This window comes from Canis lupus, chromosome 1 (genome assembly GCF_003254725.2).
Source record: "Canis lupus dingo isolate Sandy chromosome 1, ASM325472v2, whole genome shotgun sequence".
Taxonomy (NCBI): Eukaryota; Metazoa; Chordata; class Mammalia; order Carnivora; family Canidae; genus Canis; species Canis lupus.
The window spans coordinates 7,020,740-7,092,828 of NC_064243.1; the positions used below are offsets into that span (position 1 = coordinate 7,020,740).

The following is a 72,089-nucleotide window of genomic DNA, read 5'->3' on the forward strand; positions in this document are numbered from 1 at the left end:
ATACACTATACCAGTGTCATTGTTAATTCCAGTACTGCTCTGGGAATAGCTAGCAGCTGCCACTGCAAACAGCAGTGAAGACTGGTAGAGGCTAAAAGCTGTTTCCTAAAAATGAATTAAAAGTAGGTATTAAAAGTGTTGGATGGTGACAGATGGTAGCTACCCTTGTGGTGAGAACAACACAACACAGAGAGAAGTTGATTCACTGCTGTATACCTAAAACTAATGTAACATGGTGTGTCGACTAGACTCAAATTAAAAAATTAAAAAGCGAGGCCCCTCAGTTGTTTTGTAAGTTGTGTCCACCTCAGCCCAGGTCATAATCTCAGGGTCCTGGGGTGGAGCCCCGTTTCAGGATCCCTGCTCAGCAGGGAGTCTGCTTCTCCCTCTCCTTCTGCTCCTCCCCATATTTGTGATCTCTCTCTCTTTCTCTCTCAAATAAAATCTTAAAAAAAAACCCAACAATCAAATTTAAAAAAACAAAACAAAACAAAAAATAGGTATTAAAGACCAAATGATAATTTTCCATCATAGGAAAACCCTGATTCATTGTATTCCAATGAATTAAAATATTATATTTTGTATATATCAGTAAAGAAATTTCCTGTAAGTAAATAAAACCTGTTAAATGTTTAAATGCATGCACATCACTCTGACACATAATCTTGAGGTAAGAATTTTAACACAAAAGGAGAGCATACAGTTTGACTTTGTGTAACTTATCCTTAAAACACAAAAACATTGGGGCACCTGGGTGGCTCAATTGGTTAAGTGTCTGACTCTTGGTTTTGGCTCAGGTCATGATCTCAGGGTCAGGAGATTCAGTCCGGGGTGGGAGGTGGGGGTGGGCTCCATGCTCAAAGGGGAGTCTGTTTCAGAGTCTCTCTCTCTCTATCCCTCTTCCTCTGTCCCTCTCTCTGTTTGCTGTCTCTCAAAAATGGATAAAGTTTTAAAAAAATATGAAAACATTTTCTGTATTGCCAACAAAAGCTTGCATCTAATAGTATCCACTTTTAAATAATCCAGAAGAAAAGGAGAATTCTATAAGTGCTACTGCAAACATCGGTCTATTCTTTGCTGATTTATTTCCCCATTGCAAATGTCTTTTGTAAAACACTGACCACTTGCACCTTCCACTGGAAGCTGTATGTACACCATGTGTGTGTATGTGTGTGTACATTTTCTACCAAAGCTCTCTTGAGAAATTACTTTTATATCATTAGGGGAAAAATCAACATTCTAAACTCCAGTCACTATTTCATAGAAATCAACTTTATTCCCATTGGCCTAGACATATTTTCCAATAATCTTTTTTTTTAATTTTTGTTATATATCAGTGTCTGATAAGTTGCTGAACTTTCAAGAGCTGTAGCTTTTTTTTCCCTCAAAATCAATTCAGTTCAATTCCACTCGATATTTACTGAGTGCCTACATTAAAGCATAAGTCAGCTCATGTCATTCCTCTGTTCAAAACTTGTCGATATTTCTCATTTCACCCAGAGTGAAAAACAAAACTATGATATGAGCCTGTGAGACTCAGTGTCAATGCACTGCCTTCTTTCTCTTTGCCTGGCCCCTCACTAACCATATTCCAGGGTCCCTGGAATCCTTGTTGTCATTCTGACATATGTATCCCATACAAAGTCTGTGTTTTTTGGTTCTTATTATCTATCCTCAATATTTGCATGACTAACCTTCTTGTTTCTTTTTTTAAAAGGCAAATATAATTTTTTAAAATTTAAAGTCTATTAGCCAATATACAGTACATCATTAGTTTCAGATGTCAGATGTAGAGTTCAATTATTCATCTGTTGCATATAATACCCAGTGCTCATCACATCATGTGCCCTTTTTAATGCCCATCACCCAGTTACCCCATCCCTCTACCCACCTTCCCTTGAGTGACCTTCAGTTTGCTTCCTATGATTAAGAGTCTCTCACAGTTTGTCTTCCTCTCTGATTTCTTTCCATTCTGTCTTCCCTATCTTCCCCTATAATCCTCTGCACGGTTTCTTATATTCCACATATGAATGAAACTATATGATAATTGTCTTTCTCTGATTGACTTATTTTGCTCAGCATAATCCACCCATGTAGATGTAAATGGTAAGTATTCAATCCTTTCTGATGGCTGAGTAATATTCAGGTGTGCATATATACCACATCCCCTTTATCCATTCATCTATCAATGGACATCTTGGTTCTTTTTTATTATTTTATTTTATTTTATTTTTTTAAATAATAAATTTAATTTTAATGGTGTTCAATTTGCCAAAATACAGAATAACACCCAGTGCTCAGCCCGTCAGGTGCCCCCCACAGTGCCCGTCACCCATTCATACCCACCCCACCCCCCGCCCTCCTCCCCTTCCACCACCCCTAGTTCGTTTCCCAGAGTTAGGAGTCTTTATGTTCTGTCTCCATTTCTGATATTTCCTACCCATTTCTTCCCCCTTCCCTTATATTCCCTTTCACTATTATTTATATTCCCCAAATGAATGAGAACATATAATGTTTGTCCTTCTCCGATTGACTTACTTCACTCAGCATAATACCCTCCAATTCCACCCACGTTGAAGCAAATGGTGGGTATTTGTCATTTCTAATGGCTGAGTAATATTCCATTGTATACATAGACCACATCTTCTTTATCCATTCATCTTAGATGGACACCAAGGCTCCTTCCACAGTTTGGCTATTGTGGACATTGCTGCTAGAAACATCGGGGTGCAGGTGTCCCGGCGTTTCATTGCATCTGCATCTTTGGGGTAAATCCCCAGCAGTGCAATTGCTGGGTCGTAGGGCAGGTCTATTTTTAACTCTTTGAGGAACCTCCACATAGTTTTCCAGAGTGGCTGCACCATTTCACATTCCCACCAACAGTGCAAATGATGAATCAGATGACGTATCAGATAAAGGACTAGTTTCCAAGATCTATAAAGAACTTATTAAACTCAACACCAAAGAAACAAACAATCCAATCATGAAATGGGCAAAAGACATGAAGAGAAATCTCACAGGGGAATAGACATGGCCAACATGCACATGAGAAAATGCTCTGCATCACTTGCCATCAGGGAAATACAAATCAAAACCACAATGAGATACCACCTCACACCAGTGAGAATGGGGACAATTAACAAGGCAGGAAACCACAAATGTTGGAGAGGATGCAGAGAAAAGACATCTTGGTTCTTTTCATAGTTTGACTTTTGTGGACATTGCTGCTACATAATTTCCACAATGTTTATTTGAGTGCAGGTGCCCCTTTGGATCATTACATTTGTATATTTGGGGTAAATATGCAATAGTGTAATTGCTGGGTCACAGAGTAGCTCTCTTTTTAACTTCTTGAGGACTCTCCATATTATTTTCCAGAGTGTCTGTACCAGCTTGCATTCCCACCAACAGCAGAAGAAGGTTTCCCCTTCTCTGCATCCTCACCAGCATTTATTGTTTCTTTCAAGTAATTTCCAAATATCACCACAGTAAGGCTTGCCCTGAGCATGTTGTTTAAAAGTGTAGCTAAAACATTCTTTCCTAGACATCTGCAACCTGAATGAATAAAATAGTTTATGATTCCTGCTTTTTTTGGAAGTCAGAAGAGAGGTAGTGATCTGATAGACAATAAGAAATAAATACTGTATAAATAAATTGTAGGGAATGTTACTATGGGAAAAGGCAGTGTAGAGAAGATACAGTGAAACAGGAGGAGTATGTTGGGCCCTGGAAACACGGGGGAGAGAAGGACACAGGTTCCATTTTAAATAAGTGATATAATATTAAATGAGATAACTTCACCATTTCTTTCATATATATTTTAAAAATTGTTATTATAGTTGGATTGTAAATCCACAAGAACTGCTTCTATTTCAGTGAAACTATGTGTCACAATTAAATCATAACCCTGGAAACAAGATTTTGATGGAATCTTGTCTCACATTTAGATCTTTCATCCATTTTGAGTTTATCTTTGTGTATGGTGCAAGAGAGTGGTCTAGTTTCATTCTTCTGCATGTGGATGTCCAATTTTCCCAGCACCATTTATTGAAGAGACTGTCTTTCTTCCAATGGATAGTCTTTCCTCCTTTATCGAATATTAGTTGCCCATAAAGTTCAGGGTCCACTTCTGGATTCTCTATTCTGTTCCATTGATCTATGTGTCTGTTTTTGTGCCAGTACCATACTGTCTTGATGACCACAGCTTTGTAGTACAACCTGAAATCCTAGAGAAGAACACAGGCAACACCCTTTTTGAACTCGGCCATAGTAACTTCTTGCAGGATACATCCACGAAGGCAAAAGAAACAAAAGCAAAAATGAACTATTGGGACTTCATCAAGATAAGAAGCTTTTGCACAGCAAAGAATACAGTCAACAAAACTCAAAGACAACCTACAGAATGGGAGAAGATATTTGCAAATGACATATCAGATAAAGGGCTAGTTTCCAAGATCTATAAAGAACTTACTAAACTCAACACCAAAGAAACAAACAATCCAATCATGAAATGGGCAAAAGACATGAACAGAAATCTCACAGAGGAAGACATAGACATGGCCAACATGCATATGAGAAAATGCTCTGCATCACTTGCCATCAGGGAAATACAAATCAAAACCACAATGAGATACCACCTCACACCAGTGAGAATGGGGAAAATTAACAAGGCAGGAAACAACAAATGTTGGAGAGGATGCGGAGAAAAGGGAACCCTCATACACTGTTGGTGGGAATGTGAACTGGTGCAGCCACTCTGGAAAACTGTGTGGAGGTTCCTCAAACAGTTAAAAATAGACCTGCCCTATGACCCAGCAATTGCACTGTTGGGGATTTACCCCAAAGATACAAATGCAATGAAACGCCGGGACACCTGCACCCCGATGTTTCTAGCAGCAATGGCCACGATAGCCAAACTGTGGAAGGAGCCTCGGTGTCCAACGAAAGATGAATGGATAAAGAAGATGTGGTCTATGTATACAATGGAATATTACTCAGCTATTAGAAATGACAAATACCCACCATTTGCTTCAACGTGGATGGAACTGGAGGGTATTATGCTGAGTGAAGTAAGTCAGTCGGAGAAGGACAAACATTATATGTTCTCATTCATTTGGGGAATATAAATAATAGTGAAAGGGAATATAAGGGAAGGGAGAAGAAATGTGTGGGAAATATCAGAAAGGGAGACAGAACGTAAAGACTGCTAACTCTGGGAAACGAACTAGGGGTGGTGGAAGGGGAGGAGGGCGGGGGGTGGGAGTGAATGGGTGACGGGCACTGGGGGTTATTCTGTATGTTAGTAAATTGAACACCAATAAAAAATAAATTAAAAAAAATAACCCTGGAAACATTATTAAATTATGATCCTCTTTCTTTTTTTAAGATTTTATTTATTAATTTGAGAGAGAGCATGAGGGGGCAGGAAGAGGAGGGGCAGAGGGAGAGAGAGAAGCAGACTCCCTGCTGAGCATGACATGGTGCTTGATCCCCGGACCCAAGAATCATGACCTGAGCCATCCAGGCACCCCAACATGTTTCCTTTTTCTTAAACTTTTCTTAGTTTACCTATATTTTATTGTTTATTTCTTTGAGAAATTGAGTGGTTTTATTTATTACTCTATTAAGTAATTTAAGTTATTATTACTTATTTATTTATTTGTTGTATTTATTGTCTTAGTTATTATTTATTATTACTTAATATTATTCCACTGAATTATATTTTGAAGGGAAATATGGCATTGCCAAATGAATGAGTATAATGGGAAAGATGAAGAGGTTGTGTTAGTTATCAAGAAATGCACAAGAAATGTTTCATCTTATTCTTCCAGAAACCAGAGAACTACATCCATGCCCTTGACTTTCTACCCATATGGAATTACTCATGTGTTCGGTGAAGACCTCTATGCTTAAATAAATGTTGGAGTATTGTGGTATTTTCAGTGTAGTTTTAGATAAATAATATTCTCAATCTACTATAAATTGTTCTTATGTCTGTATCTTACAATGTTTTAACTAGAATAGCTTCCTTCTTCTATACTACAAATTGAAAATACTTTCCTCTCTTTTGAGTAAAACACCATTTATAAATTCTACCCTGCCACAAATCTGCCTGATAAATCAGAAAAAAAAAACAGTATTTGTGGCAATGCTATATATATTTCAGTAAAGTCTTAAACATTAATACATTTTATAATATCAAATAAAGATAATTACTATGCAAATATTTATAGAATCACAGCTGCAATCAGATGCAAGTTAGCACAAAGATTAACTGTTATGGATAAAAGTCCTGGTTGGACCAGCTACATAATCTGTCTAATTACTATCAGAAATTGTTCAGCCAGCTTCATAAAACAAGGGCCATGAAGAAATTTTAGCTTTAAACTCAGTGAAAGTATGCATATACCATTTTGATAAGGTTTAAAGAGTTTTAAAATGGCTAATTAGAGGCACACTGTAATCTCCCCCAAGAATCACCAACAATAACTAAAGCACTCATGAAAACAAAAAGATCTTGCTTTACCAAATGTCAACAGACCATCCAAAATGTACAATCATTAATACTGTGAGAAACTGGTTCCAGGATAGAAAGAGTCCAGTGGAGCAGGAGAGCCCAGAATGAGGCACACTATGCATAGCCATATGACATGACACAAAGGAGAGTCTTGTTCAACTGCGTGTTCAAGTTCAAAAGGAGGAGGAGGAATGAAGAAGAAACCAGAATACAACATCATACTCTACAAAAATTATTTCCAGGAATGACTTCAATTTATGAAAAGTATGACAATATGCCTCGTGTGGGTTTCACAGAGAATTTAAGAAATTAACTCAAGAGTTTCTTAAGCACTACTTAAGTCTCACACTGAAAATCTTTAACCATTAATGTAATATAGATAAATTGGACTCCATTAAATTAGAATTTTTGTCCATTATCATGTAAAAAGTGAAAAAGCAGGCCACACGTTGGAAGTCAGCATCTGTAACATATACAATCAATGAAGGGCTGAGCCTATCATATACACAGAACTACATACCCATCAGAAAAAGTCAGGTCCCCACCAAAAAATATGCAAGAAACTTGGATAGGGAGTTCAGAAAACATATTTCAGCAGGTAATGAACACCGTTCACTTGGCAACACGAGTTTTCATGTTGTGAAGTCGTTTCTCCTCACACTCACTGCAATGATGACACTAAAGCAAAAAAGCAACAAAACAGAGATAGATATAGAGAGATAGGTATGTTTATCTTTCTATATAAATCCACAGAGTCATCTATATCTAGAATAAGATATAGATGTGGAATAGACACAGTGTGTGCATGTGTGTTATGTTCAAGAGAAAATGATTGTATATTCCACCCAGGAGAAATACAGCATTGTGACCTCTTCAGAATTAAATAAAACTGGGAATAATTACAAGAATAGAAGCCAAGATAAAAGACTCACCATTGTTATTTTTAGACAACTTATCTCTAGACCTAAGAGGAAACAACAGAGAATATCTGGAGTATTTGGAATGTACACATCATAACTCATAATAGTATTATTGTATGTGTAGATATTGAAATATGAGAATCAAATTATTTTGGTACTAAAGTTTAATTAAACAAAACCATTATTAACCCTGTCATGTGTTATTATTCTTAGTATTTTTTTTCAATTAGATAGAAAAAATAAAATTAGAAATCAACTGAATTTCCCTTTTATGCATTTGATAGTCATTTAATAGTACTTTTAGTAACTGTTATTTGAATTGTAGGTTAATGATCATGATTACTGACCGCAAAAACTTACTAATGAACTACTGCATTTCAGGCAGGCAATCCAAAATAAACATTTTAAAAATGAAGATTGCCTTATTTAGCTTTCAAAATAATATAATGACTTAGATCATTTTATTATGGATCCGAATTTTTATTTATAGTAACTATAGTAAAATCTGCATTTTGAGTGATCAAAATTTAACATAGTGGGAATTCAGAGGCCAGAGACATTAATTACTGTATCACACTTCTTTCCATTGATTTTATTTCTATTGTTATCTGATTATTGATTACTTTTTTCTTTTTAACTTGAGGTCCTAGAGATTAGAAATCATGTCTTTGATTTCCTTATTAATTGTATATATTTTTCAAGTTGCTTTTTTTTCTGTCAATTTTGTATAAAGTGCTTGATTTTGAAAAAATGATGTCAATGTCTTCTCAGATTTTTCTTTTTAATCATTACTTCACATGAAAATAATGTTGGGAGCTCCTGCAATTCTGTTAAGCACATGACATGGCTTCACCCTTTCTGATTGAAGAAGTGGTGCACATAAAGCCTTTTATCTGAGCATTAGGGACGTTGTAAGAATTCAGTGACCAAACATGTGCATGAGGCCTTTTTAACAGTGCCTGGGCATAATCACTGCTTCACAAATGCTAAGTATGCCTCTGAGGCACTCACTGTATGAAGCCACATGGCCCATCTAAGGTGGGGCAGCTTCGTTCACTCCAGGAAAAATAGAGACTAGGCTTTTGATTTCTGTAACAGTTGTGTTCTTTGATATCATACAAACCATCTGTGCTTACTGAAAAAAGTTAATTTTCTGAAATTTATTATGAAGAAAATGAACATCGCTTGAAATTTAATGATACTGAATTAATAGATCTTTTTGCACATAAATTGTTTATGAACATATATAAGGGTACACATTGATAGGCATGTAAGATAAGAGATGATGATACATAGATAGATAGATAGATAGGCAGACAGGAAATGTAATTTCCAATTTTTTTTTTTTTTTTTTTTACCATTCTATGGATTTTTCCAGTAGAGATCTTCAGTGCAGCTGAAAAGTCAGTTACAATGTTTAAACTTTTAATCCTCAGTTCCCCCCACATTCAGTGCTCACTTGGTCCCTCTTTCAAGATCTCACATCTGACAATCAACCCACCACATGCCCCACGCAGCCCCCTGGGTCCTCAGGATCCCTCTGTTCAGAATGTGCCAAGCTCTCTTTTTGGGAGACAGCGAGTCTCATAGGCGTGCTGACACTAAAGTGGGCAACTGCCCAGGTATACTCCCCAAACAGCAGCACCTACTATGGGTCAGTGCTCCCCTCATGGATTTCTTAGCTGAAACTGCTTCTCAGAAAGCCCAAAGGGAATGGGAAAGCAAGTGAGTGAGTGCTGTAGGCCCTCCAGGCATGACAGGCACTCCTGTATTTGGAGGTTGCCATGAGAGCCAGAGACGACTCCTCCCTATTAAATTCCATTCTCCAACAAAGAGGTCTTTGGAGAGGTTACTTATTAAAATAAACCCATAGTCCTACCAGACACAAGCATTATTGTCAGGTTAACATGGACTGAGCCAGGTGCCATGGTGAAGTTAAACTATCTTAACCTGAAAACCATGAAAGCAGGCTGCCATCCTTATTGTATATGAAGAAATCGAAGCAGAGAGGTTACTCAAGGTTAGAGGGACAGGTGTGGCTTGGCCAGACAGTTTGCACTCTTCCATTTCACCGTCTGTGTGCTTTATTCAGGGAAATGGACATTCTCCTTAACTACTTGCAAATTGGTGATAGTGGACATACTAGATATGTAAGTCACATCATCAAAGGGTCAAATTACTTTAATACAATTATTAAGTTAACAAAATATGAGAGAATCTTCTTTGATTTTGAGAGAAATTTGATGTGACAAATGACAACTGATTTATTGTTACATCATTAAAAAAGTGGGTGCAGTTTCATATTATCAAATTGTAGCCTAATACAGAGAAGTATTTAATTAAGGACATTTACCTCAATTTATTTTTAAAAAATCTATAAATAGGGGCGCCTGGGTGATGCAATCACTTAAGCATCAGACTCTTGGTTTTGACTCAGGTTGTTATCTCAGGGTCCTGAGATCGAGCTTCAAGTCAGGCTCTGTACTCAGTGTGGCATCTGCTTGAGATTCTCTCTCCCTCTGCCTCTCCCTACCTGTGTGCGCATACTCTTTCTCTCAAATAAATACATCTTAAAAAATATTTTTAAACCTACGAATACTTTAGAGATATTAAAATGATTTGATGAATAATTTGTACTAATATGTCATTTGATAAGCAGTTTTGTCATATAGTTCTTAGTTAATAAAAATGCATATATTTAATTTTGACATATTTACATAAATTTACATTCCTTTACTTGTTGTTATATTTTGATATTATCACTAGATATATCATCATTTATTCAGCTATTCTCCCATGATGGATATTAATTTGATCCTATTTGCTACTATAAATAATATTTTGGTACACAGATCTTTAAGTACATGGACTAATATTTACACAGATAGATTCCCAGGGAGGAATTTTGGGTTGAAATAAATATATTTTTAGTTGTAAAGTGTATTATTGAAGAGCTATTTACAAAGTATAGCAATTTACATTTCCAAGATAATATATCATATCAGAGTGCCATGATGCTGACATCTCCCTTGGCAAAACATTCCTTTTTGAATTATTCTCAAAGAAGTGGGAAATGGTATTTCATTATTATTTTATTTTATCTTTTCTTGACTACTTGGGAATTTGTATATTATTCAAGTATTTATTTAAAGATAGAGCTCATAGGGATCCCTGGGTGGCGCAGCGGTTTGACGCCTGCCTTTGGCCTGGGGCACGATCCTGGAGACCCAGGATCGAATCCCACGTCGGGCTCCCGGTGCATGGAGCCTGCTTCTCCTTCTGCCTGTGTCTCTGCCTCTCTCTCTCTCTCTCTCTCTCTGTGACTATCATAAATAAATTAAAAAAAAATAAAATAAAAAAATAAAGATAGAGCTCATAGGATTCAGCTGTCCTGAATTTCAGTAACATCCTATCAGATTTCCTTTCTTTTCCTTAGTAAGAAACCACTTATGAATTCTCTTACCTATGGGAAACATTTCTAATCACTTAATCACTGCTGCAGCCACCAACCCTAGAGTTACTTTTTTTTGTTTTGTTTTGTTTTGTTTTGTTTGTTTGTTTGTTTGTTTGTTTTAAAGTTAGTTCTCTTATGTAGCTTAACCTTCGAGGAAAAAATCTAGGAAGAATATTTTGAAACTTCTGTGAATCTCTCCTTCTTCTCTTTCCTTCCTTCCTCCCTCTCTCTCTTCTCCTTTCTTCCTTCTTTCCTTCCTTCCTTCCTTCTCTTTTTTATCTGGTTATATTTTCTTCAGCCTCTCAGGGCTACAAATGTTAATGAGTCTTTGTGACAGGATAACCCACATTTCCAATACAGTCTTTCTTTATTCATCCTAGTTCCTGTAATTTAAAGAATAAGCCTCTTTCTCCTACAAACTTGGCACTGCTGTGAGTAGAGTGGGGTAAGAGGTCTTTAGAGGAATCAGATGATCAGCAATGTCAAACAAATTAGGGCCAGAATCTGCTTTATAGACATACCCCTGAAAAATTCCTTTGTGACTTTAATGACAATAGACTAGAACAGACTTGGGACAAGTGGCAAAGCAAAAGCTGCTGGTTGTAGAAACAGGTGATTTTAGACAGTTTTCAAGAAGTTTATCTTTGAAACTGTGGAAAAAGATTAAGAATGGTAGAGGGAAACATGGAAATGGGGTAGGGAAGTGAAAGCATCAAAGCAGATATATATAACAAGTGCTTCACTGCCTCCTGAATGATAGTAACCTAAAATACATTTTAATAAAAAAAACCTTAAAATAAAAAAAAGATTTTTGACAATAAAACGTTTGTAATGGGAGGAATCTATAAAAAAAAAGCATATAAGCAAGCACTGAAAGCATGGTCTGGGAGGAAATTCATTTTGGCTCAAGAAAACCCCTGTCCACTTAGAGATGGGTTCGTCAGACTATCTTTGTGTTAGTAAATAGGTACTTGGGACATATTTTATATACTCACATGCTCTCAAAGCAAATTCTGATTTTGCTTTGACTTAATGTGATTTCTTGCAGGGAGAGACACGAAGCAGGTACATGAATGAATATCCAAAACTGACATGCATGTGAATATTGACAAGAGTAATACTTCTCAAGTTAACACACATTTACACTTCAGCTTTTTCATTACTCCCATAAATATGTGTGTGATTAACATAAATCTACACCTGAGAGATATTGAGAAACGAAAGATACTGAAGACCTGCCATTAAGATGATCCCACTGAGTCGCAATCACAGACCTATTATATAACCCCTTCTACATTAGCATCACTCTTCCAGGAACAGACTGCAAAACTGTTCTTTGAACTATGATTTCACATATATTCCCTATAAAATTTAAAGCATCCCCACATTTGACTTGGCAAAACACTACTGCTCTTCAATACAGAGATTAATTTGTGTCTGTCTTTGAAACAACTCAGCTAATAAGGGTGTCGTGCTTGTTAAGAACTTCATGGAAAACTAAGTATGCTGCTTAAATCAATGCCATAGGATGTCCTGATTCTACTTAGCCACCTTCCACCTGCCTGTGCAACATCCTCCAATCACAGCAAATCTGAAGCCTCCTCTGTTTTCTATTATGAAGTTTTCCCATGCTTTGCCTGCCTTTGTGTCTCTGCCAAATGCAAGTGGTGGTGTCTGATTCTCTGCTATATCAGCTCTGAAATGATAGCTTCTGCTTGTTCTCATCTGTGTGGTTGTTATGAATTTTCATAAGTTTAAACAAAAAGTGGTAAAACACAATAGTTGACCTTCATAATCCTTCTCTCTTTATAAATATTTCTTTCCCTGGTAAACTCATTAGAAACTGTTTTTAGTAGAGCCAATTTATTCAACGATCAAAAAAAGTATAAGATGAAAACATTAGAGGATGGGTTGCCTTCACAAAATTCACACTCACACATGGCAAACTCATCTGATCCTTTCCCAAGATCTGGTACTGTTTGGAAGGAGTAAGAAGGTATAAGGAATTTATTAGAAGTCTACCGGAAGGGTAGACAGGGATGTCGATGGCATGCATCTATTTTAGAAGTGTTGTGTCCTTCCTCTGTGCTTCCACAGAAGTCTGCACTTCTGTTTCAATTGTAATTCCTGGTCTAGATTTCATGCTTTTCAAGAGCAAGGCTCTTGCCTTGTTCATCTTTATGTCCCTAAAACCTGTCTGTGAGCACTACCCTACACACTGGTGATATTTAATGAAAAGAGTGGATGTGAGCTGAATAGGTGAACTGGTATACACAGAAAAAAAGAGAGAGAGAGAGAGAGAGAGAGATCAGATGGAAGGAAATAATAAGTTTTGCTGAAAATTTAATGACAAATTCTAGTGGCTCAGTGGGTTTTTTTGGAGAAGATGAAGCTTCTAAGTCTTCCCCTCAGGTAAGAAGGTAAGAAATAAATCTGAATTTTGGGGAAAGTAAGTATTCAGTGAATTGGCAAGAGGAGACACTAAAAAAGGGGAGGAAGACTAAGAGAACGTCAATGATCCTCCTTGTAGGAAACAACAGAGTTTGGGTAGGAGAAAGGGAAATAAAAGGTTTCCAAGGAAGAGCCAACAGAAATGAAAAGGAATCACTTTGCAAAATGCAATGAGATTATCTGTTGAGAAGAAATCATATGGTTATTGTGTAACTACCATAACTTTATCTATGGATTCTCTAAGGAAATTTTAAAATTCCATTTACTTTATGGGATCAAGTTCCTATTTCCTCAAAGTTGTCTTTAAAAAATTGTTTTCTATTTTTTTTTAATTTGGAAGTTTAATGAAAAAACTGGGATTGAAGAAACCAAACAGGTATAATTTTCCCAAGTTGCAAGACCTTTTAATTTCCATACATTAGCTAAGCTAAAAGGAAATTTTTTGTATAAATGCCTAGAAAAGTCTCATGGCTATGATCTTTTATATACTATGGCAGAGGATTGATATTAGGGGTCTTCAAAATCCAGTCTTCTCTGCTTTGGAAATTCTCTAGAGTTTATTGTTATATTGACAAATATGGTAAGGAATAAAATGCTTGTATCTATATTGCCTAACAAAACCAGCCCCTCTATCTGATGTAGCTCAGAGGAAAATAATATTGGCCATTCTATTTTATAGGACATGATCTACATAGATATTTCTTATAACCTTTCTAAGTTCTTGGGTAAAGAAGCAGCTATGAATTCATTTTCAGTAATAAACCAGATGGGAGGTTTTTTAGCTACTTGTACAGAAAAATGCATCCAGGAAAGCAAACCATCAGGGTAACTTAGAAAAAGTTGCCTTTGATAAGATGGAGCTTGTAGCTCTAGTTTCTGTGAGCATAGAAAAAGGTTGATTACAAGTACTGTTACTGAAATGATTCTGTTGAAGAATTTATTATAGATTTGGCCTGAAGTAGCTGCTATTATTTTATTTTTTTGAATTAAAACAGTGCTTTCCCTGTCTGACTCAATAATTTTAATAAAAAATTTTTAGTATCCCTAATCATGTTTGTATACACATATATTTGAAAATTCACAGTTCTACCAAAAACAATAGACACAACCATATACTAGGAAAGTCCCTCTAGTCAGAATAACATATTGTTAAGTAAGAGGCATTAAATATTAATGATGAATTATATTAAATATATTTTAAAACAATTCATTTTATAACAAATGAGATGTTTTTCAAGTTAAATTAGATGATAAAATATTTTATTCTAAGAATCGTATAGAAATAACATCACAGCTCTATATTACAAAGAGAAAAGGAGAAACAGAATTGACTGGTGATTCTATATTCTACATTATCCATATTATGCTGTCAAAGCATCAAGAAATTTTAAAAAATGGAAAGTGGGATTTAAAGGCTTAAAATTTTATAAGTATCTGCAGGCAGTCCTAAATGATGGTAGTTTTTAGTTCAAAAGACCCTTTTATTGTTTGGAATTCGGATCATATTTTCTTCCATAAACATATAGGGGCACCTGGGTAGCTCAGCAGTTGAGCATCTGCCTTTGGCTCAGGTCCCAGGGTCCTGGGATGGAGTCCCACATCGGGATCCCTGCAGGGAGCCTGCTTCTCCCTCTGCCTATGTCTCTGCCTCTCTATGTCTCTCATGAATAAATAAAATCTTTAAAAAATTAAAATATACATACATATATTTTACAAATGGTGGATATATTCTTGCACTAATCCATTTAAGCTATAATGTAGTTTAAAAGTGTGAGTTTTATTCGTCTGACTGTGGACCCTGAAAGCATATGGAAGAGGAGGCATATGAAAGAGTATAGTACAGAGAGAAACAAAAGCTATAGAGTAGCTTCCTTTGTCTTTTACTTCATGATATTTTCCCTTTCTCTCTGTTCATGGTGTAGGCCTATGGTCACATTTTGATCCACCCTGTTTTGGCATTCTTTCTTTTCTAGATTCCTCAGCATATTTACTTTCAGTGTCATCCTCAACAGCACATTATGGCAACATGTTCTGGTCTGCCATACTTTTCAGCAGTGCCCATCTACACAGTTAATTACAGTACCTATTGTATCTTTAACACATCCAGAAGGAGGGAAAGGAGGCCCAAATAAAAGCAAGCATATACAACATCCCCTGGAGAGCTAATAGGTGTGTGTGCACACATGCAACTTCACAAAAATCCTCAAATAAGGTGATACTACTCTATGCTGGCTACAACTGTGTTAGAAAATTCAATAACTTCTCTGTGATGAGAGAATTCGATGGAAACTAGAAACAAAAGGATCTTATGCCTCCAGATTCAATGTTTCTTTGACAAATAGTTATAAATGCATATACACATAAATCAATTATTATATAGTATTATTTGTGCATTCATGTGTGTGCGTTGGGTGTGCACATGTGTGTACGTGACACGGGACCCCCTTTCAGTACTGGAGGAAGATAAGGAGAGTGGAAGCAGAGGTAATTATCTGTGCAGGGCAATTTTAGTCATATCCTGCCTTTCACGAGCATGAAGTCCCAGTTAGGTATCTCACATAATTCACAAAAGGAGAATTGTCAATCCAGGTTAGGAAGCTCATTATAAAAGCCAGAACGTGTGGCCATCCGTCTGAAAGTTCCCCTTAGCAGAGCTGCACTGAGTTAGGGCCTGAAAAAGTATCCCTCGGCTTGTTTCAAACAATAGACGCTGAAACCTGTCATTGTGCTGATGGCTTCTGTGCACTTGGAAACTTATTAGCAAATTTTATTCATGCACCATCAAAGTGCACCAAGTCCCACTAAAAACCCTGGGGCACCTTTAGCTAGAATTATGTGGTTTTTTTGTTGTTGTTGTTGAAAGCAGTTTTATGTCCAGAAAAGTCTACAGGGAACAGGGACCATGGCCATCACATCCAGCACATAGCTTTGTTTGCGTTCAGCGTGCTCTGAGTTGCCACATCCCTCCCCATTCTGTCCTCGTCCTATTCCAGGAAGTGAAACGTACCTTGTCCTATATATAGTGTAAAACAGAACTGATTTGACATCAGGAAACCAGCAGCTTAATTCCGTCGCTGCCACTACCCAGCGGTGCCATGTGTTAGACAATTTCCTTCATTTTTTTGCACTTGACATGACTACGAAGTATTCCAGTCCTTGGAGGGAAACAGAGGTGAGAGTCAGCTGGGAGCTGCAGCAGAAAAATCAGTGGAGAGAAGATTGTTCCATGAGGAACTAGTTGATTGGTGGAACTCTTCCAAACTAGCCTCTCAGCCTGCTGTCCTGTAGCTGCCACCTTCCACACGTCCTGCCGCCTCTCTTCTCAGAGAACACTGACAGCTTCAAGATGAGGAGAGTCTGCCTTTGAGCAAATGATTCACTGCAGGGGAACCTGTCACCTGTTCATCGTTCCTTTCTGCAAATGTACCTGTTACCACATGTACTTTATTTTCATCACAATACAGTTTGCTTATGTAAGAAACCCAAAAGCCAATGAAAAAGAATATAAAAATCAGTCTCCCTCTCATCCTAGATTCTAAGACCCTGAATTGCTATCTTAAATTCTTCTCTGTCTGGTATTTTTGTTGTTGTTGGCATGCATCTACCTATAAGCACATTACTTAAGCATTGTTTCACATCTTGACTTTGGACTTCAGTAATCTATCGTAGCAATCTCATCATATCTGAATTGATAAGGATGGCTGTGTTGGATTTCACCATACTGATTTATCATAATTATCTATGGCCAAACTACTGATAGAATTGTCTATCATCTCCAGTCTTTTACTAAGACCATGCCATAAGGACTTATGTACATAGACACACACACACGCAAACACATAAATATATGTTGGGAAAATGTCCACAGACAGAATTTCTGGATCAAAACACATGCATTTTCATTATCCTTTCCAAACCGTGTCAGTTAATGACCTACGGAAAATTTTCTCAGTGGGATAAAATGTGGCATCGTGCTGATAAATACAGTCGTACTAATATTGGATGAAGGTGGTAGAGTATTGTTTAGGAGCACTAGATCTCGCTTCAGAATAACTGTATTTAAATCCCACCTTTGCAATTCAATTGGCGGGTTGATGTGGAGTGTGACATTTAAAATGCCTTGCCTTAAGTCTCCTCACCTGTTAAATAGGTGCTCCTAAAAGTGCTGCTCTGGTATATCTTTTAAGTGTTTCATGAGATAATCTTTGCTGAAAATGTTAACACCGTGTAGTCACAATGAGTCCTCGGTTAACGTTAACAGGTACCTCCCTCCATCACCACCGTCATTATTTTCTTCACCATCATCACCACCACCCCGTGTTCATCTGCACCCGTATTTCAACTATCTGTCTCCCTAACAGCTTTGTCTGAGTGATGAGTGTACCCTTACCCGAAGTAATATTTTTCATTTACAGCCTGGATTTGAGCAGGTTTTATTTTAAGTTGTATATCCATGGAGTACAAACCATGGGAGCATATGGCTCCTAATTAGGCTTGATCATGATGAAGGATGACTGTTTAAGAGGTCAGTTAGCCCCCCTCCAGAGGTGATGCTGCTTCATAAAGACAGCAAAAGCCCAACTCCCTAAGATGTTGCAATAAGCCTGAGCTCTGTGGAGTCGGCCTATCACTACTGACAGTCTTTAACATGCTGGCAGTGCTACTTAGCTACAGTTGTAGAATTGCCACAAAGATTCCATCACTGACAACAAAGTGAAATATTGATATAGTAATTAGTTTTCTGCACCATATGTTCTGATTTTTGCATACAGTTATTATGCAGCACAGATTCCTGGGCAGATGATTAGGAGAGCAGGAGTAGCAGCAAGATATAACGGTTTTCTGGGAAGAACCATAGCCTACCCAATGTGACCCAAAGAGAAGCAACTTAATTCCCCATTACACCCGTCATCTTTGCTACACAGTACAATGAATTTTCAAAGAATGTGTAAACCTGGCAGGGAAGAAGCAAGTGAAACCACGTTTCTCTTCCTTTTGCTCTCTTCCTTTCATTTCTATTCTTCTGCGCCTCGTTGGTAGTTGTTTTTGTGATTGATAATGAACACCAGCAATTGACAGCCAGAGACTGTGTTTTTGTCCTCAGCAGTGACATGAAAACATAGTCATAAATCATCTCTGCACATGTTTTATAGCAATGAGTCTGGTCTTTATATACCTGAAGACATCATTATGCAATATGTTGTCAGATATCTTAAATTACCGAAGTTGTTGCTTTTAAAAATGTCCTTCCCTTTAAGGGTCCTAACTGACCTGCAGGCAGTCAGGAGGTGAAGAATCCCCTTCACACAACCTGATGCCATGGGCCTCACTCAGGAGGGATAACTAAACTGAACAAAGAAATTAAGTAGCACTTTATCACGGAAAGGGAAATGGCATTTCAGGAAAGAAGGGAAATGTACTTTTATTTTGCTCCTTTTAGAATCTCATATATTGTACACCTGAAACTAATATAGCACTGTATGTTAAAAAAAAGAACTTCATATATTAAAACTTGACATATAGATCGGTATTAGGGACCCTTCTGAAACAGCATAATTTTCTGTTGAAAAATAAATGAGCGATTATACTCTCTGCAGGTTGTCTCTTTTGTCTTTTTCTAAGAAATGTCAAATCACAAAAAACATCTTAAAACCATTTGTCATCATCATTTCATTTTTGACACAAAGCCACTCAGTGGCCTTCCTTTCATCACAGGAGGTCCAGTACAAAACACTCATCTTAAGTTTATTAAATATATGTGGTTGATCACATTTCCTAAATATATTTATCCTGCAGAACACTTAAAGACTGTTGTTATTACTGAGCTTTTGTCCCTAAGCATCTGTGTTTTCTCTTCAAGGAAGTTGCAAGGCTGGGGGAGGAGGTAGAGAAGGTGAGGCCAGCGTGAGGGAGGGAGGCAGCCAGGGCTCCCTGCAGCGGATACTGCAAGGGAGAGCGCCCTCAACTCTTGGGTGTTGCCTCTGCTATGCATTTCCCAGAATCTGCTGCAGATAGGACCCAACAATCGCCACCCACTGCAGTGAATTAAGGATTCCACCTGGAAAGAACCACTTTCTCTGTCACTTGGAGGCAGCTAGGGTTAAAGAGAAACAATGATTGTGACACACAATAAATGTTTTAGCCTGAGGTTAGATGAAGATTTTTATCTCTTTTTTAAAAAAATCAATTTACTCATCTTTTTCTTAGGACAGGCCATCTAGCTATTCGGTGATGGCTTCTTCTATTGAAAATGGGTAGAATGAAATGTGTATGTAATAGTTTCCTATTGCTGTTTAACCACTGCCATAAATTTAGCAGCTTAGAGCAATACACATTTCGTATCTAGCAGTTTCCATGGGTCAGGAATCCGGGCACGGCTTAACTGTGTTCTCGCTGAGCTGCAACCAGGTGGCAGCCGGGGTTTTGATTTGATGAGAGGCTCAACTGAGGATGGATTCACGTGGAAGTTCCTTCAGGCTGTTGACAGAAATGATTTCCTTGTGGTTGTAGGATTCATGGCTGCTTGCTTCTTCCAAATGAGCCGGGAAAAGAAAATCAGTCTGCTCACTAAAGAGTCCTGTATATGTCTCATCACCTTTACCCTATTCTGATGATTGGGAGCAAGTCTCAGGTTCCTTCCACACTTGAGTGTGAACCCCAGGACTCAGGCATAGTGAGGGCCATATTAAGGTCTGAGGGCCTATATGACATATGGTGATCTCCATGCCTACTGGGATTGAATGGAGATTTGATATTATATAGGAGATCAGTGTAAGTATGCATTATAAACAGAATGTGGGCATAGGTCAGAAAGATGACTTCAATTCTCCCTCTGAAGAGAGAATCCTTAAAAAACCAATGCTATCATTTCGTGATGTAAAGACATAATGAAGAAGACAAGGGAGAGATAGCCCTAGATATTTAAGAGCCTCATGTGGACTGAACATGTGTGACACCCCGCCCATCATATATTTTAGTCCTAATTGCTAATATGATGCTATTTGGAGTCTGGGCCTTTGAGAAGTAGTTACATGTTGATGAAGCCCTAAGGGTGAGCGCCCCAAGTTGCCAGAGTCCTCAGGAGAAAGACAGACCAGTGCTCTCTTGCTCTCTGCCGTGGGGGGTCCAGCAAAATTTCCTTGTACAAGCCAGGAGAGGACTCTCATGGACATTTTGATTTCTGTTCTGCGAACAGCCTCCAGAACAGTGAGAAATAAATGTCTATTTTTCAGGGCACCTAATCTATGGTGTTTTATTATAGCAGCACAAGCAGGTACATAGCCTATATTTTTCTTCTCTATTATCAAATTTTGGTTAAAAATCTCCTGTGTATATACAGATTGCTGAACTAAATTTTCGCTATGACATAATATAAATCAGTTGATTTAAACAATGAATCATTTTCCCTAAAACTTTTTAAAAATTAAAACTAGTTATGCTTTATAGAACAATTTATTTTCAGTGCATTTTTCCCCCTGCACATATAAAAAATGTGAAAGTGAATGAACAGACTTAATTTCTCTCCAGAAAGCTGTATGCAGTGCACTTTAAAAAGACACTTGTGCGCTGCATGTAAAAATCTCTCATCTGCATAGTCATGTCAGCTGCAGATTTAAATGACAAAAAACGTGGTAAACAGTGAATGAGTAATTGGAATCACAGGAAGAACTGAGGCAAGACTATTGAGCACGATTTTACACTGCTTCTCAGGCAAGCACATGTGGGACCACCTCAGAAAAAAAAATATTTTCAGAATATATAACTTGAGTGGAGTTCTATAATTATTTAGAAACACAACTAGCTATAAGTGATGGTTTATGTATTAAAATGTAAAATAACAAGTGATTTATATTGGCACTGAGTAGGCTTAAATCTGTGTATATACCCATTTATGTATTTGCATTAAATGAAGACCCACTGCATTTAAAATGGTTTGGAAGGGTACACAGAAATAAATGTGGCTTCATTTGTAGTATCACCATGCCAAGATCTGTGCAGACATTCATATAAATGTGTTCATTTGGTACTCTTTTCCTGATGGAAAGTGAAAGAGACTATCCATGACAGACAGAAGGTGGGCATTTTGGATATTTCTGTGCATAGACTCATTTTTTTATATTATTATTATTATTATTTTCAAGCCATCTGGGGATATTGGTAGGCAAGTGCTTTCCTTCATTCCCTTGGAAAATTGCCTGTCTGTAATGGGGAGTCTTGGGCAGCGTGAGGACTAAGTATCCCCAGGTATAGAGGAGTAGAGCAAAAGCCCGGCTCAAGAGAATACCAAGTGTGCTCAGCACTCTTTACATACAACACATGTTCTCGTGAGCACACGCACACACACTCAACATATGACTTCCATTTGTTTGGCTCTTCCTCTTTCAGAGATCTACTTTTCTCTTATTTTATGTAGCCCAAGCTTGCAAATGTGTCTAAGAACCACAGATATTCACTTGATCTCAGGAAATAAGGAGAATAACATTCTTTCACCAGAGAAAAATTATCTTCACTGCACCAGAAGCAGGATGGTTAATGGCAAATGTCCTGAAGAACAACTCAGAAGATCTACCTCTGAATCCCACCCTGCCTCTTACTGACCGAAGGAGTTTGCCTGGATCAGTCTTTTTTTTTTTTTTTTTTTTTTTTAATATATAGAGAGATAGAAAGTGCATGTGAAAGAGCATATATCCTTGTGCATGAGCTAGGGGTGGGGGTGGGGAGCAGGCACAGAGGGAGAGGGTGGGAGGTGAAAGAGTCTCAAGAGGAATTTGCACTGAGTGCAGAAGGAGCTGGACCTGGCACTGAATGAATCTCAGGGCCCTGAAATCATGACCTGAGCCAAATCAAGAGGTTTAACTAAATGAGCCACCCAGGTGCCCCTAAACCAGTCATATGTAATATTTATTTTTGAGAATTTGATTTAAAAATATAGAAATTTTACTCAAAGGAGTATAAATGTGAAGAATGGGTCATACTTGTCAGAATTTACAGATATCTTAAAAACCCATCCACAGAATCTTAGAGGAGCCCAAAGTTGAGTTTCAGAACTTTGATAACCTTGAATCTGCTTGAATCTGCTAGGCTCCCACTCTCTGATACAGCTCCAGCTGCGTATATCCCGTCCCTATACCAACACAGGGATTTGAAACAAATGAAACACAAAGACCCAGGCAGGTCCTGGTTTCAGCCACAGTTTGACCCTTACATGAAACTATTTCTGAAACTGGGGAGGCTTAGGTAGAATCACCCTCCACAAGAGAACTCTCAAGATAGGATCTGGCATTGAAGCATCCAGGTCAATGAGCAGCTAACAGAACCAATGAAATGCCACTATTAGATATTGATCCCTGGAAACTAAAAAGCATTTTAATGCAAAAATGTATCTATGAAAAAATGCTGGTCAAAAAAGAGCTTTGTGCTAAATAAAAACACTTTTTAATGAATAATCATTTGAATAATAAAGCCACTTAAATTTTATGCTTGATATATAAATTCTCAGAACCATTTTAGATCTCAATACCTACAGTCTTATGTTTGGTTCACACTTTGAAAATAAAAACAATGTCTTCTTGTTTTTTTCTGGAAAGTATTAGTGGCAGGAGCATCTTCAAATTTCATGGATCTAAGCCAAAATAATTATGGTCTAGAATATTTAATCCATCATCCACCAATGGGTGCAAATTAGAGTGAGATTATGAATGAGAAATAATGCATATTTTACAACGGTCACCACACTGCATAACTGATAGTTTTCTTGATCAAGTACATTTTCTCTGACATGCTTTCAATAAATTTATATCATTTCTCTAAGTATGAAATTATCTCTATATATAACTCCAAGCAAAATAAATGTATTCCTATAATTTTCATGGGCATTTTAGCAGGAATGAAATCTCTAGATGACAAATGACATCAGCTGATGCCCAAGCCATTTTTGAAAGTCTTCCACATCATTATTCCTCATGATTGCCAGACAGCTGTCACAGTTGCTTTAAATGTGAAAGGACATCTTAATACTTTCAGACATTGAGTCTTGGTGAATCATACTCTACTGATATTATATCATTGGAAGAAAGGAAAATAGGAGGATCAGAAAATTGGAATCCTCTCAAATGTCAAGCAATTATTAAGCCCCTTATTACATTAAATTTTTAAATCTCTTTAATAATAGACCCTCCTTTTGCAGTCATTCCAATCAATTACTATACATTTTAAGAATATAACTGCCTGGTATGTAAAACTAATTTTACCAATTTTATGTTACTGAATATAAAATATCAGTTAATGTTGAGATATTTTTTCTAATATAATAAGATTATATTTTACAATAATTATGTTGAAACATCATTTCTAATGTGGTTGAGACAATAAAAGGACGTTTTATTTCCCCAGAATAGAGTGGACAAGGGATACATTCAGATGCAAATTAATAGCATGTCAGTAGACTCGTCTCACTTCTGGCTAAAGAGAGGCCATCAGGTGTCCAGCCTCCTGATATGATCGGGACAGACACTGCTGATTGTCCACCAAACGTCCATTCCCTTTTCTTTCTTAGTAATAAAGTTCTACTTTTGTTTTAGGCAGCATTGTCCCTGCAATAAAATGTTTCTGGAATCACTTGCAACTAGAAATGGTGGAATGGCAGGTCTGCCTACTAAGGAGTTACTAGAAGTCAGTAAAGAGCTTCTAAAAAACTTACCAAGTTTTTATTTATTTCTCTGTGTGTGTGCCTGTGCGCATGTGTGTGTGAATTTTTGCCTCTCCTTCTGGAGGTGCAAAACCACCTTGTGATGAAGGATAAAAGTCACAAATTATAGAAAAGCAAAAATGGGATAGTGATGACATGTGAGACTGCTGAAGTTGACAAGGAGCTTAGTGGGAAAGATAAATCCTTTTTGGCTGAGCCATTGTGGATGGGTTTCTGTGATGGGCTGCAGCTTGAGCAAACATTGTGTTTCCCAGCAGATGCCATGGTGCCACTCACACCCTCAGTTGACATTTAGTTCATTATTTCCAATTTGAATGCTCTGTGCCTGTTACTTCTTCAGTGCAGGCAGCCTCAGTCTATCGCTGCTAATTGAGCATATGTAAGAACTTGAAAACACTAGCAGAATCTTGTATTGCCCAGTGACTCATTCTTTTCCTAGGAAGCCCACCTTATTGCTTAGATCTGAATCAAGCAATCAGATAGATTGTCATTTATTATTCCAATTAGGCAATTGCCAAAGGTCGGTATTGCCAAGGGCTTTGCCATTTCTGCTCTCTATCTTGCTGGGAAACAAAACAAAACAAAACAAACAAAAATAAAATACCAAACTCAAAAAGTAAGATCATAAGCTCCACCCTGTGACCTGTATTCTGAACTGAATCTGTGGCTTACAAATGTCCAACAACTTCGTAATACATATACATTTGGAACATTAATTCCTGCTGTGGTTTTAGAGGACAGCTAGAATTTTAATCATTTTACTGCACTCCACAATGAAGCAAATTTATGTCTGTGCTCCAGGAAAATCTTCCACCCAACATATAGAGATCAAAAAAACTTTTGGAGGGGGGACTTTACTATATTTGAGAAAATAGACAAATTCTATAATTCTATACTGGTGTGTTATCTTTTAACCTGATATATCGTGATATTTAAGATTCATCATATTCTAGGGAAAAGAAAAACATTTTTGTAATTTCCTAAGAGATGAATTCAACTTCAAGTAAACTTTTGCTTTCAATACAAACATTTAAGAATTATAAATGTTTTTGTTATTATTTTTTAAAAACTTATAAAGATATGATGAAAGATTATTTTTGAAAAAAATATAGAATATGTATAAACTGCATATCTGTTTAAATACTTCAAGATTGTAAAATATATAGATGGAAATGTGGAAATAAAATATGTATATTGAAATAATTTTGTATAAATAATTTTTTGTGATGAAACTATAACTGTTACAAAATATAAATATTGAGTAGAGATCCATTTTTTCAACAGAATTTTACTAATAGAATTCTTTTATACATTAGTGTTATCCATATATTTTTTTATCTAACAAAGAGAGGGCATACTTCCTACTTCAGGTACACCAGTACACTAAATTTTATTTTCTTAATTTCTATGATCCTTTGCTTTAAAAAAATTATTTCTAGCTAAAATGAATAAATTAAAGAAATAAATTTCCATTTTTCTTCATAATCATAGTTTTTCACATTGCATATTTTTGGGAAGATACATAATATATCAGTGGCATATTTCTTTTCTGTTTTTCTTAAAGTGTCAAGTCTTTAGAGTAATGCTTATCAAAATATCAATAATAGGTCACTGCATCTTATGACTTAGGGTTAATAATACTAAGAAAACTATAAAACCATGAAGTTAATTAGTAGAAATATGACTTCTTAGCTGTGAAAAACTCTGTATGCTCTAGGGAAGAAAAATTAGAAATACAAAGCTTAAATGCTAGCTAATGTGAAATACATTTTCTTAGGTGACTCTGAAGAATGTGACGCCAAGTAAATTACTGAATTTGCCTCTGTAGTTATATGAATCCAGAACTATGTGAGAACATCTTTTTATGTTAATAAGGAGGAAAAAGTACCAATAGGAAGATTTTCAAAATATGTACTGCTAATAAGATGGCTTAAAACAACTTTCCCACCCTTATAAGCTCCACTATTCTAATATCAGAAGTATTACCAATGCTTATTAGCAATGGAGTCTACTATAAAATTTATAAATGATTAAGTTATTGTCTCTCTAGCTTTATTTATCAATAACAAAGCAGAAATGTTTTATAGTTAAATCTATGAACTGGTTTACTTATTCTTTAGATAGCACACCAGAATGTTAATCTTCCCCAAAATGTGCATATTTAAAAATCAAGCTTACTCTGATTCTCTTATTTTTACCATAGTGAGTGACAGCTTTACAAGTTTTCATACATCACAAAAGTCATCATTTCCATGCAAAACAGGTAGCTTTTAAAGCAGCAAACAGAACCTTCAACAAATAATATTCTCATAATGGAAATTCAAGAACTGAAAAGCTTTATTCGTACAAAAATGTATCATCTCTTAAAGAACACACTACTATGTATTCTCTGAATAAATAAATGCTTATTAATATGGGACCTCCTTACCTAAAGCACAATTTTATACTTATTTTTTATTAAAGTAGGTGTTCATCCAGTTTTGTGTTTCAAAACTATCTGTACACATAGACATTGTAGTACCTATAATTATACGTGTCACAGACATTTGAGATGTAAATATATCAGGATGCTTTAATGGAAATAAATACAAGTATTATTCATACATGCTTTTTGATGTTACCATAAAACCCATAAAAAAGAAATACATCAATCTGGACACATTAAATTCTACTTTCTGAAATTGCCCAGGTACACATAAAACTAAAAACATCAAAACCACTTTAGAGCCAAAAAACAAAAATAAACAAACCCACTTAGAGCCTCCCTGTAGACTCAGTAAAATCCTTTATTAGTCAGGGCACTTAGGTGGCTCAGTTGGTTAAGCTTCCAACTCTTGATTTTAACTCAGGTCATGATCTCAGGGAGTCCTGGGTTGGGCTCCTCACTGGGCATGGATCCTGCTTAAGATTCTCTCTCTCCCTCCCTCAACTTCTCTCTCTAAAAAACAAACAAACAAAAACACCATAACAGCCCTATTTTTCCCAAAGGGAGACACACCAACACACATACACATATTGATTCTCAAATGCACACCATACCATATCCCCCACTCATGCTACAAATTCAATTGAGTGAATAAACATCCTCATAGTAGGACAGCTCAGTGCTTATGATGTTAAAATACAAGTTGACTCTCTATTTAAACCAAATATCACCAATAATAGTTTGATACAAAAAATAGTCTCTGTGAGAAATTCTAGCTAGGAAGGCCACTGATATAGTCTCTTCAATTTTTAAAGGTCATATAATTTATTCACTTACTTGTTTAACCAAATATGTGCTGGATGGTGGGCTATATGACTGGGAAAAAATATCAAAATGGCATGGATCCTGCTCTCAAGAAACTCAGACAAATGAGGGAGAAAGCACTAAAGAGAAATATTGCTAATAATCTCAAAGATGTGCTTCATACAAGATTCTTAGGGAATCTACAGAATGTAAAAGAGAATAAATTGTTCAACACATAGTAATAATACCACTTCTTATGAAAATTTTCTGAGAAATATAATGTAAAATAACATATTAGCACAATGCCTATTAAACATTTAGAAATTTAATGCTCAATTTTGTGAATTACTCCTTGAAATGTGCTCATTTTTTTCTCTGCATCTCCCTGCTAGACATCATTTTCTTGTTCAAGTTAAATTTCAACCTGAGCACCAGACCAGATATCTCTCCTGGACAACCATTCACAGAGCTGGCGCCTATTAAATTTAGAAGCCAAAGGTTTTAATGTCAAAATTAATTAACAAATAAAGAAAGAAATTAAGAATGAGTAGATTGTGCATTCTGAACACTAGCAATAAATTAAACCGGAGTTAATTTGAAATAAAATATGACCCCCTCTTTAAGTAATATGTATGGAAATGAATTCTTGTGTGGGCTCATAAAAATATATCAACAAATAAAATATAATGACAAACATAGCCATTAGGTTATTACAGATGCTGACTAAAATAAAACAAACTTTAAAATAAAACTAATAGTAATTATTTTCTATTAATAATAATCATCATCACTAACATATATGAGAATCTTGCCATGAAACCAGATGTTTACATATTCACTCATCATAGAAACCTATGTGGTATTTTCTATTACAATGCTACTTTAAATATGGCAAATGGAGATGAAGAGGGGTAAAGTCTATTGCCTGACATTACAGTCAATGTAGAATGACTGTAACATTTTTACCCATGTGTCATTTATTCCAAAGCCTTGACTTTATACTGTTATAAACTGAAGCAGTAAAAATTGAGCAAATTATCCAAGATCAAATGGATAACAACAGTGGTAGAAGGTAAATTTAGAGTAAAATGCCAAGTAAAGTAATTTTCAAAGTTAAAGTGTTAAGCAAGAAAGAGAATATCTTGGTAATAATTTCCATTGATAGATAAGATTATTGTAAATCTTTTTTGATGCAAATAGCATTTGATCAACATAGGTAGTTCTAAAACTACTGGAAATATCATGAAAAACTATATAAGTGCAATAGTAATGGGTGATTTAATGTAAGATCTCCTGTTACAAATGTGCATGTCTGCACACACACACATACACACATACAAGTGCATACAAGTTGTATATCCTTCAATATTTATTTATTTATTTATTTGAGAAAAAAATATTACAGCAAAGAACTAACAAACCTGGGCCCAGATAGGATAACACATATCTGTTTCTCTCCACTCATCGTGCTAAACACAACTATAATCCCTGAAAATAATACAGGTGATAGCCAAAGGAGGTCTCTGAAAGGCAGAAGAACACAAATTGGCTTAAAGCAAAGTGGCAGGGCATTTTACATCTCCACTCAACCAAAGGAAGGGACCCAGACTGAAGGTAGAGTCCAATGTAAGCCCAGAACAGAACCCAGACAGGCTTACTCCTCCCCTGGATTAAATGAGAGTCCCTATGACAACATCAGGACAGCCGGTGCCGCTGACATGGAGATCAACAGGGAATCCACAGCAACAATTGGCTGGGAAACTATTTAGCCACATGACCTGAGACTCCCCGCTCCCACCCAGAGCCCCTGGAGTGGGCAGATTCAGCCCCAACAAGCCACCTTGGAAGACTTCTGTACCTTCCCCACACTCATGCGCAACAGGACAGAAAATGAAGAATTCATGTTAAAGTCATGGACTGTCTACAATAGGATATCTGGTAAAGGCTTAAGATATATTCTAATAATATAAGCTAATAGACAAACGGATTGTCAACTCCCCCATGTTCTGCATTCTTATGCAAATTTCATCTAATTACTTATACCACATATTAAAAAATTATAACATTTCCAAAGGTAATATTATTTAATATACACTAACTAGAGTAATACAAATTCTAACAGCACGAGAGACAGAGAGAGAGAGAGAGAGAGAGAGAGAGATAATAGGTAGACAGATGCTTCCTTTACTGGAGAAAGGTAGCAGAAGCCACATATGTATATAAAAACAATATATTTTATTTTGGGTATTATGTAAATGTGATATTTAGATAAGTGAACATCCGGAGAAGGATTTTATGTACTGAAGGCATTTAAGGGTGATGTGAGAAGAACAATTTTTAATGTCAAACTGTCTTTACAATAGGGAAACTGTGAAGTAAACTGGAAATCTTAATATCTAATGGAAACTTATTTCAGGTTCATCCTAAATAATATAACCCAATTATATAGTCACTCCTAACATGTAAAGCCATCAGTCAGTCTTGTTGTTTCAGTTCACTAAGGTGACTTTTTAATATCAGTATAATAATTAAATGTATAAATATGACTTAATTCTATACCTTCAAAGTATGTTATTTCTATGGTGGTTAATCATGTATATTTTATCAGTTTTAGATGTCTTATTATTATGAATATATTTATAACTCTTCCTTTATTTAATATATTTTTAATAATTTATTTATTTATTTATTTATTTATTTATTTATTTATGAGAGACACAGAGAGAGGGGCAGAGACAAAGGCAGAAGGAGAAGCATGCTCCATGCAGGGATCCCGATGTGGGACTCGATCCCGGATCTCCAGGATGACACCCTGACCCTAAGGCAGATACTCAACCACTGAGCCTCCTAGGTGTTCCTCTATCTAATATTTAGATTTAAAGGACTTATCTATGCCACTGAATGAGTATCTAACATATTTGTAACTACTTTCCATTTATTATATTTACTCTTTGTTACTTTATATTTCTTGCCCACTCCTTTTGGCTTCACTGGTCTTATGTGAGCATCTTATGATTCAGTTTTCTTGCTTTTCTTAGCATGACAACTACACTTAAAAAAAAATTACACTACATTTAAGTGACTATGGGAGTGATAGATACATGTAACCCAGGGCATTCAATGATGCAAAATTATTACCACTGGTTTTGACTATGGAAAAAATAAAGTTCAACATAAAGTATCCATACATATATAGCAGAAAAACAAAAATTGCGTTTGTGTCTTTAAGTCTACATTTCCAAATTCTTCCGATCAATTCCACCACATTATTTTCAAATGTAGTTTCTGTTCATACTTTCATGCCTATATTTCAAAAAGAATTATCATGGAGTCTTATTTCAAAAATAAATAGGGAGGGGTGCCTGGGTGACTCAATAGGTTAAGCGTCTCAGGTCATGATCCCGGGGCCCTGGGATTGAGCCCCTGCATCTATCCTGCTCAGTGGGGAGTTGGCTTCTCTCTCTGCCTCTGCCTGCCATGTACTTTATCTCTCTTTTGCTGTCAAATAAATAAATAAAATCTTTTTTTTAATAGAGAAATTTTTTTCCTTATTTTTTATAGGGAAAATAGATCCAAATAAAACAAGGAAATAGTCCCAAATAAAAACATAAACATGGTGAAAAACCTAAATTATTCTTAAAGTCTATCTAGGTCCATTGAAGAAAACTTTGAAATAGTTGATTAATTTCAGTCATTTTATATGTAAGCTGATTCACCCAGTTTCATAGAAATTAGTGGGTAATCACAGAAAATTTAAACAATCTTAAAATTGGAAGGGATAAAATTTGACAGAGACACAGCAGGAGTGATGTTCAGGGTTGGGTAAAGGAAATTTTCAAAAATAATTTAAGGGAAGGGCAGTAGAAATGAACAAATTCTCTATGTTCAATCAACCTGCTAACACTGTGATGATGATGAAGCGTGTTTCCTTATAAAATCCCTTCATTAGTGAAAATCTCACCTTTATCAAAAGGAGAAAAAAAAAGGAGGAACTCCTGCCTCAGACTATTGTTGAGAGGATTAAATTAGAACATGTATGTCAAGTGCCAAGTGCAGCTATATGATAAATGAGGGCTGACAAAAGAGTGAAGAGATATATATCTTCCTAAACAGCTTATCATGTTCTGCCACAGTCTTCAGCTCAGAGAGTCTGGAGTAAAATATATGAATAGAAGACATCAGAAAAAGGCAAAATCTGAATTACTGTGAGTTTGAGCACAAAAAACAGTGATAGGTGGCTGCTTTGGTCATTAAAATCAGAGTAGGCTACAAACAGCCAAAAGAGCAGCCCAAAAGCAATAACAACAACCATAATAGTATTCAGGTGAGAGTTATAATTTTTATACATGCACACACACACACTTATATGACTTGATATCTTTCTACTTATGCTATAAACACATAGGGTTTCAATTTAAAAACAGTATTTTTGAAAATATCCACTACTCATTTTTACTTGCATATTTATATTTGTGCTGTACTATATTGCTCTGAGGTTTGTCATTTTAGTCTATAATGCTTTTGTTAACACACAAATGAGAGATTTATGCCCTTAGTACAAACTTTTAAAAATATACCTTTAAATAATCTAATCTCTCCTTCCCACACTACCTCTACCAATTTCCATGTCATCTTTATTACAAAACAACTTTTATCTGTAAAAAGTAAAACTGTGAGTCATGCCTTTTAATCTTGGATTTTCAAAAAGTACTTAACTTTCTGTCATTTCAATCCCAGCCATGATTTTTCAGTGAAAATACTCTCTGGTCATAATGATCCAAAGAAAAACAAAATCTCAACAATCTCAAAAAACAATTTTTTTTTTTTTTATGGTAGTCACAGAGAGAGAGAGAGAGAGAGGCAGAGGCAGAGGCAGAGGGAGAAGCAGGCTCCATGCACCAGGAGCCTGATGTGGGATTCGATCCTGGGTCTCCAGGATCGCACCCTGGGCCAAAGGCAGGCGCCAAACCGCTGCGCCACCCAGGGATCCCCCCAAAATTTAATAAGATCTTAAAAAGGAAATTATTTGCAGAGAGCAACCTATCCATTCAACATGATATCATATAATAAAAAGGTTAAAAATATAGAGAAATAATCGCTTCATAGAAAGATGGAAACATAGCATGAAATTTTGCATACAGAGTATATACCTAGAAATAATAGATGTCAAGGAAATTTCATTACACCATTTGTAAGAAATGGCTTAGAATATTACGATTCTGTTACAATGTGCCACAAAAAGATGTTCTGTGGCAAATTGTGTATGCATTATTGTTCAAGGTGGGAGATAGCTCCCCTTAAGCATAGACGTTTATGACAATTATTCAGGAAATTATTTCAACTTTTCGTGACTTGTACAGTTGCACACTGAATAATAAATCCTGGAACTGTAAACTCTATTACCACTCCATCTTGAGATAAACAGAGCATTCTTTAGCTTCCTCTAAGATGATTTCAAGATTCTTCATTTCTCCCTACTCTGTGTGATTCAATAACAAGCTGATTTACCTGGTCATACTCTCATTATTTCTAAATGAGATATTCTAATGTTTTAATGTATCTCTCACTGTATGCAAATCTAATCTTGTATAATTTGAATGATCAAAAAATTTTACTTCCCAAAGTTTTCCTCATAAATGGTCCAGATCCCCCACATTGCTAAGTGATTTGACCATTAATAAAAGATTTTAAGTAGATAAGAATAGCTGAGACACACTTGGAAAGAGAATATAGACCTTACATGCAAAGTATCAAGACTTGTTATACAGCTATAATAATTATAAGGTAGTTTTGACAAAAAGCTATGTGTAATAGGCAAACAGAGCAGAGAAAAATGATCTCATGTATCTGAACATCTGGTGTGTGACAAATGTGCTATGGTAGGTCAGCGGATGTTTAGGCTGAATCAGGTCCCCCGCAAACTTCATATATTGAAATCCTCACGGCCATTCTGCCTAACTCAGAATGTGAATGTACTTGGATACAGTCTTTATAGAAATAATTAAGTTAAAATGAGGTCATGAGGGTGAGCTCTAATCCAGTGCAACTGGAGTCCCTATAAGAAGAGGACATTTGGACACAGACACGTATAGAAGAAGAAGGTATAGAAGAAATATGATGTGAAGACACGGAGAGAATGTAAATTATCTACCAGCCAAGGAGAGAGGTTTGAACAGATCTGACTTGACGGGCTCAGAAGGGACACTCCTGTTGTTACCTTCCTTTCTCCTGGACTTCCAGCCTCTAGGACGGGGGGAAAACAATTTGTTTGTTTAAGCTGCCAGTTTTGGGTACCTAGTTATGGCAGCCTTAGCAAACTAATTTAAGTACCCTCCAGTCATTTGGGAGATTAGGGAAAGATACTTCTATCGAAGCAATCTGTGAAAATATAGGACAGGATGTTAAAGGTCTATGAAGGAATGTTGATTCATTTAACCCAACTCTGTAATTGTTGCAAGAATAAAACTGGCTTTTTTAGAGTTTGACTTATTCAGGAATACATAGCAAACTATTGGTGTGTTTAGCCTAAAGAACTAGTCTTCTACTCCATGCTCTCTCCCAGTTTATATATTGTTCTCAGTTGTGGAGTTTGCCCAAATTCAATAGTAGGTATATATCTGTGTTTGGATTATAAGATAAGGACCCACATAATTATAATCTTGGTTTCTTAATATTTACATGAACAAATGTGCCTGTAGATTCCCCTTTATATAACATGTAGATGAAAATTTTTGTGACAGATCATTTCAAGTAGAAAAAAAAGTAGGTGCAATACTGGATGTTTTGTTTTGTTTTGTATATCTGGAACAATAAAAATGGAGATACAAATTTGTCACGTGATTATATACAATTTTAACACATTATATATATTCAATAAAAGTTGACAATATTCAGGACTGTTAAGTAAAATGAACAGGTGAAATGAACCATACATTAATATGGGAATAATATGGCATTTAATGTGCTATATTTTATTATTTTAAAAAATATTTTATTTATTTATTCATGAAATATACAGAGCAGGAGGCAGAGACACAAGAAGAGGGAGAAGCAGGCTCCCTGCAGGGATCCCAATGTGGCACTCAATCTTGGGACTCCAGGATCAATGCCCTGAGCCAAAAGCTCAACCACCGAGCCACCAATCATCCTTACTGTGCTATATTTTAAAAAGCATCAGTAAATACATGAATGGGTATCAAGACATTTCTTCCAGAAATTTTCATAGTAAAAAATATTGGAAACAACTTGAATTTTTCCCAGTAAAACTAAATTGAATATCCATGGTAGGAATATTATGCTGCCATTAAAAGGGAAAACTTATCTTTTATTGTCTTAATGTTCATGAGATGTACATTAGAAATGAATCAAACTCAAGTAAATTTTTTTTTTAGGGAGGAAGAGAGAAAGAGAGAGAGAGGCAGAGGGATAAAAAGAATCTCACAGGCTTCACACCCGTGCAGAGCAGGGCTTGATCCCATAAGCCTGAGACCATGACCTGAGCTGAAATCAAGAGTTGGACACTTAACCAGCTGAGCAACCTAGGCACTCCTAAGTATTTTAAATGTTTATTCCAACGTGCATTTACATATTTGTCTGAGCATGGCAAATGTAGTTGAATGATCCACACTTTGAAGACACAGTTAACAAATGACTAAATTCTTCATTCCTTTGGTACTTGGTGATACTGGGTCTATTATCTATAAACTGAAATAGTGAAAAATATAGAAGATAGATTAAATGATTAAGAAAAGACCTGGGTTTGCTAACAAGAATTCAACAAATATGTTCCTCTTTATTCTTTTTAAATCTTTCCTTCCAATGAGAATATATCTTTCTAAATTTTCTGAGCTTGGAAAATAAAATTTCCCTTTTATTATATTTTGCTTTGCATATAAACATTATCAGATTTGCTGCAGAAAGACAAATTAATATATTAATTGGGAGGATTTATTGGCCATATTAAAATTAGAAGAATGTTCAATACTTAATTTATTAAATAGACGAGAGACGCTTGGCATTATTATATCCATGTTAAGATAAGCAATATTGCAAACACTTTTGAGATCCAAATTAGTTTTTAATCAAAAGTTAGGAGTAAAGGCGGATTTGAAATACAAAACAAGAAGTAACAAAATTGGATGAGAAACAAATCCTCTTCAGGAGAGAAAGGTAAACTATGATCTGATTATATGAGTACAATTAAAATTAAAATTTGTTATGAGGCAATAATTTTCTTTACAAAACTTAACTATTTGTGGCTGGAGTTTAGATACACACAGTGCACAAGGCTAATTCCAAGAACTTCACAGAGTTACCTTCTTGAAGGACAGAAACAGTAATGTGAATTTACTATGCATTTGTTAAATTCTCCACTCTCTTTCCTCTGGGGTTTAATGCATTGTGACTATCAAAATACAAAAATCTTATCCTTCTAAAGTATTTGGTTTTGATTTAGTAGTGGTTGATATATTTAACATAGTTTGTTTAAGTAATTATAAACTCATGATTGGACACCATTGGAAGCAATTTATAGGTATCTGTGGCTAATAGCAGATTTCTGGAAGCATATTAATTTAAGTCTATTCCAGAGATAGCCTCACAATCACTGTTCCAAATAGGTGGCATGTTGGAAAAATGCTAAAATTAATCCAATTGTTTTAAGTAAAAAGGTACTCAATGTGTCAAAATTTTTATATAAGGGTATTTCCTACCAATCAAAATGTATTAACAGTTATGGTTTTCATGTGATGACTTTCACAGCAGCAGAAACTCAAAGAAACATATTTAAGTGATTTCTACAGGTAGAAAAGAAGATGGGTCACTGTCTGGAGAGTCAGAAATCTCAACTCTAAACTCTCATATCTTAGGCAACAGAGACAATGTGAGGAGGTGTCTTCCTAGAAGCTAATCTGGTCCTCGGTATTACATTAATATGGACTTGAAGTGCTACACAGATGCTGAGGAGTTTCAAAAGCCAGCTGTACACTTACCAGTAGTTTGGCCTGGGACAAAACTCTGATTTCTCAGGGCATCTGGGTGGCTGCATGTAAGCATCTGCCTTTGGTTCAGGTCATGATCTCAGGGTCCTGGGAATGAGCCCACTGTCATCAGGCTCACTGCTCAGTGGGGAATCTGCTTGTCCCCCTCTCTCTCTGTACCTCCTCCCACTTGTGCTCTCTCTTCTCTAATAAATAAAATCTTTTAAAAAATCTCATATCTCCACATCAGTTCCTCAATTATTATATAAAGAAAATAAGAATACTCACCTACAGGGTGGTTATATACAGTGACTTTTTGAAGTTTTCTTGAGGTAATCAGAGTAATCATCATTTTTTTAAAGATTTATTTATTTACATGAGAGAGAGAGAGAGAGAGCACAAGTGGGAGGGGCAGAAGGAAAAGGAGAATCTCAAACAGACTCCACACTGACTGTGGATCTGACCCAGGGCTCAATTTCATGACTCTGAGATCAAGACTTGTGCTGAAACCAAGAGTGTGATGCTTAACCAACTGTGCATCATGTAGGCGCCTCATCATTTTTTTATTAACACAGTTATAGGGAAGCCTGGGTAGCTCAGCGGTTTAGTGCTACCTTCGGCCCAGGGTGTGATCCTGGGACTTAGGATCGAATCCCATGTCGGGCTCCCTTCATGAAGCCTGTTTCTTCCTCTGCCTGTGTTTCTGCCTCTTTCTCTTTGTGTGTCTCTCATGAATAAATAAATAAAATCTTTTAAAAATCCCAGTTATATTTTTAAAATCAAGCTTTCTTAAATATATGCAAATAAATATTAAAAATATGCACATATATAGAATCTGTCCTACTTACTGAGAGGAAGAAGTAAGGTTGATAGTTCACAAACCCAAAGTAGCTAAAATTTGTAGGAGAAAGTATTGGAAGAGTCACAGAGAAAAAGCTCAGGAGTTCTAAAGAAGGGTGACCCTGAGCCCTGGTCTCAGTGCTGAAATAACCGATTCTTGATATCCATATCCAAGGCTGTGTAAAAAAAAAAAAAAAAAAAAAAAAAAACACTGGAAAAGATGAAAAATAATTCCCACAGAAATCACACAATCCTATAAATACTCCCTGTCCCTGTCCTTCAGATAGAAACAAAAGACCCTGTAATCCAGGGAACATTGGGTAGAGACATAAAAGTATCCATGTTAATGGTATAACAAAATTAACCTTATATTAAAGGCTGCTTTAAACTTCCCTTAACAGATCACAAAAGCAATTTCAAAAAGAATATAACTGATTACTGCTAGTTTAACTGTAGTTGAGGACAAAAGTCAAAAGTATATATAGGAATGTAACAAAATCCATCACCTGATTATCTAAAAACACAAAATCTGACAACCAATAATATATTTCCAGGAACACAAAAAAGCAGGGAAATACAACCCATAGAACAAAGAGGAAATAATCAATTCAAACAGACCAGGAGTTGGTACAAAAAATAAAAATAACAGGCATGAGAATTAAATGAGCATTGTCATCTGTTTGCTCCATATATACATGGAAGTAAAAGAAACCATGGACTTGATGAGAACAATCAAATTTTTAAAAATCCAAATCACACTTCCAGAGATTAAAATGCAATATGTGAGGTGAAAATTACCTTATCTGGGTCAATAGCAGATTTGATGACACAGAGGAAAGATCAATGAATTTGAATGTACAGCAATAGAAATTATCCAAAATGACTCAGAAAAAGTCTAGAAAAATCTGTGGACAAAATCAATGACCTGTGAGATGATATCAAGTGGTATAATAAATGTGCAACTGAAGGTAAAGGAGGAAGAAGAAGGTGATTAGAAAGTATTGAAAACTCATTGGTCTTTAATATTCCAAATTTGACAAAAAAAAATGTAAAACCCCAAAGTGCCAAAAGCTCAATTGATTAGAGAAATCCTTAAGGGCAAAATGAAAACAGGGGCACCTGGGTGGCTCAGTGGTTGAGCATCTGCTTTCGGCTCAGGGCAGGATCCCGGGGTCCTGGGAGGAGTCCCACACATTGGGCTCCCTGGAGGGAGCCTGCTTCTCCATCTGCCTATGTCTCTGCCTCTCTCTGTGTGTCTCTCATGAATAAGTAAATAAAATCTTTTTAAAAAAAAGGAAAAACAGCAACAACAACAAACTAAAGCACATTCTAATTCAACAGTGAATTGTCAAAAACCAATAATAAGGAGAATTTTAAGAGCGCACAGAGAATAAACACATCATGTATACCGGAACGAGATGAGAGAGGAGCAGACAGGTTATATAAGCTAGATGACAATGGAAGCTCATGATTAAGCAAAAATAATAACAATGTGTTTTTGTTTGTTTAAAAGCCATGTACAGGTTTATTGCAATGATAATAGTACAAAGGACAGGAGAAAGCCAATAGAATGCTGTTTTAAAAGTCCTTATATTTTAAATGGCATATTATTAATTGTTTAAAGTTCAATTGTGATAAATTAAAGACATATGTTACAATACTTACAGTAGTAACCCAAACAAATTAAGAGAGGTGTAAGTAATAAAGCAGACTCAAAATGAAAATAAATCACAAAACTACTCTAAAAAATTGGGAAAAAAAGATTAAAAAGGAAGTACGAACAAATGAGATAAACAAAAACTATGATGGTATTGTATCAATAATAAAAAATAAAATGAAGAAATTTTAGATTTGGGGAAAAAAGCAATGCCCACTTTTATGGTGTCTTCAAGAAACCCACTTAAATAAGTTAAAAGCAAAAGGATGAAAAAAGGACAACTAAAATGTCTTTAGTAGGTGAAGAGATTAACAACTATGGTCCATCCAGACCATGCAATACTATTCTGAGCTAAACCAGAAATGAGCCATCAAGCCATGTTAAGACATGGAGGAACCTTAAATGCATAGTACTAAGTGAAAGAGGTCAATCTGAAAAGGCTACATACTGTATAATTCCAACTATATGACATTCTAGAAAAGACAAAACCACAAAGATAACTAAAAAAAATATGGTTATTAATGTCCTGGTGGAGGGAGTTGCAGAAGGAGAGAAATGAATACACACAGGACAAAGAACTTGGCGGGGTGGTGAAATGTTCTGTATGACATCACAATGATGGGTCCATGGCATTATTATATGTTTGCCCAAACCCATAGAATGTACAACACCAAGATTGAGCCCAAAGGTAAGCTACAGACTTTGGGTGATTATGATGTGTCCATGTAGGTTCATCCTTGAGTAAAGGGGGAAAAAAAAAAAAAACAAGAAGCACTGATCTGGTGAGCAATATTGATAATAGGAGGGGATGTATATGTGGGGATGGGGGTATACAGGAAATCTCTGTACGTTCCTCTCAATTTTGTTGTAAACCTAAAACTTCTCTAAAAAAGTCTTAAAAACAGTAAGATGTTAGCATGCTAATTTATTTTCTTTAAGTTGGAGGGGCTATATTAATCTCAACCCAGTAGACATTAGAGGAAAAGATATTGCTGAAAATAAAAAAGTTTTTTTCTTTTTTTTGAAAGCCTGTTTTTTGTTTTTACTGGAGGCTCAGGTGGCACATGACAATTCATAAAATGGCTTCAGAGGTAGGGGCTGGGTGGGGTGGGGGGTGGCGGGGGCTAGAGAGACAAAAAATAAACTGGGGTGGGAAAGAAAACAACCAGGAGGAGGTAAGAGCTGGCTGGTTCCTTAGGATAGATCCTTTCCTTCATCCCTTGAGAAAAAAGGATAAATTTATTAGAAACACATAACAATTCCAAATATGTATGCACTTAATAATAGAAGGTCAAAATGCATGAAGCTAAAACTGATAAAAATGTATAGAAATATAGACAAATTAACAGTTACATTTGTTGGTTCAATGCACCTCTCTCAATAATTAATAGAACTAGCAGAGAGAAAAACCATTAAGGATATGGAAGACTTGAATAACACTATCAACCTACGTGACCTAATTAATATACACAAAACCTTCCATCTTTCAAGAATACATCCACATTCAAGTGTATAGGGAAGATTTACCATGAGAAAATATTCTGCATCATAAAATAAACCTTAGTAAATTTAAAAGGATTCACATCATGCAAAGTGTGTCCTCTGACCATGTGGGATTAAATTAGAAACCAATAACAAGAAAATAGTTGGAAAATTTCCAAATATTTTGAAATAAAATAGAACACTTTTTAATTTTTTTTGAGAGAGACAGAGACAGGTGGGCCTGGGGGTGTAGCAGAGGGAGAGAATCATATGCAGACTCCCTACCCAGCATGGAGCCCCACCAGGGCTCTGAAGGCTCATCTCATGACCATCTGAGCCAAAATCAAGAGCTAGACACTCCACCAACTGAGCCACCCATGTGCCCCAAAAGAACACTTCTGAGTAATCCATGGTCAAATAATAAAACTATTATTTGTAAACCCAGAATGTTTCATTTCAAAAACCTGTTCCAAAATAGTTATTCCATCCCCTCCTCTTTTTCTTTCTTTCTTTCTTTCTTTCTTTCTTTCTTTCTTTCTTTCTTTCTTTCTTTCTTTCTTTCTTCTTCTTTCTTCTTTCTTTCTTTCTTTCTTTCTTTCTTTCTTTCTTCTTTCTTTCTTTCTTTCTTTCTTTCTTTCTTTCTTTCTTCTTTCTTTCTTTCTTTCTTTCTTTCTTTCTTTCTTTTTCTTTCTTTCTTTCTTTTTTTCTTTCTTTCCTTCCTTCCTTCCTTCTTTCTTTCTTTCTTTCTTTCTTTCTTTCTTTCTTTCTTTCTTTCTTTCTTTCTTTCTTTCTTTCTTTCTTTCTTTCTTTCTTTCTTTCTTTCTTTCTTTCTTTCTTTCTTTCTTTCTTTTTCCTTTCTCTTTTCCTTTTCAAGCTTAGTTCTCTAGTTTCTAATTGATTTTGTGAGCTCACAGATGTCTTTCCAAAATTCCTTTTTCTGTTTAATTAGCCAGAATAAGTATCTTTTATTTTTTAGGAATCGTGTTGGCACAAAAACTCATTAGTTTGGGAGCTTATTTAAATGAACTGTGTAAACAGCATCAAGGGGATCCCTGGGTGGCGCAGCGGTTTAGCGCCTGCCTTTGGCCCAGGGCGCGATCCTGGAGACCCGTTCTCGAATCCCACGTCGGGCTCCCAGTGCATGGAGCGTGCTTCTCCCTCTGCCTGTGTCTCTGCCTTTCTCTCTCTCTCTCTCTCTGTGTGTGACTATCATGAATAAATAAAAATTAAAAGAAAAAAATAAACAGCATCAAGGTATTGTCCTATATTATACAGAAATCCCATTAAATATTAAATTACAATTAAAGTATTAAACTAAATTGTAGTAGAATCTACAGTTAAATATTATAATTTCAAGAGTTTGTAAGTAGCTCTGGGAAAATACAGCAAAGTATCTCGTCAGCAATAAATTATTTCTAGTAAAATTACTAATTCAGGTACTAAAGCAATATAAATGGTAAAAGCAATTGGATTTTGGGAAGAAAACAATTTAAACAAGAAATTTCACTTACATTCATTAGTGATAAAAATTTTCAATCCATTAAATACTTAACTTGCAAAAGCTTATCTAATGTATAGATATTACAGTGACATAAAATATTTTTAAATACAAAATACCCCGCAATTTAAAGCCTTAATTTTTTAACAGTTTTTGATCTGAATGCAATGTTGTATCTTTATATCCCCAGTGTATAACTTCCACAAAAAAATGAGAATTGTTTCTCTATGTTAAAATAGGAAAAAAGAAATTTTTGCAAATTCAACAGTGCATCCATTTGCATGCTGAAGACATTTCCAAGTGCTTTTTTATCTTTGATACAGTTGATGACAGCATGTTGGAAGATTAAAATAAAAACATACAGAAAATAAATTGAATCTTTTGAAATATTTGTGTGTGCATGGTTTTTATTTATACTCCTTTCAACGTACTTTTCTTTTGTGACTAAATATATCAATAATGGAGTACACTCTTGAGACACACCTCACAACAGAGGTGTAATGATTACCTAGCATTAAATAAGTGCTTCAGAAGAGAAAATAAATGGGTTTTCTATTGTGTGAATGGTAGGTCCCTAAATGCAGTGACAAAATCAAACCAATTCCACAACGCTATTTAATTCATAAAAACTATGCTTTATATGCAGAGAAAAGAAGCCACATTTCAAGATATGATCTTAATTCAATGACAAATGGAATGTCATTACCTCTATAGATTGCAGTAATATAGGTTACTTCATTAGCATTATTTTATTCAATAGTCCTTAACATTTACTGACCTGAATGTTATCATGATAAATCAATGCTATTGATGATTTTTACCTTAAACAGTGTACAACAATGTTTTCTGACTGGAACCTGTCAACAATGCAGGTTTTGGATTTTTGTTTCTTGAGTTTTTTTGTTATTGTTGATTTTTATGTCTCTTTGCTAAATAAAACCTAAGGTGTGAAGTAATAACACCTGTGTTCTATTAGTACCATTACTATACCCTGAGCAAATATTTTGAGTAAGCCTCCTCGGGTCTCAAATTATGTGAATAGAATTTTATCTTCTCTAAATTTGGAAATATTAATATTTCCCATAAACAAAGGTTCTGAAGAACTCTATGAAAAATGAAGACATTAAATAATGTGTGACACTACCACTGAATTTTTGTAATGTTTTACAAACAACTGAAAAATACCACAATCCATATTCTGACAACATTTATTCTAAATATCAAGTTTGAAGGGAGATGTTATTTAGAATAAATTGAGAGTCTATTTAAAGTTAAATCTAAGGGCAGGAATTAATAAAACTTACCTGTAAAAGATCATGGTGGATCCAATTTTGATGTTTACACATATTGTGAAACTTGATGTATTCCTTATTGTAATGGCTGCCTTACTATGTACAGTTGCCAAAACTCAAGAAACTACCTGTTAAATTAGTATATTTGATTGAATGTAAATAAAATCTTAGCAAACTAAATGCATACATTAATAGAAGAGCCAAGGAAATTTCGAGATTACTAGATCAAATCTCAAAGAGTTCCTCTCCTTCCCATTGGCATAGATTTCTTAATTGAGTTCAAAAGTAGTGAGACAGATAAACCAATAAAAAGACTAGCAAGTCAGATTCTCTGTCATGCTTCATATACTAAGGAATAAATCTCTGTCATTCATTTGACTTTGGAGATCATCAAAGGCTCAAACCATGACACAAAATTCTCATTATCTCATTAGCTGATGATAAATAAGGGAACCAGCAAAGAGTTATAATCAGTTCAACAAGAAAGGAAGAAGCTTGAGCATTAATAGAAAGATAGGATTGCTGGGTTGAGTGGGGAAAAAAGCTAACTGATATCAACAGGGCTACAAACCATGGTTTCTGGAATTACTTGTCCCTCTGGACTAAAAACATTTTCATTATTACTGAATATATATCTCACACACACACATGCACAGGATGATTGGTAATGTCACTAAGCCTGGTACTTTAATCAACAGTGGATTGTGAATGAGCTAATTATACCTTCCAGATAATCTTCAAATAGTCTTTCTACTTATAGTATGTTATATTACATATTATGGGTATGATATTCCTGTCCAGGTATAAATATGCCTCGAGTACGATTGTTATTTTAACTAACCAACAATACAAAGAAGCAAAACAAAAGAAAACAACAGTCCTTCACTCAGTTTTACAACTATATCCATCAAAAGTCAACATTATTATTTGAAACTGTTTAGTTAGTCACAATCTCTCCTGACCCCATTGCAGAAGGCCGTGAGTACTTTGATCGTTTCTTTTGCTCTTTAACAAATTTCCCAAATGTGCACTATTTCTTTTTCCCACACAATAATTACACCTAAATTATATAGGAATAAAAATGACCTGAAATTGTACAATCTGTCAACCAGGAAATGGGTGGATCTCAGGAAATATTTTCTTTTTTTGAATGTCTAATTTTAATTTCTGTTAAAATATCAAGTACTTTTAACTACATGCTTAATAGGAGAGAAGTAAAAGGATATCTTCCCTGTATTTTTTTCTCTTTCAGCCATCTCTTTAATCTTAAGAAATTTTAAATTTCTTTTATTAAGCCAAACTATAATAGTTTTTATATTCATAGAAAAACTGAACATTCTTTCTGGATTTGTTTTGTTTTGTTTTGTTTTGTTTGTTTGTTTGTTTTTTAAAGATCTTATTTAGGGCAGCCTGGGTTGCTCAGTGGTTTAGCGCCTGCCTTCAGCCCAGGGCTTGATTCTGGAGACCCGGAATCAAGTTCCACATCAGGCTCCCTGCATGGAGTCTGCTTCTCCCTCTGCCTGTGTCTCTGCCTTTCTCTCTCTCAAAGGTAAAATATTGTTTCTCATTGTTTGGTAAGCCTTAAAAAACTCTTGTAAGCATCAATACTTTGTCATACACTTGAGATGGAGCACAGAAAGGCACACTAGTTCTCTCACACAGGGCTTTCAGTACATTAGCTTCAATATCAAATACCTCAAGTATGAAATGCAACATTAAGTTTTGTTTATACCTGTTTGGAGGAAATAACTAGAATTTGTGTTATGGTCTCAAGTACAGAATTCTACAAATTTAGTGAATTTGAGAATGCAGTGGGATATATATATATATATATATATATATATATAGTTATATAGTTAATATATATTGATATAGTAGTTAATATATAGTTTATATATATATATATATTCATAGTTAAACTGTGTAAACAATTATTTTCTTTAAAATAGGAGTAATGATTATATCCAACTCCGGATGTTGTTATAATTAAATGAGTTAAGACCCTGACTGCAAGTGAACCATCAAATCTCCACAAAATCAGGAAGGTTAAAAGAAAACTCATCAGACCCTGTTGTTTGTTTCCATCAAGAAATATAAGGATAGATATGCTTCCTCCCATGAACAGAGAGAAAAATAGAAGGGTGGGGAAAAAGAGATGGGCAGACAAGCAAACTGGAGAGCAAACATTAAAAGGGTGGATAGGGTGACAAAGTGAGGACATTTTCTTAGTCCCTGGAAATTGTTCTATTTCCTTTTGAGACAAGTGGCACTTCTGTTATTAGATCTATAGGCTATTCCCTAGGTCCCTTTTGTGTTTAAGACACTTTAAATATGTTGTTTCACACACATTAATACATATTAAGTCCTATATAATGTATGTTGACATACAATTTTATATTACATAATTAAATTTATTAATATTTTACATATCAGTTACATAATTGCATATCAATATAAAAGTACCTATATATAAGTGTAAATTATATATAAGCATAAATTATATAAGTGTAAATTAATTAAAGATAAAATTTTGCAGTTTTAATTCTATATTTAAGAAAAACAATATTTCATTCAGATATAAGGAATACTTCTACTAATAAACTGAATTATTTAGAAGTATGGTTAATCTTTTGGGATAATGAAGTCTCATCATAAGAAAATAAGGAAATGGATACCTACTTTTTGTTTTCCTTTTAAATGATGTAGCATGCCATAGAGAGGTTGTTTGGTTTTATGCTGATGGGATGGAAAATAGTTTATTTGAAACTTCCTGACTATTATTGTGATATCTACCAAACTTCTTAATATGGAATGAGAATAGTAGAGAGAAAGCTGAGAAATACTGACAAATGGGATTAGCCAATCTAATCTGAAGACAGACTAATTACTTGTCATGCTTAAATAAGATTTACATATTAAACATCTTCCATGTTTTTCTTTCTTCTTGACTTCATTTAAACATATTTATCTGATTTTTATATCATTAGAGATATTTAAAAATACCCCTACTGCCCAGTAGATACTAAAATAAAACAGAACTCAGAAGCAATAGTACATCAATAAAAAATTATATATAAGATATTAAACCACATTTAAAAGAGTGAAATATCACATACCTGACTTTCTTATTGATCCTTCTTTTTCTCAGAAATGATGAGTAGAAGAAAAGAGGGGACTGATTTTGGACATTTTAGGCAGATGAGGAAAGTTTTAGCAAATTGGGCAATGTTGCATTGTTATGAGAAATCACAGCAAGAAAAGAGGCGTTAAGTAAAAGAAAAAAATAAGTGGTAATGAAGGAGTAGGGGAAAAAGAGAAAGAAGCGGAGGTGTTAGGAAAGACATGATAATCTCCTTAACAGGAAGTAAATATGGTTTTTCATATATGTGGAGAATTTGTAGCTGTGTGAAATATAAATTCATGCTTCTTTGCTGAATTTCTTCACAGCATTATTGTTCTATTGTTTTAAGACAACAATCAAAGTTTGTCATATAACACAGTTCATATGTAACCTTGCAAGTATATGTTCTTTAGGGTCTCTGTAGTATTTTTAGTCACTAATGTGAGAAATATTCAGGCGTCAGTAACATTGTCATTGACTCCATAATCACCTGTTCATATTGCAAAGAGATGTCGATTACCCAAGAGCTAACATAATGAGGATAGAGTGTCATTTACCTTTTTGTTATTTTTTTACTATGATTTTTAAATTTTCAGCCTTTCTGTAGACACATGCATAAATATAAACATGTGGACCAACACATTTTTGATGTTACAGAATATAAATCTTATCCTCCTCTGATTTTAAGCTTTCCGACATCAGTGTGTATGGTAGTAGAAAAGATTATTTGACTAAAATGGTGAGCTCTAACATCAAATTGTTACTTGATGACCATCATATATGATTGAAAAAATGACAATATTTATGTCATTGGCAAATGTATTATGGCAATGGCAAATTGTATTAAATTGATTTGTTAAATGTGTGTTTTACTATTCTGGTTCTTAGAACTGATTTCCTTCTCAACATTTGTTACCATCTAATATCAATACACCATTTTGTAGTTGAAAAGGACTATAATGCCTAATAGGTGTTTTTATATCCTTTAACAATATGCAAAGGAAAGCATTTATATGTCCTCCATGATGTCATTTGATCTGCAACTGTTTTCGAAGGAACAGAGAGTAGATGAATTGGGAGTTCAACTAGGGTTCTTTCCCAAAATTATAGACAATATACCTCATAAATAGTGAAATCAAAGTCAAACCTATTGTGTAGAACTTTTGGAAATAACATCATGGTGCCTGACAATAAAAGGCCAACTTGGAATGGAATATATTAAGAAACCAATGGAAGAGCAAAGCATGATAATCATCAAAAAAAAAAAAAGTATGAAGAAAACAGAAAAGGGTCCAAGGAAGTAAGCAGAATAGGAAACGCTTTGTTTGAGTTTTACTACATAAAGCAACAAATATTAGTAACTGACATGGTACTATTTGTCAAGAAGACCAACCAGACACTTTAGTGTTGATTATACAAGATAGTTCCACCTAAAAAGGGGCAGTTGTATTTACTGATAAAGATTGCCACCTATTTCTGATATGGCTTGATTTACTGGCTCATAGAAGCTTTGACAGCACCATCATTCAAGAGGTCACAGTTTCTAAATCAGCAACATGGGCTACTATATAATATTTTCTTTGACCTAAAAGCCAACAGAGCAATCCCATGACCATGTGATCCACTGGTCCTACCAATATTATGTCATCCAGAAAGTGGTAATCTTATGGAATGGCCTTTTAAATTAGAACACCAAGCACACAGATCTTGACTTCTAAATACTTTGTTCCACCAGAGCTCCCTGGGGAGAAGGCTGATTCTCAATCAGGGAACTGGAAAGTAGAAGATGATCCAAAACTTTCTTTTTTGGCATAAAGGAAAATAATTGTACAAAAAAAGATGAGTATATGTCAAAAGACTCAGGAGCCCAGCTTGGGGAAAGCTATGCTGGTCCAACTAGATCAATTCAAGTATAGAAATGAATAATGAGAGCTTTAGATTATAACATACTGAATATAAGTCCATTTAAACAACCATAATATAAATAAATAAATTTTAAAATTAACGGGGTCAAGGGGTCACAAATCTTCCTTGAAGTTAATGCCTATGAATGAATAGAAGATTAGACAGGTGGCATATTGATGCTAAGTACAACGGCATACTGTTAGAATACCGTCTTCCATACCAAAGAGGGTAAAGGAGGAACATGGCAAATTTATATTGACGACAATGTGGCAGACACCAACTTGCTCCGGTAATTTAAAAATCAGCAAAGATAGGTCAAAATAGTGTGCCTACTGAGGTGATATGCTGAGAAGAGCACCACATCATTTGAGCATAGGTTCCTTCCAAGAACAAATGATCTGAGTCCAATCAAGAGAAAATTTCATATGAGTAGATTTGAGGACCATCCCACAGAATGAAAGATCCATACTCTTAACGACCATCAAAGATAACAGAAGGATGGAAAGACTGTTCCAGACTTAGGGCCACTGATAGAAAAGACAACTAAAATATCTGTTCCTGGAGAAAGTCTGTAAAAGAAAATGAAATGTTGTCGGCAAAGTCAGCAAAACTTGAGTGAGAAATGTTGGTTGAACTGTAGCATTTTATCACTTTATTTTCTGCACGAGTGGGTTGTGTAATGTTAATAAGAGTTCATGTTTGGGGAGATACATATTGGAGGAGTTAGGGCTGATGAGGCAGTGTGGTACGTGTGTCTAAGCACACACAGGAAGAGAAACCGTGATGGAGCAATGTGATAAACTGTTAACAGTTGGGAATGTTGGTGAAGAAAATGTGGTCATTTTTTTGTACTGTTCTTGCAACTTTTTTTATAGGTTTGAAACAAAAAATTTTAAAAAGTAAAATAAATTGTTTTATACCAAGAGGTCAAACCAAAATTAAATTCACAAAAAGAATTAAAAGAAGGGAAGGAAGAAAAGGAGAGAGGGAAGGAAACATGGAAAAACATTGTCTAGTTAGATAATGATGATCTGCGTCCTGGAGTTTTGACACTAGAGCATCATTAATGATTCTATTAAAAGTAGTATCACCGTGCTTGTGACAGCAAAACCCAGGGGTGATGGGAGGTAAGGAAGAAGAGCACATGAAATGTTTCTTCTGTGACTTGAGAGTAGCTACAGGGTTAGAGGAAATGCTGGTCTGTTTGTGAAAGAGTTTATACGGAGGATAATGCAAATATAGATGAGACAAGATATATATTTGGGTTAGGGATAGCATGATAATTATAACTGTCTTCTAAATGATATATAGACAAAGGGTCCTAAGAAATACAACGGTTAAAAGTTATCAACATGTTAAAAAGAGCTCATTCATTACCCAAAGTATTATGCTACCTTTATTTGGGAAACTAAAGAAATGAAGTCTAAAGACAAAAAATAAAGAGACTAAAGATTATCATTCTGAGAAACAGTGATGTAAACAATGTGCATTATTTATTTAGTTTGTGCATAATTTCCTAGTTTTAGTTTCAAGATAATTACCTCTAAATTTGAAGAATGCGTACAAAGCTACTTGATTTATGACCTCTAAACAAATAATTTACAAATACATCAAAACTTCCCAGATCACCCATTCAGGCTAAATATGGATTTCTATTTTCTCAATCACTTGTTGGTTTTTAGATAATCAAACCCTAGGATGCGTGAGTTCGAGAGAAGTCTGAAGAACTCAATTCCATATTTTGTGTTTTCAAGGAGCTAGTAATAAAATGAGAGGACATATGACCAAATAATCACAAAAATCATATGTAAGAGAGGGAGGCAAATGGAGCGTCCAGTGGATTAGATACTAATCATTTCACATGCAGCTCAGGATATCAGAGCAGACTTTTCAAGATAGTACATCTGGTCATCTGGAGGAAGGAATGAGTTTTGAAGTAGAAACCATCAGGGAAAATATTTGATATGGAAAAGAAATTATATGAATGTGATGCCGACAAGAGAAACAGGAACCAAAGGCTGTGTTTTAGGAGTGGTCAGTGAAACGTTTGAGAGTTTAGAAGAAGAATGGGAGATGGTTTGGGAAATGCAGATTAGGGCCACGTGGTGGAGGACAGAAGACAGTGAAGGAAGTTTCCAGCAGCAGCAGAGAGCCAGGGAATCAAAGCAGTGTGTCTCCGTCTGTGCGAGGGCTCAGAGAAAGTTCCACCCTGTTACCTTTCACACCGGCTGGCCCTCAACCTTTGCTCTCAGGTGCACAAGCAAGCAACCCTTCCAGGCAATCAAGATCTGGAGGATTTACTTGGCTTGCCCTTCACGGCTACTCACCCTATCCTCCACATATGCCCCCACCACCCCTGCCCTGACCTACTACTCCTCTCTTTCAGTGAAGCACCACCCACTAGGGTTGGGGGGGGGCATGGAAAGGGCAGAGCATCGCCCCCCCACCCACCCAGGAAGCCACTGCTGTCCCATTGTTCTTTGTGCTTTCTCTTCTCTCTTGACCATTTCTGATGTTTTTGTTCCTGCTCTCAATTATTCGCTTCTAATCAATATGTGCACAGTTCCTTGTCATCATCTAGGTGCCTGTTAGCCTTTCTGGTGTTTGCATCTCTCTCCTTTTTCTTGCGTCTCTCTTCCTTAAACTCCTGGCATGCCCAATTTTTGCTGCTGTTGTTGTTTTTAGCACTGACCTGTGCCACTGGTCTGTGCATGAATTTGTTTCTTTAAGGCTGAAAAAGTCACCAATCACATTCATTTCCTGTAATTTCTGAGGTTTAGATTAGATCTCTTTGTGTGGCTGAGGGAGCTTTTGAGTTATTTCCAGGTTTGGGGCTGCTCCAGCTGATTGGAGCTATTATGTAAGTGGGTACTTTCTGAAATTGCCAGGGAACCTCAGGAAGTTGTAATTCACCTGAGTGAGAGTAGGAGCTTCTTTTACATTGTCTCCAACTTCTGTTGCTGCTTGTTTACTGGATTTTAGCTCTCCATTACAACTATTCTTCCTTTTGCCAACTACCAATCTTCCATAATGATCTTTCACTGACTCCCTTTGAGATAATCCATTAGGAGAATACAGATATGCATATCAAATGCGATGTCTCTGAATAATCTAACAACTGTGCCTGAGAAGAGCTACGCATCAGCAGCTTCCCAAAGACCTTACCAATGACCTTCCCTTCTCAATGTAGCTCTGCTTACACTGAGAGCCATGTAGGATTCTTTCAGATATCCTTCAAAAACCTTTCTCTTTAGAAATGAGAGATTCACATCCAGTTATTTTATTAAATACGTATTTGCAAAGTTTATATAATATACCAGGCACTTTTGTAAGTACTTAGGATGCACTGGTGAATAAAACAAAGATCCCTATTGTCATGGAACCTACATTCTATACAGGGGAAGGCAGATCACTGGAGTTAAGAAAGGATGAATCAGTTGTACATCATAATATAATCATTGTAGAAAAAAAAAAAAGAAAAAAATAGATCTGATTAAGTCTCTACAGAGCCCAGATATTGTAGCTTTCTAAATGAAGAATAATCAGACAAATCATGTTTGAGGACAACTTATTTTGGCAAGTGATGCAAAGAACAGCAACGGGAAGGATAAAGCATGGAGGGAAGGAAATCCAATGGAGATGCAAGTACCTTCCTATGGAGTGTGTCTCAGCACTGTCCACTCAAGAAGCCAGTGGAGGGAGCGCTTCCACACTGGCTCTCATCACACATTAGAAAGGGATGATCCCTGAGATGTAATGTCCTACACCTGTAAGTCTATGCTACAGGTGAGCTGGGTTCTGCCGGCATCTCAGGATGAAGTGAGGGTCAAGCACCAGAGTGAACGTGGCAGATATACGGTGCTATCAGAATATACAGCTGAGGGGGAAAAAAAAAAAAAAGAAGAAGAAGAATATACAGCTGCACAGAATTGGGTTGCCACAGCAACGGCTGGAGTAAAAGGAGGAGGGGGCACAAGAATCTGAGGTCACGCCCAACACACAAGGGCTGTGGAGGCTGGGATTTAAATATGATGGTTTTATGTATGTCTCACTGAACAATGAGATGTGATCAAAGGCTTCGATTAGGTAAGAGAGAGAGTTATATGAACATGCAGAGTAAGAGCATTCCAGTCGGAGATAAGAGGCTGCACAAATGTTTTACCTTTTTGAACAAGAGCAGAGGGTCTAGTGAGGTTGGACTTAGGCTTTGTGAAGCCAGAATAGGGCCCTACACATAGGGTCCTGATCAAATAGGGCTCTTGTAAGAATTTAGACTTGCATTCCAAGCGAAATAGGAAGACACTTAAGGCTTTTTCAGATAAAACATAACATGTTTTGCTTATTTTAGAAGTTAAATTTTTATTTTGAAATAAGAGCTGATTCACATGCAATTATTAGTAATAATGCAAGAGATCTTGTCAGCCCTTCACCTAAGTCTTCCACTATTAACATTCTGCAAAACTTTAATACAGTATCACAAGCAAGATAATATCCTACTTAAAAGCCACTGATCTTATTCCTATTTTCCTACTTCTCCAGTTTAATTGTCATTTATATGTGTGCATAAATCTGTGTGGGTTTGTGCATTTACAAGTGCCATCAAGATACAGAATGACTCTATCAGTGCAAAAATCCCTTCTATCACCCTTCAGTCACCACACCAATCTCCCTTGCTCCCTGTCTATCCCTCTTCCTCACCCTTGGCAACCACTCAATCTGTTCTCTACTTCTGTAGTTTAGTGATTTCAGGAATGCTGTGGAAGTGGAGTCATACTGTAACCTTTTGAGATAGTGTTTTTTACTGAGCATCATTTTCTTGAGAGCTATCCAACACTACATTTCCCTGTATGGCTGTATCCTGGTTGGTTTACCCATCCACTTACTAGAGGATATATGGGTGTTTTCTGGTTCAGAACTATTATGAATAAAGCCACCATAAACATTCATTTACAGGTTATTTCATGAACCTGGGTTTCCATTTCTCTGGGATAAAGGCCCAAGAGTGCAAGTGCTTGGACATATGGTTACATGTATGTTTGTTTTGTGAGAAGCTTCCGAACTACTTCCAAAGAGGCTGTACCATTTTCTTACCACTATCAATGTATGAGTTAAACAGTTTTCCCCAGCTTTTAGTTTGGTCACTGTTTTTATTTTATCCATTCTGATTGGTGTATAGTAATATGTCGCTATGTTTTTAAAAGCAGGGTTATTAAGACATAATTCAGAGGTTTTTGTCACTGCTGCTTTATTAAAAAAATCCTTATAAATATTATAAAACCAATCATTTAAAAATGAAACTATTTGTGAAACATTGCCACCTATATCAGTACATACTGTCCTACTTGCCTCTGAAATATCCTACAGATATAGTCTAAAAGAATAAAACTGCATATAGAAAACAAATGCATGAACATGACTCTCCAGCGAGACTGATATTTCTTTATTTTAAAAGTTTTTTTTTTTTTAAAGTTTTAATTAAAAGTCTGTATAGATTACGGCAGGGGCTTATATTTTGAAATATTTCTTTAAATGACTTTGATTTATAGACACAGGTTGGGAGCTGAAATGAGAGGAGATCAGGAGAGGCAATTCACTGAAGCATCTGGTCATCTACTTCTATTCCAGCCTCAGGACCTTTAATTGCAGTCTAATTGTGCAAATGGGGATTGGACTGACTTCATGTCAGATTTTCTGCAGGTGACAGAGGAACAGATACATTCTTTACCTGAGAACTGTGAGAACAGTTCACTCTCAGATATATAAAATCTCTTACAGAGCTTATTTTATCTGATTACATTCTACCCTATGCGAGAAAATATGATGAAACCACACTTGTGGTTTGCATTTCTACTAACAAAGCCCAGGCTTGAAGGCAAACATTTTTCTCACTTTAAAATTTCCTGGTTGTCATTTAATGAGGGAACCAATGCATGGTTTCCACAACAGAGCTGCTTTCAAATGTATTTTCACAATTTTGTATTCTATCTTATGAAGAAACGATGGCCTAAGAAAACACTGCTGATGCATTTTTTGTGTGTACATTATACTTCTGAGATAAGATAGTATTTAGCATTTTACTGGCTACTTTCTTATTTTTACCTTGTGTAAATATGCATTAAGAAAGTGAACAAATATCCCAAAATACACTTGAAAGAGCCCTGACTGGCAGGAGCTTTAGGATTTTATCTAATCCTAAAACATTAGTAATCACATAACTTTGACCAAGAGAAATGACACTGATGGAATGTCTTTTATATGCTAAGTACTGTCAGTAGATTTTCTACCTAAAAGTAGAAACTCATTTTAACTCTTAGGACCAATGTGATGATGCATTGCAGGGAAGCAAGTATGTTAACGAGAATAATAAATAGACTCTAAACGTGAGGAACTAGAACCATTTTCCCAGTTTTAAACTTGGAAATAGCAGGTGCTATTCTGGGAAGTTCTGTAAAACCATATGTAAAGCCTAAATAAGTGTAAACAAAACTCTGAAAAAGCAAAACATTTTTTTTTGTTTTTTACATTAAAATAGATCAAGGGAGTCAGTTCCATTAGAATCCTCCCGTAAGCCTTTTCATTACAAATGTTTTCTTAGACAGTTGCACACAAGGGCTAGGTTTTCACTTTTGAACTCAGCCTCCTACTGCTACTTCACTGAATAGTGATGCGTATCTACTAGACCAATCAAGTGATTTCTCCAAGTGTTTGTGAATAGAGTACAGTCTGCTGATTGCTTGAATGAGAAAACTTCTGGGTGGTTTCCTTCTAACCAGTGATGGAAATTTGAAGGTAAACCACTTAGTAGGACAGATAAGATTTTATTATTATTTTGCTGTTTTACTTTTTTTTTTTTTTCTTTTTTAAGGACCTGACTTTCTAGGACATCATAACCTACTTTTCTTAAATATATATATACATATAATCAAGAGTATGTCTTAAATCTAATCCACTGATTCTCAATACTCATTTTAAATTAGAATCACCTGGTGATAAAATCTAGCACCTGGGCACACTGGTTTCCAAGTTTAATCTCTGAGATGCCCAGATACCAGTAAACTATAAAATATCTTCACGTAATTCCTCTTTGAGCACCAGTGGTCTAACCATTGATTTAATGATCATTTGCAGAGTGAACAGTGTGTGAACGTCCCTTTTTGTGCCATCAAATATATGTTGGCCTTTCAGAAAAGGTATAAGGAAATACTTAACGCAGGTTACAGTGAAAGAATGGACCAGAAGGTAAGTCTAGCAAGCAGCTATGGAAGGACAGAAGGATCACACACTAAGGAAGAGGAAAAAACAAAACCTTTTAAAACACAACACAACAAAACAAGAAAAACTATATCCTAGAAGTTAAATGTAGAAGAAAGGGTTGATTTTACTGTTAGGTCAGAGGACATGAGAGCAACATTCTATGCTGACTGAACTGACTCACTTAAGTCAAAAACAATCTCATTATGCAGACAGGACCTCCTTGAACACTTGGGCAAGAGGGCACCGGCACCGAGATCCATGCTCTGAAGAGTCCATACATTACAAACATACTTACACAAAGTGGATTCAAAACCACATGAGCATATCTGTCCCTCAGAAGGGGTTGGATTCCAGCATAGATGAGGCCCTGGGTAGGACAGCAATGCATTCACCCATTATAACAGGGACCGTGGAGAATACATGGCTAAATATGTGCATAGGTTAGCATATGTAACAGTTAAAAACCTGTGGAGGGGGATCCCTGGGTGGCTCAGCGGTTTAACGCCGCCTGCCTTTGGCCCAGGGTGTGATCCTGGAGTCCCAGGATCGAGTCCCACATCAGGCTCCCTGCATGGAGCCGGTTTCTCCCTCTGCCTGTGTCTTTGCCTGTGTGTGTGTGTATGTGTCATGAATAAATAAATAAAATATTTAAAAAAAAACCTGTGGAGGTTTGTTTTCTCATTATTTCAGCTATTTTCCAATGCAATAACGATTAGTAAAGGAAGTAATAATGAATGAATAAAAAAGTACTGAATTTCTCAGAGCTTTCTTAACAAACTAACTAAAATTTGCTTCAATTCTCCTTGTTCTATTAGTATAGTCACTTAAGAATAGAGAATGACTGAAAAGTCACATATGTACCTTGGAGAAGTAGAACCCAAAAACAGAGTGAGACTGATAGGGAATTAAGATATGACCAGGAGAACATCTCTCCTCTCACAGGCCTTTCCAACCAGCACTTCCTAGGTGATGCTTGGCCTTATCTGTTACTCATTTGTATAAGGATCATTAAGTTTCACTTAAAAGGTAAACACCAAAAGGTAGGACATATAACTGTCATGAGGCAGGCCTAAGTTAGTCTGAGTATATTATCAGATGAATAGTACTCCAATGGGGCAGAATTCTGGAAGGAATAAAGACACTGAAGAGTAAATTTCAACAATACCTATAAAGAGGGATCATTATCACTGGGAAGAAGACATTGGGGTGAAGAAGGAAGAGGAAGAGGGGGAGAAAGAAAGAAGCCTGGGTCTCTGAATGACTGCAGAAAGCAAAGCCCACCTTTCACACTGTGACATCCACTTTGCACCGTTATTTGAGAGAACAACAGGCTTGTGTTTGAGCAGGAACACAATTGAGACCATTGTTAGAGCAGGGCACTGCCCTGTGACACTACAGCAGTAAATATTCAGTGAGTGATTCTTTTGTTCCAAGTGCTATGTTAAAATCTTAATATGCATCATCTCGTTCCCAAAACAAAATTATGTGTTTGGTATTACTCTGATGTCCATTTTACAGATGGACATTCAAGAGCTGGAATATTTTCCCAAGGTTACATAGTTGAGGAACAGAGCTTAGAATCATCAGCTAATTAAGGCCGAGTAACCGTAGAATGCCATCCCTTCCTACCTAACCATAGACCAGGTCCTGCAGCTAACTGACACAGAGAGAAACTGGAAGAAGGAAAGTAAGTAAGAACCGGGCTTTTTGACAACTAAATTCTGAAAAGGACATAAGAACTGACAAAATAAGGAGAATTAAATACTGAAGACAAATTCTGCCTCCTTTACACCGTCCCTGAGACCAATGATTGTACTTAATGCGGCTCTCTACCCGGATGCTTATACAAATAACCACAGGCCAATCAAAGACACTTGTGAACAAGTGATTTTATTAAAATGTATTCACCTGATGAAATCTTCTAATGCCTGAAGAAAATGAGAGCTGAGTAGAATATGCAATTGGGAACAATGAAAATGAAATTGACTATTTTGAAGCATAATTACTTATGATAATTTAGTTTAACACAATATGCTCTATCAGCAAATATTTTCATAGTAATATTATTATTTACTTCTCTGAAATGCCTGTCTTATTATAATAAGTATAAAATAGTCAGATATATGGACTGAATTTAAAGATTAACAGTTAGATGTCTGACCTTGAAAATTATAGATTGTAGACTATTGGAGGTATATTTTAATTTATATCAAAAATGAAGTACTTAAGACACCTCTAAAGACAGTCATTTCTCACATACAATCTTACTATTCCAAGGAAAAATGTGAATAATAGGTGTTTAATGAATATGACACTCTTAATACTTAATATTCATAGGTATATGTTACATATATAACAATTTATATTAAATCAAATAAATTTTTCTACTCCCTTAACTGGGTGACACTAATAGCAAGACATATTAAAGTGAGTGCCCGCAGAGAAAGAACATAACAGAGGAGGTACTGAAAATATTAGGGAAATTCATTTTCATTTACAGGATACCTCTTAAATTTGTCTTCTCATTTACGTATAAAATGGAACATTTCGTTGAGTATGGAAATAAATTACTTTCTATTAAGTAATATTTCATTGCTTAGTAAATATAATTTTCTATATCAAATTTGCAGGTATCATAATATTCAAATATGCAATGTAAACAAGAAGAAAGCCAAAATAAGATATTCTAAATCCTTAAAATAATGTGAAAATAACCTTAAATAAGATGTAAAATTTAACAGGGTCAAATACAAAGTCCTCATTGTCTCCTTCCTTTCTCCCAATTTGTTCTAAAATTCTGAAACATCACACACTGTTTTGTATAGTCTGGATAACCTTGCATGTTCTGGCCTCCTGTCACTATATCAAGAATGGAATGGGGAGCCATATGGGGCCAACCAGAGGCTAACCTAGATGTTACAGACACCAATTTTGATTAGTTGGTGGCGACTATTGAACTCTGAAATGTCCTCACGACTTTGGGTCAGTTTTGGTCATTTTCACTGCAATACTCTTTGGCTACTGCATGCCTAAGTCTGGCAAACCTGTGAGTGTGCAGAGAGATCGGAGGTGCACTTACAAAGCAACTGGACTCAAACAGCTAAGCTGAGAAGTAACTATCATAAAATAGGAGAAAGTTAAGAATAGTGTTTGTAAATATTAATTAACTTGATAAACCCAACTAATACTGTTCAAGTATAAAATCAAAAGAAACCAAGAGCACTCAGCTAGCTCAGCTGGAAGAGCCTGAGACTCAATAGAGAAGAAAACCCAAACATCAGGCATCACTACATATGCAAAGAAAATACAATGATCAACTTTCAATTAACAAGTTTGAAAGTGAAAATAAAATGACAAATGCCTTGAAAAACGTAATTTATAACTTGATAAAAGAATAAATAGAATTCGAAATAATTTAATATCTATTAATGAAATAAAATTGGTTACTAAAAACTTTCTTATGGTGAAAAGTTCATGCTCAGGTAATTTCATCAGTAATTTTACTAATTTTCAAAAAGTAATCCAATATCAGTTATATATCTGAAGAGAACAGAAGAAGAGGATATTTTCTAATTCATTTTGTATCACAAGTTTTAACTTTAATATCAAATCCTGACAAGGATATTGCAACAAAAACAAAGGGCAAATCCCTCCTTGTTATAAACATAGATGTAAAATCTTGACCAAAATATTAGCAAATCAAATTCAGTGATGTAGAAACTCAAAATCCATCATGACAAATTGGGAGTATTTTACAGGAATAGAAAAATATTTTAACATTTGAAAATCAATTGATAAATTCTCCACATTAATAGGAAAAAAGAAAAAAAAATGTATTCTTATCTCAACAGAAGTGCTGCTGTTAGTATTCACCATAGAGAACTTCTTTAATAAATAAGCCTCTGAAAAAGAAAAACAAAAAATTAATTCAATGATCCATAATAAAAGATTATTTAAATTATTTTCCCTTAGGGAAAAAGCGAAAAACAAAACACAAAACCCCTGCATCCTATTGCTGTTTCTATTTAGCATGGTATTGGCTATCTTGGCCAGTGAAATAAAGTAAGTTAAAAGAAATAGAAGAAAAGCACAGGAAGGAAGAAACAATATATTCGGTGTGGTTATGATTGGATACAGAGAAAATCCAAACAAATTATATAACAATAATTAGTGAACTAAAAAGGTCTTGAGGGGATCCCTGGGTGGCTCAGCGGTTTAGCGCCTGCCTTTGGCCCAGGGCGCGATCCTGGAGTCCCGGGATCAAGTCCCACGTCGGGCTCCTGGCATGGAGCCTGCTTCTCCCTCTTCCTGTGTCCCTGACTCTCTCTCTCTCTCTCTCTCTCTCTCTCTCTCTCTCCTCTCTGTCTATCATGAATAAATAAATAAATAAATCTTTAAAAAAATAAAATAAAATAAAAAGGTCTTGACATATCATATCTAAATTATCATTGAATTGTCCAAAGTTAAAGATAGATAATTTTTATGAAATCTCATAGCAATCATGAAGAAAAAACTATAGTTGATATGTTTGTTGTTTTTTTTAAAATAAAGCTAAGAATATTACTACCAAAAAAAAATCAAATTTGCTATGAAGTGAATGTTTGTGTCCCCCAAAATTATATGTTGAAACCCAATGTTCTCAGTGCAATAGCATTAGGAAGGGAAGTCTCTGACAAGTGCTTAGGTCATGAGGTTGGAGCTTTCATGAATGGGATGGTAATCTTATAAAAGATCCTACAGAGCTCCCCTAGTCCTATATCCTCATCAGACATTGAATCTGGCAGCACTTTGGACATCCCAGTCTTGAGAACTATGAGAAATAAACACTTATTGTTGCTTAAACATCCAGTTTATGGTATTTTTGTTATAGCAGTCTTAATAGACGAAGATAGAATTTTTCAAAATCATGACATCATATGGAATATCAGTCTACCTTCCTTAAAGCTTCTTTAGGCAGATGAATATTTAGATATGATTTTTAAGGAAGATATCACTAAAAAATTCTGTGAATCATTGATTAGTGAATTAATTGGGACCAAATCTTAAGAATTGGTATATATAGATGGTAGTTTAAGACATGGAAGTGAATGAGATTAATCCAAGAAAAGTATGTAAGTGAGAAAAATAAAAGCACAAGAGTAAAAGAGCATCTTAACTGCTCTCTGCCCAAAGGAGGCAATACACTTTTTTACATGTAGTATTTCATGATACAAAGGTAAAACGGCTAGTAGGCTAAATTGTTGTCCACCAAAAATTACTCAGATAAACATGACTTTTGCATTTTGTTCAAAGTTCACTAGGAAAGGTGATTCAGAATTTGTTTTGTTGTTATTTTTAAAGATTTTTATTTTTTTATTCATGAGAGACACAGAGAGAGAGGCAGAGACATAGGCAGAGGGAGAAGCAGGCTTGCCTAATGCAGGACTTGATCTCAGGATCCTGGGATCAATGCTCTGAACTATAGGGAAAGGCTCAACCACTGAGCCACCCAGGTGTCCTGGAATTTGGGTTTTCTTAATCTATTCAAAGATCTGTGTAGGATCTTTTGTTTTCTATTAATTTTTTTGTACCAGATTTAACTATGACAAAATTGTATGTATATATATATATATAGTATACAACATGATGTTTTGATACATGTATACATAATGAAAGGGTTGAGCTAATTAATATATCTACTACCTCATAGTTTTACATATGTGTGTGTGGGTGTATAAAAAATATGTGAGTATGTATATATATGTGTGTGGTGAGAACACTTGATATCTACTCTCATTAAATTTCAAGTATGCATTATTAAATATAGCAAACTTCAAGTATACATTAAGTACAGTCACTTTGCTACACATTAGATCTCTAAAACATATATATATATATATATATATATATATATATATATCTTATAATTGAAAGTCTGTACCCTTTGCCAAATTCTCCACCTCCCCCACCCCCCACTCAAGCTCTTACAACCACCACATATAAGTGGGATCATACAGTATTTGTCTTTCTGTGTCTGGCTTATTTCAATTAGCATAACATACTCCAGATTCATTCATAAATGACAAGATTTCCTTCTTTTACGTAGCATGGTAACATCTGTGCTGGGTTCTATCTATTATCTCTCAGCTTTACGTTCTCCTTCTGCATATGATTCTCCATAACATCAAGGTTATAAGTCTACCAAAAAGCAAAACCCAACGCACAAGCAAACAAAATGAAGAGCAACAATAACCAAACTCTTTCTCCATACTCCCTCCCATGAGTGAGCTGCGTCTCTAACACATCCTGCCAATGGAGGTCAACAAAAGGAAGGAGTAAGAAAGGAAGCATCATTTGTTTTTCGGTTCCTAGTGATTCCTGTGTTAATAACAGAAGCACTAAGGGACCTGAGGGTGACTCCAGGGATCTGGGCTCTCAGCAGGAGAGCAGACCCCCATTCTTCTGATCACGGGTGATGCTCTTCTAATAGCAACTATGCTGGAAACTGGGACCTCCAGCAGTTAAATGGTCTGTGTGGGCTGTTTCCATTCGAGCTATAAAAGCCTCATGATCTTTGATAACAACTTTCTCTTCTCTTTAGCTCCTCCAGCCTTTCCAACCCAGCTGCAACCAATTCCTATGTGAAAATTCCCTGGATTAGAAGTATCTAAAGTAGTTTTTGTTTTCCTGACAGGACTCCAACTGATACAAGAATATTGAAGCAGAGTGACAGGGATTCTGATCAGTTATTTTACATCAGGGACTCAAATGCTGAATTAAATTAGAAAATGCATAATTCACATATGATATGAATTCAGTAAATACTATTTCCACTATTAGTGGTTATTATCCTCATCATCCTAGTTACAGAAACTAGCTTAAAATGAACAATTTTTAATTCATATAATTTTTCTCTTTCTTTTGTCTATTATCATTTTTAAGTCAACAATATTGGAATGGTTACTCTTTCCAAATGATATATTCCTAAATAAACTTTGTTTCCTGAAAATTGTCGTAGATCCTATATCATGTAGTTTTATAGATTTCTGGATGTAGGAGTTTTCTGGGGATTAAAGAGCTTTAATCTAAATCCTAATATTTTCCTCAATTGAGGTGAGAAAGATAAACTCTGTATTTCCTGCATGTGTATGTAGAACAACTTAAAAGCACTCTGTAGTTAAAAATTAACATACCCATTCATTAACTCCTTCCTCCCAAGAAACATCAAGGCAAGGAACCTGATGTATTGTTTTCTGTCCATCTAAAATAAATATTTACTTTAAAAAGTGTTTAAATTTCTGGAATTCCCCTAAAAATAATTAGTTCAAATCAACTATTTTCATATTGTTTATGTAGACACATCTATAGATATAGATACCTCACTCTGAAATAGTTCAAGTGATTAAAAATCCAGATATCTAGTTTCCCAGGACAACAAAAATAATCAAGAAGCAATATGTTGAAGAAAACTTAAATGAGAATGTTGCTGTTTATAAAAAGAGTAATTAAATGACAAACTCAATATAAGTCTCACAAGATTTCAGAGTTGGACTTTCATTCTGTCACACAGACAATATTTTTAAAAAGTTGCTGAGGTCGGAAAGTGTTTGTTACATAAATTCAGAAAAAGGCTAAAACCTAGCCCAACTTTATAGAAAATATGCCTCGCAAATTTCATAATGGGTATTCTTTAGGGGCCAGGCCCAAGACATACTTGATACAAGAGTGTTGTCAGAGCTAGCTATTAATGGAATATTTAGGTATCCAAAGGAAGAAAAGCTAAAACCAGTGTTCCAGATGGCAAGTTATTGTGAATGCTTGTTTCTGTTATAAAACACACCTGACCGCAAGGCTAAAAAGCTAATAAAAATGGCCATATGAACCTTCATAAATCAAAACATATTTATTTCTCTTGCAAGGTTTGTTTTTTAGGGCAGGAATACCATAAGTGAAACCCATTAAAACCTGGGGCATGTTAGTACTAGACCATATATAGTAAGAACATTGTACATAGCATGTGAGAAAGTTCTTCTGCTGATTTAAATGTCTCATACGCTTATACAAACATTTTATTACTGAGAATTGCCAAATGTGGACATTTATTACTGCAGATGTAACAAATGGACTAGAAAATACATTTATGGACAACTTGCTTAGTCCTGAAACCTAAGACATTTTTGGGTCTCAAAAAAAAAAAAAAAAAAAAAAAAAAGGCCAACTGCTAATGCTATTGTATCCTTGAAGGCAGAAAGTGGAGTTTATGGAGGGTGAAATAAGAGTTACTAAATGATGCAGCTCAACTGCTTTTACTATTTAAATGAAATGCAAAAGAGGTTGATGGGGAACTCAAGAGTGAAAAAACGTGCCTAGGCTATAAGAGGTTTTCAGGAATTCAAGGCATTGATCTCAAATAGGTCATGACATTTCATAAATCAAAATAAATTGATTTGTTTCCTTTGCCATTTTAGCAAGTGGAAATAAGAATTTAAAAAAAGATCATCGACTCTATACATTTGGTACTTGTAAAATTAATGTATTGCCAAGCTTTGTTCATAGAATTTCCGTGGACATCTAATGGAGATACCTGACTGTATTTCTAAAACAGGAGTATTTATTTAAAGAATTATAAGTGATATTCAAAGTACTATTAAAAAATTGAAGCACATGGGTGGCTTAGTGGTTGAGTGTCTGCCTTAGGCTCAGGGTGTGCACTGGAGTCCTGGGATGGAGTCCCACATCAGGCTCCCTGTGGGGAGCTTGCTTCTCCCTTTGCCTATGTCTCTGCCTCTCTCTCTGTGTCTCTCATGAATAAATATAATATGTTTTAAAGAGATATATAAAATCTTAAATATAAAATCATTTTATTTGAGTCAAATAATATATTTCCAGGTGTTCCTTTGATGTGCAATTTTAAGACTTTTACTCGCTAGAATCAGGATTATACCAGATTTGTAGAGCTGCTTTTATCACCAAAGAAGCTCAGTTCTCCACAAATGCATTTCCATTATCAAGAGTAATTCTTCTTCCATGCCACTGTATCCTTCACAATATAAATGACACACCCTTAATCTCCCGTACCTACATTTCTATCGTTAGTTACAGAAGTAGAGCCTGTCCTCCTACATGTATCCTAACAACCATTATTGATTTTGGTACTAACCCTCTTTGATCAGAATTAACTATAACAGATAAAATTATGGTAAAAAATTTTGAGCATGGAAATAAAGTAAATTAATTCATGAATTATATAGAATAAAAGGAAAATACTTATATTTTCAGGCAGTTTTTCACAGCATATATATATACACACACAAGTGGGTTGGACTTTAGAAAGTGACCCTTTAATACAGTGTGATTTAATTTTACTCAGTTTTCGTGATCTTCCAAGTGAGATTTCTTTTCAACAGTTCCTTCGTGGAGGAAGGAGGAATTATGGTTTAATGAGCACAGGGTCTCAATTTGGAAAGATGATAAAGTTCTGGAGATGGACTGTGATGATAGTTGCTCAGTAATGTGGATGCACTTAAGGCCACTGGACAGTACACTTAAAAAAGTTAAAATGGTAAATTTTATGTTATATATATTTTATCACAATCTTGAAAAACAGAGAAAAGTATAGCTTTTTATTAAAACAGAGTCTGTAGCTTTTGGAACCATTTCATTTTGCTCCTCAATCAGTCTTGTGACAATAAAAGATTCTTCTTGTCTACTGTTTCCCCTTGGTTATGAAAAAGAGTCATTAGAAAGAGCTATTATCGGGATCCCTGGGTGGTGCAGCGGTTTGGCGCCTGCCTTTGGCCCAGGGCGCGATCCTGGAGACCCGGGATCGAATCCCACGTCGGGCTCCCGGTGCATGGAGCCTGCTTCTCCCTCTGCCTGTGTCTCTGCCTCTCTCTCTCTCTGTGAGACTATCATAAATAAATAAAAAAAATTATAAAAAAAAAGAGCTATTATCAATTCAAGACCTGTGGGAGTCAAGTCCAAGCATTCACATTCAGAGACATTTTGAAGAAGTCATACTCAATGACACAATATGTGTGCATCATCACACTGGATGATGCCATCTGCAGGAAGGCTGGCTTAGCCATGAACAGTGTATAATGATTTTTTTCCTACTCATTAGCAGAGAGATGTCGTTCGACTCTACATGTGATGTATACTAAAATAAAATAGATGTATCCTGAAGCAAAACCAACATTATTGGAAATTATGCTTTCATTCATTCATTCATACAGAATTTACTAGGAGCCAACATTAAGTGATGGTAAACAAGATAAAATAAGACACAATCATAAAGTTTACCACTTACTGAATGAATGTACTTTTCATATAAGTAGCTTTTTTAGCACCAAGTCTCCTGTGTTTAACACCAGTCCTGTAGAAATCCTCCATTTATTGTCTCCAGTTTGTGAAATAGGAATAATAGTTGGATTTGTCTCATACATTATGGTGAGGATTAAGTGAGATAATCCATATAAATGTCTCATTATCTGGCACAAATTTACAGTCAACAAATATTAGCTGTCATTTTCATTATTTGCAGTATTATTTAACACAGGATAAAATATCTAGCCATTTACAGAAAGAACAGAATCACTAAACTTAAATATTTTTAGCTGACTTATGACACAAGAAATATCTGGCAAAGAATTTCAACATGGATATTTGCATTTTAGGTAAAAATCTCTCTTATCAGTAAGCATAGTTAAAGAGACCACACTAAAGCCATTATAAGAATAAGATCAAAAAGAAGATAAATTATTTCGGAATATATTTGTGAATAGGATAGGAATGTATGGGATAAATGGTAATTTGATTAGTGAATGTGTAACTAATTATGTAGGTATACCCAAAGGATAGCGATTAATGAATTAATATCAACTAGAGGAAATTTGCTAATGACCTGAGTCATTTGTCCATCCTACATGTTTTATTAATCCTGCTGTTTAGCATATCCTATGGGGCTTACCTACTGAATAAGCCATTGTTATCAAATGATTTAATTATATACAACAGAAACAAGAAAAATCTGAAAATAAATAGCTTCCAATGATGGCACAAATCTATTAAGATGAAATTATGTGGATAAAAATGCATATTGCTGGGCTTGTATCCAAATATTCCAATAAAGAAGTTCAAGGATCCTCGAGGGAGGAAAGATTTACTCTCTGACAAGTTATTTATCCCCTGTTAGAATCGGTAACAATATTCTTCTTGGGTTATTTTGAGAAATAAAGGAGATATTGTCAAAAAATACTTTATGAGGGGTGCCTGGGTGGCACCGTTGGTTAAGCGTTGGACTCTTGGTCTTGGCTCAGGTCATGATCTCATGGTCTTGAGATCAAGCCCCACATGGGTCTCCTCACTCAGCATGGCGTCTGCTTGAGATTCTCTCTCCTTCTCCCTCTGGTCCTTCTGTTTGTGCTCTCTAGATCTAAAATAAATAAATAAATCTTAACAAAAAATGCTTTGTGAGATCCCAGGCAATAGAAATTATTAAATAATTGTTAAATATTTTACATAGCAGAATGTGAGGGGGGAAAAGAGTACACTTCTTAGTTTTATAGCTCAATATAAGCCAATGATATAAAGAAGATACAAAAAATAAAATTCTTTTTTTTTAACTGCATAAGATAGAACAGACAGGTAAGGTGATAAACACAATTTCTTCTGTAGCATACAACCCATTATGAAGTGCCATTTTTTGAGGAAGAAATTGAAAAGCTGGCACATATTTGAAAAAAGTATCATCAAAATGGTTATAGGTTTGTACCCATGAAGTAAAGTAAAAGTTGAAAGATGCACAGAACAAAATTTGGAGAAGACAGAATTTCAAAACAAAAATATGATTATTTTAATTTTTTTATTTATTTATGATAGTCACACAGAGAGAGAGAGAGAGGCAGAGACACAGGCAGAGGGAGAAGCAGGCTCCATGCACCGGGAGCCCGAGGTCCCGGGTCTCTCCAGGATCGCACCCTGGGCCAAAGGCAGGCACTAAACCACTGCACCACCCCAGGGATCCCCAAAAATATGATTTTTAAAAAATACTTTTCTATAAAATTTCTTTTTGACTATGCACTGATTTCTTTTGTTTCTCTCTAAAGTAAACAAATTAAGTAAAGGTAGTACAGATGAACATTTACAGTTTACAACAAGTAACTTTTTAAAGAGATCCCAGTTATCTCATTGAGGTTGTATAGAATTTTGAATGTACCATATTATGATTTATTTATACTATAAAAAATGATACAAACTACTGGGAGATAGAGAGCCCTCTGAGATACAATGGAAACTATTTTTGCAAACCATGAAAGAAAAAAACACCCAGTACATAGCATGCTTTATGTTTAGACCCTGTAAAATTCTATAGAATTCAAAGAATCCAGTTTAAGAATCTTTCACTCTGGTCATCTTTATTATTTTATTAATTCTGATTTTAAAAATTTCCAATATGACCAAGACATGATGTAGCAAACAGCATTTTAAGTGTTTTAATTGAGTTTTATTCTGTTGCTTATTTTTCTAGGGGATAATTCCATGATCACAATAAATAATATGATTTTACATGATATACTTGTATTACTATAGTAACAACAATTTTCCCAACATTCCATATCTAATGAAAATATAAAAAATATACCCAAGCTTACAGAAATTTTAATTCTCAAACAACCTCTCTGAAAAGATTGTTTGAAGAATTAAAACGATAATTTGAGACAAAGTGGGATATTTGAGCCAGAAAATAATGGTACTTACTAACCTACTTAAAGTAAGAAGAATTCCCAGGCATAGCTATTCAGTGGAACTGTATCTCCAAATCAGATATTTCTAATAAAACCAGTTAAAATTATGCATATTTTAATATTTATAAGTTATTCAGCCAAAATTAATTGTGTATGTGTATATATTTATGTATTTTTAATGTTTCAAGGTTTTATTTAAATTCTAGTTAGTTAATATATGGTGTAATATTAGTCTCAAGAGTAGAATTTAGTGATTCATCACTCACATAGGTGTTGACCTAGTGCTCATCCCAACAAATGCCCTCCTTCATCCCCAGCCCCCCCACCTCATCTCCAGCAACCCTCAGGTTGTTCTCTAGTTGAGTCTGTTATGGTTTGCCTCTCTCTCTCTCTCTCCTTTCTCCTATGTTCATCTGTTTTATTTCTTAAATTTCACCTATAAGTGAAATCATATGGTATTTGTCTTCCTCTGACTGACTCTACTTGGCATAATACACTCTAGCTGCATCCATGTCTTTGCAAATGGCAAGATTTCATTCCTTTTGATATCTGAGTCATATGCCTCTGTGTGTGTGTATGATAAAGCTTACATACCCTCTTACATACCTCTTCTTTATCCATTCATTAGTCAATGGGCACCTGGGCTCCCTCCATAGTTTGGCTACTGTTAATGTTAAAAACATCAAGGGTGCATGTACCCCTTCAAATTATTATTTTTTATATCCTTTGGGTAAATACCTAGTAGTACAATTGCTGGATCATAGGGTAGTTCTATTTCTAACTTTTTTTTAAGATTTATTTATGTATTTATTTATGATAGACATAGAGAGAGAGGCAGAGACACAAGAGGAGGGAGAAGCAGGCTCCATGCCACGAGCCTGACGTGGGACTCGATCTCAGGACTTCAGGATCGTGCCCCGGGCCAAAGGCAGGTGCCAAACTGCTGAGCCACCCAGGGATCCCTATTTCTAACTTTTTGAGAAACCTCCACACTGCTTTTGGCAGTGGCTGTACCAGTTTGCATTCCCATTAATGGTATAAGAGGGTTCCCCTTTCTCCACATCCACACCAACATCTGTTGTTTCCTGTGTTGTTAATTTTAGCCATTCTAACAAATGGATATCAGAAACTGCAGAAATACCTCAAACTCTATAAAAATAATTCTTATTCTTAAGCAAATTAAAATTATGGTTTGTGGAAAAAATTTTAAGTCATTATTCTTATGTATTTATTCTTCTAAATGTTGGTTTATGTTAGCTTGTAATGGTACAAATGTATTTTTTTTTTTTAGTTTCACTCATTTATATATTTTTCAGCTGGTTTCAATTAATATGTGGCGATGTTTGCTTGTGCGTGGAGTCTATATATGGAGAGTGGGGTGGGTCAGACATTCTTAGGAAAGCAAATTGTGCTTATTCATATGCCAGTTTCTAACATCTACAATAGAACAAGAAGAGAGCACACAATGTTTATGTTTGTTGGTAAGGACGGGGATGGGGATGATGAAGAACCCTCTTTTTCTGCCTCCTTCTATCACTCTTCCTTTTACCTCCCAGATCAGCCGAGGTTATAGTACTTTAGGAATATGATTTTCATTATTTTCTTGCCCTATTCAACTTCAAATGTGGTTCCTAGAGGGTTATGATAAAATTTTAGAAGATGAGATAGCTCGCTCATCTTAGAGATACAAACCTTTATAAACAGACATAATTTCCTTTTATATATATGTTTTTGTGCATGTGAATGCATGCGTACCTAGAACTTTTTTGTGAAGGAAAAAAATAGAAAACAGTTTCTCCTGTTTCCAGATCCTTATAACCATGCAAGGAAAATTTAGATATAAATTTTCTCCATGACTCTAGCTACTTTTTTCCAGTCATTCAATTTTTTAAATTACATATCTGATATCTTGCATGATCTCATCTCAAAATGCAAACCTATATTTTCTACTCTGAGCACAAGGAATTTGGCAACTGAGCCAGAGTGCTTCTATTACCAGTACTTATTATTTATACTTTGACTAATAATGATGGTGGACTAGAGCAAGCTGGGATCTTTCTATCCAATATAAAGCCTTTGATTCAGAAAAAAGACAAAAGAATATAATTACATGGTCTGTATTCCAAGAAAACTAGATATTTTTAAACATAAGCAGAAATTAGCTTAAATAATGATATGTCAGGATACATAGCTTCTTGAAATTTTTGTTTTGTCTTTTGCTTCAGATTTCTTGGTCAGGATGTGCCAGAATTTTTTTTTTTAAACACAAAGTGCAGACATGCTACTTGTTGAGATTTTTCTCTTTCAGCATATCTTCAGGTCCTGTGATAAAAATTTAAATCATCACAGATAATATATTTAAAGTTGATTTTTTAAACTACAACTTTCCAGGTTTTTATAAGGAGAAAATGATTATTTCAATGCACATTGTGATTACTTCTTTAGTCAATGATTGAGTGGTTATATGTTGATTTACTATACATACTGAGCAATCTCTCTTTTTTATTTATTTATTCGAGAGAGAGAGAGAAAAGAGAGAGAGGGATCAGAGGGAAGAGCAGAGGGAGAGGTACAAGCAGATCCTGAGATCAGGACCTGACCGGAAATCAAAAGTTGGTGGTTTAACCAACTGAGCCACTCAGGTACCCATATGTACTAGGTGCACGTAGAAATGGCTGCGAGGTATTTTCTGGCAGCCAGGATTTCACAAACAAGTGAAAAGAGAAATGTACAATTGAGTGTTTTAAGTAGTTTACTACAATAATCCTATGAGTGGAGAGTCATTTCACAAAGGAGGGTGGATATCTCTTTCCAAATTTGCCTGGAAATGTCCAATAAAGGGAAAAAATGAAACAAAAGAAAAATTAGGTTTTGCTAACTATGGAAACGCTAGGCAGCTGAGTGATAAGGCATTCAGGTCAAATGGTTAACATGGATTTTTTTTAATATTTTATTTATTTATTCATGGGAGGCACAGACTGAGAGAGAGAGAGGCAGAGACACAGGCAGAGGGAGAAGTAGGCTCCATGCAGGGAGCCTGATGTGGGACTCGATCCCAGGACTCCAGGATCACGCCCTAACATGGATTTTTTTGAGGGAGAGTGACAATTTCAGTACAGTTTCAAAACAACATTCAAGTAAAGTGAGATTTAACAGGTAGATTTGGGGAGTCTATGAAGGCGCCCTACTGAATATGTGGAGGAACTTAAATTGTGTGAAATTAGTTGAAGCTTACACTAGTCTACTGATAAGTGGGGCATGATATGAGCTACAATTCCATAGGGTATTGGACTCAGAACATTCACAGACTGAGAGAATACTGATGTTGGTTCTCATTTGTCTTAATCTAGTAACTGGAAACTTCCTAAGTAAAGCACCCTGACATTTATCTACAACCTCTCCTCCTTGCAGAACTCATCAGAGAACTATGGTAAATGATAAAGCTTACATACCCTCTTTAAAATTCACATATGGGCTTCAGGTGTCCCACACTAGAACATCTGATCAATTTATAACAAGGAAAAATACAGATTAACTAACCTTGTTACTGGAAATTATGAAGTTTTATTTCAGTTAAAATGCTTTGTCATAGCTATGAAGAATGTCTATTCCTTAAGGGGAAGTGAAGATTAAGGTTTTCCTCCTCTGGGTTCTCTGAGGTAAATGAGGCCAGAGAAAAATAAATTGTGTAAGAACTTGAAAAGACTTTCTTCCTTAGGTCTATTTGGTTTGCCTCTTAGAGCTTGGTTGAAGGATAGCTATACACACATTTCTTTCAAATATAAAAATAAATTCATACTGTAATTAGCAAAACACTACTGAAGTATATAAGTCATATATATATATATGTACATATCCTATATTCTGTGTAAATTATGTAACTATGAGTCTTTCTCAACTTTAATATGTGTAAATTGGTTTCTTTATAATCATACAACATGTCTTTTTCTTCAAGTTCTCTATTGATAAACTTTCCCTTTTTTCTTCTTTTTAGAAATAGTTTCTCTTTTTTTCCTCCTCCTTCTCTTCTTTCTTTTCCTCTTTTTTTGGCCAAATTA

At 35.4% G+C, this 72,089-nt stretch overlaps 1 long non-coding RNA gene across 1 annotated transcript; it reads left to right on the forward strand.

Moving 5' to 3' along the window:
- Positions 1-39,365: 39,365 nt before the first annotated feature.
- LOC112643738 (uncharacterized) lies at positions 39,366-42,123 on the forward strand. Its single transcript, XR_003125858.2, has 2 exons — positions 39,366-39,442; positions 41,925-42,123. It is a non-coding gene; the product is annotated as an uncharacterized LOC112643738 (long non-coding RNA).
- The last annotated feature ends 29,966 nt before the right edge of the window (positions 42,124-72,089 follow it).